The following is a 72,089-nucleotide window of genomic DNA, read 5'->3' as shown; positions in this document are numbered from 1 at the left end:
ACAGTGTGAATGTGAGTCACTTAGGTAAGTTTAAATTTTCTGGTGATCCTATTAGACAGCAAGAGAGATTAAGTACGTTTGTTTTAACATTTATTTTATGTGTATGAGGGTTTTTTTCTTGCATGTAATTCCATATATCATGTGTGTGCCTGGTTCCCACGGAGGTCAGAAGAGGGCATCAGATTCCCCGAAAATAAAGTCACAGATGGTTTTGAGCTGTCATGTGGGTGCTGGTAATCAAACCCAGGTCCTCTGCAAGAGCAACAAGTGCTCTTTACCACTGAGCCATTTTTCCAGTCCCAACATTTCTTATTAACCCTAGTCTAGGGCCAGTGAGATAGCCTAGTAGGTAAAGGTACTTGCTGTCGAGCTTGGTGAGCTGAGTTTGATCCCTAGAACACACATGGTGGAGGATTAATCTTCTTACAAAATTTGTTCTCTGTCGTCCACTCCACATGCATGTTGTGACACACGTGCACCTGGCCGCATGCATAAATACATAAATAAATGTAGAATTAGAAACTGTCCTCAGTTAAAAAAATGTATCAATGACAGCTTACAGTCTTATCTACTTTGTAACATCTTTAACATCCTCTGGACCTCTTACACTGAGAGCTCTACCCTGCCCAGGCGAGCCATTGCAGATATTCAGGGGCCACCTGTGTCCACCTGTGACAAGAGAACAGGAAAGACCTGGAAGAATTTCCTTTTCTGTAAAATGAAAGATAAGGCTATCGGCAACTTTCAAATAAGCCCTGGATTGGATTGCTGGGAATTCTTCAGAGGATCCTCAGTGGTGTGTATGTGTGTGTCTCTGTGTGTGTGTATCTCTCTGTGTGTATATCTGTGTGTGAGACTGTGTGTATGTGTGTGTGTGTGTGTGTGTGAGTGTGAGTGTGTGTGTGTATGTGAGTGGTATATGTATGTGTGTAAGTATGTATATGTGTATATGTATATATGTGTATAAGTATGTATATGTATGTGAGTGTGTATGTATGCATTGTATAAGTATGTATATGTGTGTATGTGTGTATGTATGAATATGTATGTGTGTATGTGAGTGTATATACATGTATTGTGTAAGTATGTGTATGTATGTGTGTATGTGTGTGACTATGCATGTGTGTATCTGTGTATTTATGTATATATATGTATGTGTGTGTGTGAGTGTATATGTGTGTAAGTATGCATGTGTGTATGTGTGTACGTATGAATATGTATATGTGTGAGTGTATATATATGTATTGTGTATGTGTATGTATGTGTGTATGTGTGTGACTATGCATGTGTGTATCTGTGTATTTATGTATGTATATGTATGTATGTGTGTGAGTGTATATGTGTGTAAGTATGCATGTGTGTATCTGTATATGTATGTATGTATGTATGTATGTGTATGTGCGTATGAGAGGAGAGGGTTTCGTTTCAGTGAGATGAAAGGTGATCAGCTTAAGGATCAATCATTTGCTTCTGCTTCATGCCATGTAGTTCTAGATTTCATTGTTTTACATATCTATCAGACCTCGTGTCTGATCTTGTTGAAAGAACTGGTTCATGGCTAAATAAAGCTGCTGACAACCCTTGCACAGCGTAACCTGCAACCTGCACTGGTAACCCCAGTGTAGACTCTGGCATGCCTTATCAAGGAGAAAAGTCACCTACCAGGGATCACAGAGCCAGGTGACAAAGCATGGAGGTGCTCCATGCTCTGGGTGGCTGTAAAGGACATATGGCTCGATGGTTGCCTATAAATTAGTGTATCATCCACAAAAGATCCCCAACTCCCTGGTCAGGTTACTATTTAGCTATGAGCGGTATGGGATCTGCACCTGACCTAGATCTGTAGCCTTTTCTGTAGGTCAAAGCCTGCCCAGTGTGGGTGGAATGGTACACAAAAGTCAGTTCTGCATGAAGCAGTCTTGGCTCTCTTGCTAAGTGTTCTGACAAGAGAACACACTGCCCAGTGGGGTTCTTTATGTGGCTCTGTGCATTTTTCCATGCTATCTTAGTTTGAAGTGGAAACAGAAGACGCACATAAGCAGTTCAACAGCTGCGAGATACAAATGGCTGCACCAGTGGAGGGCGAATCTGTCCAAGGGGATCATTAAGTCCAGGTTTGAGTGTAGCTGTCAACACACCCACTCATGTCCCAGTGCCAAGTCACTGTGAGACAGACCTCGGGCCTCATGGCTGCAGGCTTCAGCAACCCAAACTACTGGGGAAAGACATATATTTTGGTTCAATTATTTCCTTCATCTAATGAGTTTTGAAGCAACCTACATATTCAGTTAGACATGTGATCCTTGCTCTTCTGGAATTTGAAAACTATTTTGGTCAAGTGAAGATGCCTTCCTTATGAGTTGGCTAAGAGTCTCTGCGTCTTAGGCAAACTAAAGAATGAACGTATATCAAACTCTATAGCTTCATGACATGTTTACATTGCCAAACCACAGCGGGGCCCTTTGCGCTATACGACACTCTTCTCTCGGAATGGTTTCTGATTCTTTGGGCTGTGTGTTGTGATGTCATAATATAATAAACACATATTTTAGTCTCCGCAATCAGCTCCTAAGCACCTGAGACACCGAACAATTCCCAAAAGCTAAGAGTTTGTCTTTTGTTATCCATAATAAACTCACTTATGAGTTTATGTTAATGAGGAGAGTTTTGGAAAGTCCCTGAAGGTGGATGTGTGGTTGCCAGGGGAATCAAGAATGTGATTGGAAGCTTGGAGCTTCTAGGATGTAGGAAGGGGCAGGAGCGTGAGCTAATCACCAGCCAGTGATGACTGAGTCACACAGACCTGCATTAGGGGGCCTCCACAGATGCTTAATGAGATGGGGTGCAGAGCTTCTGCACCCCCAACACAGGCTGTGTTTACTGAGCGGAGTCTCCAGAGAGCTCAGATACCTCCGCCACTCTCCATGGCTTTCCATATATGTCTGGTCATCTGGCCATTTGACTGTATCCTCTAATACAGCTTGTGGTAATCCAGTGTCTAGTGAGTCAACCTGGCTTCTCTGAGCTTCTTCCATAAGGATTCAACCCAAGAAGGAGGTAAAAAGACTTATGTCTGTTGCCAAGAAAAACAGAAGCTGGGGTAACTTGGGGACCTAGATCTGTGCGTGGCACTGGAAGTGGAAGGAGGTCTTGAAGAATGGCAGTCTTAATCTGAAGAGTATGTACCAATTCTGACCGGTGACAGAATGGCAGTGACAGGTTAGCCTGTGAATAGTCACAAAGAACCAGAGAATCTCTGTACACACACACACATACATGCACACGCATGCACGCACGCACACGCATACACAATGTACACATACATATGTACACATGCATAATACACACATATACAAACATATACACACATATAGATAGAGTACACAAATACACACACATCGATACACATATGCGTATATACGTACACACATACACATAATATACACACATGCATATACATGCATACACATACACATAATATAGACATATACATGCATGCATACATGTATACATGTATATACACATGTACACATACACACATGTACACATACATATATACACACATTCATACACATATATACATATTTATATTCATATATACAAAATATACACATCCATGCACACACACATACACATGCTTATTCATTCTGATGACCAGGAATAAAGCATTTGGTGTGATGAGTCAGAACACAACGGGTAATAGTTTGTTTTCCAGATCAGATAACAAGTAGAAACAAGTCCTCAGAGGCAGCTCTGGCTCTTTCTCCAGGCCTAAGTGACAACACATAATTAAGAATGATGGCCTTCACAACGTGCTCCACACAGACCCATGTACCTCCTGTGACATGTTGCTCCATTTAATTTCACAACCTTTATGGGCAGGCAGCACAAGATTAACAGAACAGAGAAGTGTCTCTGTGGGGACAGGACACCCTCCCCACATCGCAGTGCTAGGGAGACATAGATCGGCTTCTCTTCATTGGCCTGGAATTTTAATTTTTAAACTAAAGCTGCACCCAAACAATTAAGATATTAATGGTAATCATCCTTAAGTTCACCTTGCCTGAAGGATCTGCCATCCCTCCAGTGACATCGGAATGTGTAATCCCCTCCTTTCCTTTAACGCCCTGAATAGCCTAACAGAAAGCTTTAGCTTTCAGAACATAACTTATTAATAACTAACAGAAGGTCAGAGCCAATTCTCATCTTCATTGCTGCCCCTCCCACCCAGCCCTAAAAAGCCATTTCATGTACCTCAGGGATGGAACTGAGGATGCCATACTCTTTGTTTTGCCATGAGAAGCCCTTGAACAAACCCAGCCTCTCTCCTCATCATCAGAGGATAGCTTTTGAGTAGTTAGCAGACAACCTTGGAGCTAGGAGAGCCAAATAGGATACACCAGGACCTTGGGAGTCTTCCCTACCACCCTGCTGAAGGTTATCCTATCAGTGTATTTTTGAAAAAGGAAATTCTATAGAAATTCTTTTGTCATCATGGTAGAAGAAAGGGCAAGTAACTATGTTCTTGCTCAATAATCAGCACAGAAGAGGTATTTATTAAGTTATATATGCCTGCAGTTGACAGACACAGAAAAAGTACATATATGTACAACTACTAGTCTAGGGCAATCACTGCCTTCCTGATTGTGTCCCCACCCAAATTCCTTGATTCCCACAAAGGGCCTCCTATCTTATCTGTCGGAGACTAGTGGTTTGATGAAGGATTATTCTGACTCATGAGTTTAATCATACAAACCTTTGCAAACAGAAGGAAATAAAATTTAGATTTCCCAAGAAGAACAGCATCTTGACTCAAGAGAATTACTCTCACCTGGCTTACTTCTTACTTAACCTGGTACAGACACATCATGCAAACCAGTTAGGAATATGTGGACAACTCGGTATTTACATCCACATGACCTCCTGAGAAACAAAAGCCCTTTCCTAGACCAAAGAAAGAGACTGGGATGATGGGCTGAGCCACTGTTTGGATAAAGTTCTAGATGACGGCCCCATTTTCAGAAATGTTCATTTCACAACTCTTCTCTCCTCAAAGCTCCAATACTTCTCTGCTCCTCCCTTAACATCTGACCTTTGTCACTTTTTCACTGAGAAAATAGAAGTATTACCTTCTACAAATGACCACATCTCCCACAAGAATGGGCTCCTCCCCCTCCTCACCCCCCTCTCAGGATGGACGTCTCTGCTTCTCCGTGAAGCTAAGCCCCTGTTTTATCACTGTGTGTCTTCCATCAGCCTGTGTTCTCTTTTGCTCCCATTTCAATATATGCTTTTTGTCTTTTCTACTTGACCAATTTTACCTGCTTAGAAATGTGCTTTGGTTTCACTTCTCTACAAAACAAACTTTCTCAACCCTGCATTTTCTTCTGGATTCGGTTGTATCTCTTCATATGGAAAATACCTTGAGCCAGAGACCATGGCTCCTACCTATAATCCTAGTACTGAAAAGGCTGAGGCTGCCGGGCAGTGGTGGCGCACACCTTTAGTCCCAGCACTTGGGAGGCAGAGGCAGGCGGATTTCTGAGTTCGAGGCCAGCCTGGTCTACAGAGTGAGTTCCAGGACAGCCAGGGCTACACAGAGAAACCCTGTCTTGAACCTCCCCAAAAAAAACAAAAAAAGAAAAGAAAAGGTTGAGGCAACAGGATTGTCAAGAGTTCAAGGCCAGCTTTGATTATATAGTAAGTTCCAGTTTGCAGAATGAGATAGTGTCTCAAAAACAAGAAGAAGAGGAAGGAAGAAGAAGAGGAGGAGGAAGAGGAGGAGGAGAAGGAGGAAGAGGAGAAGGAGGAAGAGGAGGAAGAGGAGGAGGAGGAAGAGGAGGAGGGGAAAGAGGAGAGGGAGGACAAGGAAAGAGAGAAAGGACCTCAAAAGAATTTCATTTATTTATTGTTTTTATTGTTTCCTGATCTCTTTCTCTGGGTCCTCCATTACACTCAAACCTTCACTTCTCTTTTAACGAAATGGACTTTTTCAAGGCAGCCAGTAAGCTTTCTGATCAGTCTTATTTAACCAATGTATAGCATCTCATGCCTGCACATATTTCCTTCTTCAAGCCCTTTCTCAGCTTGACCACCAAGATGCCAAGCCCTTTGGCACTCCTGTGCCCTCTCTGAGCATTTGTCCTCTCTATTAAAATACTGCAAGGTTGGTTTTGATAGCTTTCTCTTTTGTAGCCATACTCCCTTAAAGAGCTTGTCCAATGTCATGGTCCCACCCCATACTGTAAAATGGCTGAGCACACATCTCCATTTCAGACCACGCTCGCTCCTCACTGCAGGCTTCTAGCACCATATGCCGGCTGAATGTCACCTGGAAGCCATTTCAACCACCTCAACCATAACATCAACCTTAATGTGCCACCCGAACCTCGAACCTCGTCTTCAGCATCTCCTCTCTCTGAGTAAATGTCGACTCCTCCTTCCTCACCTTTCAGAGCCAACACACCAGAGGAGGAAATTGAGGACAGAAATAGAGTCTATCTCATGGGGCCACTGCCAAGACAAGATGATCAGTGATTGCCATGAACTTGGAACAGTGCCCAGCGCAGTTACTACACTCGATCTTGCTCAATGATTAAAGGAATCATCTTTGGCTCTTCCACGTCTCATGTCTCTCAATTCTCTGTATCTAATCATCAGCGGTCCTGCTGGCACCCTCTTAGAAACACATCCAGAGCATGGCTCCCTCTCATCTATATCGGTTACACCTTGAGTCAAGTCACCATCACCTCTTGCCTGGATTGCAGCGTAGTGTCTTAACTGGACTCCTTCCCTCAGCCTCTGCCCTACTACAGTCAACACCAGTTTGGCATCTGGAGTGGTCCCTTCTAAACAGAAGTCAGATCATGTCATGTGTCACTCAAAACTCCTTAAGAGCTCCCATCTCCCTCTCCGTGTAACCCTCTTCTCCCTGTGCCCTTCTGCCTGGTCCTGGGACATCATGAACCACCTACATGCTCTGCCATAGCCATACTCTGCCTTCCTCTGTCTTGCTAAAAAGGTACCAAGTGTGCTCCTGCCTCCGGTCTCCTGTGTTTTCTGTTTATTCTGTCTCATTTCCTTCAGACACACTAATTTCGTCTTGTTAGAGAAGTCATCGCTGCTGGCCTCCCATTCCATACTCTCCTTTCCCACTTTTCAGGGAATCCCAAAGTCCCTGTGGACGAAATATCAGTGCTTCCTTGTCTGTGAACTATTTCTCCCCAGCTGTGAAGCAGAGGGCTTGTTGTGTGTGTCACAGTACCTGCAAAACCTTGAACAGTCTTGGCACACAGAGAAGATGCTGGATAAAATATTGACTGACGAATTCGTGAGTATGACCTCATTACTTGTGCAGGCTTCATTTCCTCCCCAATAAGGTTGGCTCTTAAGTGTACACCCCTGGAACTCCTAGTTAAGAAAAGTTCTGAGTCACAAGGTCCTTTATAGTTAACTTTTGAAGAAGAGGGCAGAGAAGAAGAGAGATTCTCTAAGTGTAACTAAAAACTGTCCCTGTCCAACAAAAGCTCCCCCCTCAGCTTCTCACGTCCTAGCTGCCAAAGGCCTGTTAGTTACATGTGTCTGCTCTTCCAACTACCCTTGAAGTCATTCTGAACAGCAACCAAGCCACACATGCCAAAAACCCCACCTCTGACTGGAGGGTTCAACGTGAGCAAAGGCCGTGGGGGCGAAAGCTGCTTTAGGGAAAGTGGGAACTAAGGCGATTTAGTCACGGTGCCACACAACAAGTCAGGCGCCAGGCTGTAGGTTGTACCATGGAAGGAACATTATTCTTCTTTGTTTTTAAATCAATGGAGTAATTCATTAAAATTAGATTGAGCAAACCTAATGAGCAAAGAACATAACACACCGCTTCTGTGCCCAGCACTGTCCTGGTAAGGCTTTGCCATCTCAGCAGCTCTTCATTTTTATGAAGGCCACACCAAGGTGAGACCTATACCTACCAAACCAATAGTAGTACACGAAATCGTAGAGAACTTAGAGACTCGTGTGGTCAACCCGAATTGACAGAAAGCTCTTTTCTATTCTCCTGAGGGAAAAATTGTCTGTGCGTGTAGTTCATGTGTATATGGCTACAGATGTGTAAATACAGGATGTGTCAGCCAGAGGCCAACTCTAGGTCCCGCCTTTCGTACCCCAATCCTAACCCTAGCCCTCGTGTGTGTGTTTTTGTTGCTGTTTCATTATTTAAAAACACAAGATCTCACTATGCAGCCCTGGATAGCTTGGAACTCACAATGTAGACCAGGCTGGTCTCAAATTCATGGAGATCTACCTGCCTCTGCCTCTCCAGTCCTAGGACTCAAGACATGTGTCACCACCACTAACCACATTGTTTTTTATTTGTTTGCTTTTTATTTATTTATTATTTATTTATTTACTTATTTTACATCCTGATCTCAGCTTCCCTTCCCTTCTCCTCCTTGTCCCACCCACTCACCATCTCTCCATCTCCCTCTCCCTTTCTCTTCAGAGAAGGGGAGGCTTCCTATGGATAGCAACCAGTCATAACATATCAAGTTACAGTAGGATTAAGTGCATCTTCTCCTATTGAGACTAGACAAGTCTAGCCCAGTTAGAGGAAAGAGATCCAAAGGCAGGCAGCAGAGTCAGAGAGAGCCCTGTTCCTGCTGTTAGGGGTCCCACATGAAGACCAAGCTGAACCTCTGTTTGATAGGGCCAGATGGTTTTAGCACAGAACTGTACCAGACTTTCAAAGAAGGGCTAATACAGTACTCCTCAAACTATTCCACAAAACAGAAACAGAAGGAACACTGCCAACCTCATTCTGTGCGGCCACCATCACCCTGGATACCTAAACCATACAAAGAATCAACAAGGAAAGACAATCTCAGAACAATTTCCCTTGTGAACATTGATGCAAGAATATTCAATAAAATACTTGAAAACTGATCAAAGAACACATGAAAAATATCATCTACCATGATCAAGCAGGCTTCATCCCAAGGATGCAGGAACGGTTCAATATATGAAAATTCATCAACGTAAGCCACCCTATAAACAAACTGAAAAAAAAAATCACATGATCATCTCACTAGATGCTGAAAAAGCCTTTAATAAAATCTAACACCCCTTCATGTTAAAAGAGATTAGGGATACAAGGCACATACCTAAACACAATAAAGGTAATACACAGCAAACCAATAGCCAACATCAAATTATGGAGAGAAACTTGAAGCCATTCCAGTAAAATCAGGGATAAGACAAGGCTGTCCACTGTCTTCATACCTATTCAGTATAGACTTGAAGTTTTAGCTCGAACATTCGGACAACTAAAGAACATCAAGGCATACAAATTGGAAAACAGTCAAATTATCTTTATTTACAGATGATATGATAGTATACATAAGTGACCCCAAAATTTCTACTAGAGAATTCCTACAGCTGATAAACACTTGCAGCAAAGAAGCTGGATACAAAATTAACTGAAAAAAAAAAATGTCAGTAGCCCTCCTTTATATAATCAATACACAGGTGGAGAAAGAAGTTAGGGAGACAACACCCTTCACAATAGCCAAAAATAATATAAAATATCTTGGTGTAACTCTAACCAAGCAAATGAGAGACCTGTATGACAAGAACTTCAAGTCTTTGAAGAAAGAAACCGAAGAAGGTAGACATATGTTCTATGCTCATGGGTAGGTAGGAGTAACATCATAGTAAAAGTGGCCAAGTCTTACCAAAAGCGGCCATAGACTCAACGCAATTCCTATCAAAATCCCAACACAATTCTTTACAGTCCTTGAAAGAACCACATTGTTTCTGAGGTAAAAGTCTCTCACTAGGACCTGGAGCTAGCTAATACAGCAGGCAGAGCCATTTCTCCAGCTCCTGTGAACAGTTTAAAATCAGGAATGGATCTCAGAGTCTGCCAAGGGCTTCTCCTTTATCCACTGAGATGTTCTTATTTGCCCCCATATTGTTATATCTTCAGCTTCACATCTTTCCGCTATCTTTGTATTCTGGGATAGATCATGATTTGTCTTAGCATCCACTTCATCTTACATATTGCTAACTTTAGTTTGCCAGTGTTGTGGTAATGATTCCTAGGCCCATGTTCATGAAGGTTGTTAATCTGTCACTTCCTTTTCTGATGATTTTTTTAAATGCAGCTTTAGTATCAGGATAACGTTGACTTCCGAACTCCTCCTCGAGTTGCTTTTAGCCATGGTGTTTATCACAACCACAGAAAGCTAACTAAGATGATAATATGGCTTACTAGTTAATTAATTTCCTTGACCACTAAAAATGGCTTTTTAAATAATTTCTTTACATTGAAGGTAGTCTCGCGGATTTAAAGCTTTCTTCTTTTTAGAGTAGGCACTTAAAATGGTGAATCTGCAGGCTGGAGTACAGCTACTGCGCGGAGTGCTGGCTTCCAAGGTGTAAGAGCCTGCACGTGCTCCCCAGGCCTGGAAAACCACACCTGGAAGAAAAGATTCTAGTTCCCCTGTAAATAAGGATTCAAGTTTTCCTGTAATTACCTCAGCCATTATGGATTGTTATGCTATATTCCAGTTTCCTTTCGTTAATAACATTTTCTGGTTTTCTTTGTGAGTTGTTTAGATTATTTTAATTTCACACTATTTCGGAATGTCTCTGACTTCTGTTTCTGGCTCTTATCTGACATCATTAGAGTGAGTCTTTAATCTTGATCTTAATCTTGTAAGCCTACTGAGACTTATTAAGGGTCCTACCTTCCATGGTTGTCCTTGCATGCCTGAAAAAAAAGTATGTTCTGCAGTAGTTGGGGGACCTCCTTCACACCAAGAGCAGTGAGTGAGGCAGCCTTAGGTGCTCTCAAACCTCCCTGTTCTTCATGCTTTAGACCAGGGTTCTGCTCATCCTGAGGACAGTTCTGAAATCTCTGACCGGAATTCTCCAGTTGTAAATTTCTCTTCCTGTTCTGACCTATCTGTTTCACTAATTTTTAGGCTCCTGTTATTAGGAATTCTTAGGTTGATTGTAACTTCCTGGTGTCATAACAAGGAAGGATCATAATTTCCTGGTTTTAAGGTCATCTTTTGTTACCTTCCAAGCTGCTTTTCCCCCTCAAATTCCTCATAATTCAAATAAAGTTACTAATATTGATGGGGCTTAGGACAGGTCATGCCAAAATATGAGCATAGGAGATCTGAATATGCCACCTGAAAATACACTTCAGTGTAAAATCTTCCTCCCGCTCCCTTCTTACAGAATATTTACGAATTCTAAGCTTTCTTTGGGACTGCCTTTAGACTTATTTATTCCTCTGGGTCTCTTCCAAGCTGATACAAAACACACATGGTAGTCAGCTTCTTTTTGTGTTTCTCTTGTTGATCTACTTTCTGCTATGGAGAGACATAGTTAAGAAATATTCAGAGTGAGAGGAAAATGTTAGATGATTGTAATGATTAATAAATAAAATGGAAAGTCTTCTACACAGTGCCAAGCCTTAGAAGGGCAGTGTAAGCCTTTCCCTGCTCCTTGGCTCTTCTGGGTGTGAGCACCCAGCTGGCTTTGAAAGCAGTTCTAAAAGGAGAAATTTCTTGCATTACTTTTGTTTTCATAAATATCATTATACTCCACAGGTGACATAAAGGACTTGAAGCAGGTAAGAAGGCGGGAACAAGCCTCAGTTCTCCAACTCTGTAAGCCAGGGGGGAACAAGCAGCCAACATTTCATTAGTCCCTGCCTCCATTCTTTCTGGACAAATGAAGAACTCAATCCTCCAAACTTGCTTAGGTGACCATGAGCTCCCTTGTCTGGACAGAACCATTTTTCTCTTGTGACTGAATTAGAATCAAAGCAAGGAAATATTTGCCATGCAAGTTAAGAGAATTAAAAATTAAATAGCAATTACCCTTAATATGCAAAGAAGTGTTTCTGATGGAGAGAAAAAGAAAAGGGTTGTTGGGGGCAGGGTAGCAAAGGCTTCTGGATGTTAGCAACTGAACTGAAACTCTGGGTTTTCAGTCTGGTCATTCTTTCATCAATTAGACATTCATACTCTATAGATGTTTTTCTATGGGTTTTATGCTCCAGGAAATAACAGTCAACTAAACACTGAAAGGGTAGGGTTAGAGAGATGGCCCAGCAGTTAAGAGAACTGACTGCTCTTGTGGAGGACAAAGTTCAACTCCTGACATCTACATGGCAATTCACAACTATCCGTGACTCTAGTTCCAGGGGATTTGACATCCACTTCTGGCCTCATGTGTACCAGGCATTACACAGTGCACAAACAAGAATTCAGGCAAAACACTCATAAAAAAAAATAACAAATAATAAAATACTGAAAGTGTGATCAGCTACAGTTATTTTTTTGTGGGAAGTTGAAGTAATTCTCTCCCATATGCTAAGCATGGGCTCAAGACTGAACTGGTCCCTCCTCCCTTCACCCCAGCTGGTCCCTCCTCCTCTCACCCCAGCTGGTCCCCCCTCCCCTCACCCCAGCTGGTCCCTCTTCCTCTCCCCCAGCTGGTCCCCCCTCCCCTCACCCCAGCTGGTCCCTCCTCCTCTCACCCCAGCTGCAGTTTCTAAGCAAGGTTCACATTTTACAGTGACATCTGCACTCTATAGCCCATGCCACAAGGAAGAGTCATATTCACTCATTCACAGGGTCTCTCATACAAGACCACCAGCCATAAAGTGTTTGTCACCAGTTCTGAAGATAAGGACACTGGCCTGGGGACAGTTAATCATTCAACTTACTTAGTCATTCATGGAAACTCTCAGGGAATCGGTATGAAGAAGTCAGGGTTAGCATTCAGGGTGTTTCCATTGTGAAGCTGGTCCTCTTACTCAGTAGACTGTCCATGGTTAGAATACATTTGAATTTTCCAACTTCTTAAAATAGTCTTTGGTTTGTTTTTGTTAACAAGCAGGTAAAAATAAGTGTTTGGATGTTGCCTGTAAATGTACTTTTATTTGTCTGATGTAATTGTCCTCTCAAAGGCTTACTGACTCTGTCTGCTAACCTAGGCCTAGTCTTGGAAGCTTCTAGAGTCTGTACAATCTTATCTAGGCCTAGAATGTTTTCAGCCTCTGAGACTTACTGCTGAATAAGCTCACCCCTTTTAGCTCTTTCTGATCTCTGGCTGGCTGGTCAACTCAGCTGTTCTGGCTCAAAGTCCTCTCCAAGCTGACCAATCTAATCTGGCTTCTCTTCAGCCTCTGAATACTCTGCTTGGCCTCAAAATAACTTTGGCAATCTGTTCGAATTTTCTGGCTCCTTCTCATTCCTTGTTGGTTCTGTCTTCACCTGTGTCTAGCTTGTTCTCTCTGCAACCTGTCTCTCTGTAATTGTCCCGGCAAAACAACCCCTTGCCCTCTCTCTGCACTGCTCTCTCAAGTAGCCTCTCCTTCCTGTCTCTTCTCATGAGACTTGGTCGTCTCCTATCTCTAACTCATTCTGTCAAATTTTTCTCTGATTCATCACTTTTTCTGCCCCTCAATTAGAAGTCACTTTCAAACTTCTTTCTACCAACTAACTTTACTTTCATTGTCTGGGATTAAAGGTGTGTACTAAGGGTGTGTCTGTATCACAGATAGACCAGTCCGGTTGCTGGGTTAAAATTTCTCTAAATTTCCTTCCTCTAAGATTTTTCTCTTAAAAGGAAGCAGAAAATCGCACAAGGAAACTGTTTTTAAGTATTTCACAGTCAATACCCCAGAGCACTTAATTGCTTTGAGTCCTTTCAAAGAGTGGATCTTCTAGGGTGTCACTGGTCTCCCAGAACAGAGAGAGAAAGAGAGAGGGGGGGTTAAATAATCCAATAGAATAGGGGTCCTGTCTAGTCCTCTGAGGAAGAAACATACTTTTAGCAAACATGAATAACCATGCCAGTGGTGATTCTAGGGTTTTGCTTCTTCAAGCCAAGCAGTGTCATCTTTTCCCTGGTGTGTGTGTGTGTGTGTGACACATGCCATATTTTTTCCCTATCATGACCCATGACATGATGTCTTAAAGGCTGTCTTTGAAAGGCCATTGTCAAGTGTGACACACGAGCAGTGCTGTTCTATTTCAGGCATTAATTTTATTAAAGGGATTCAAAGAAATGCTCACATGTTTTCCAACCCAGCCCTTCCTTTCATACTTCTGAGAAAGTACCCATCCCTCTAAATGTCAATGTTGGAGCAATTGTCATCGATAGAAAATGTTCCCGGAAGGCTCAGGGGTTCAAGGCCTGGCCCCCTATGAAATGCTCTGAGGTAGACTTGGGGGAAGTGATTGGATCATGGATGTTCTGACAAAGTCAGAGGAATAACTGGACATGGAGTCATGCCTTTGGTGGCCTTATTGGGAAATAGAAGGTAGGAGGCTGGGCCTGGAGGAGGAAATGTGGCACTAGTGCATGCCTAAAGTATCTTGTGCCTGCCCCTGCCTCTCACCTCCCTGCCTATCAGCTGCCATGAGGTGAGCAGCCCCATCTTACTGCATACTCCTTGCTGTGTTTTACCTCACCGCAGTCTAAATGAAACCAAGAGAGAGGCTAGAGAAAGCACTCCGTTGTGAAGAGCACAGGCTGCCCTCCAGAGGACCTGGGTGTGACTCCCCATGCCCGCATGGTGGCTCACTACTTCCTGTAAGTTCCGTTCCAGAGGCTCCAGAGTTCTCTTAGCACCTCCATGAACCGCACAGGTAGGAGGTACACAGACATACCTGCAGGCAAAGCGCCCATACCCACAAAATACTCAAGTTTTACAGAAAAGAAACAGATATCGATAGGCAGAAACCTCTGAAACCATCAACTAAATAAAGCTTTTCTCCATCAACTTTCTTATAACATGTAATTTTTCTTTTAAATCGCAAAGCTAACACAATCAATTATGAAAACACATTTTCCCAACCTGTACTAGTCATTTTTCTGGTTGCTGTGACAAAACACTCAACAAAAGCGACTTAAGGACAGAAGGGTTAATTTTGGATTGTGACATAAGGGTGTATCCGGGTAGGAAGGAGTAGTGGTCAGAGCAGGAGGCGCTAATCACACTGGGCCGCAGTCAGCTAATCGCACTGTGTCTTATCTCACATTCTTGCTCGTGTCTCCATCTTGTTTGGTCTAGCATGTGCCCTTCTCAGGCTCACTCTTCCCTTCTCAGTTAAGCCTGTCCCCACATAACTTTACAGACAAGCACAGAGGTGTGTCTCCTAGGTGATTCTAAGATCCAGCCAACTTGACAAAGAAAACTATCTCATAGCCCAAACAAAGAATGTCGTGTGTGTCGTGTGTGTGTGTGTGTGTGTGTGTGTGTGTGTGTGTAAGAACCCATGTGTGTGCTAGTGTATAAGTACACACGTGTGTATTACATGCATTACACAGAGGAAACACGCTCTGTGGCCCTCCATAGCTTTCAGACACATGAGCCGTGCTCAAACCACTAACCACGGTGCACAGTGTCTCCGTGACGCCATCAGCACTGCCTTCGCATCCCCATCCCGGTCTGTAGCGCCTGCCCCTGCGACACAACACTCTGGTTCAGGAACCTCAACGCCTTTCCCCCCCTATTACCTCACTTCCGGTGCGTTTCCTGTCACTTCTAGCTAGAGGGCTGTGGTTACAACCATTGGCCAGCTCTTGCGAGAGACCCGCCCCCTGCCGGTTTTCACTCACCTCTCACCTCTTCCCTAAGAAACTGTTCTGCACAAGCCTTGCAGTGAGCAGGACTGATGTGAGACTGTGGGTTAACAGCTCTCCCCTGCCCCCCTTCCTTCCACCCACCTCAGCCTCCACCCGCCTAGCACAGCGAGGGTACATCTTTTTGATCAGCTCTTCCCACAACATATACTTGGAATGGGAAATGCATGAATAATTGAACAGTCCAGGCGCTGCTGCTGCTGTGTAATAGAAGAGTTTGGGGGCAGTGTGTGTGACTAAGCAGGCTATTACAGCGATATGGTGCTCACTCCTACAGAGACGCTGTGAGGGACTACTTCAGTGAGTCATTCTGGGTAAAGGGTGAGGCAAGGCCAGAGACACAGTCCTGGGGACAGCTTCCCTGCCTCAGAAGCAGAGAGCTGAAATAGAAACCTTTAGCTAGGCAGGAAAGGAGGCAGGGAACGGCAGGAGTCAGGGTCCCATCTTGGCCTCAGACTGAATTACTTCCATTATTGCTCGATTTGAGTGAGGGTAAAAGCAGTTAGATCGTCTTCTTTAGTGCTTTTCCTGCTCGCCTTTCAATAGATATCTGAAGCCTAGAAATTGATATAATTTAAGTTAATGAAAGGAAATCTCAATAGCTGCATTGAATTTCACACCATTCTTTCCCTCTCCCTGGGTCCAGCCTCGCCCAGCCCCTGAGGCTTCCTGCCCTGTTGCCAAAAGCCCAGTGTGGAGTGGTGGAGAGACTGGGCCACAGTCAGCCTCACAGCTGAACCCACATGAGTCACTTGCTAAGATAAGCTGGAGCCAAGTATTTTTTCAAATTTATTTTTAAGTTGAACAGGTGAAGAATGTTCTGAGCTGTTCTGAAGGGACAGTCAGTGACGGCCGAGGACAGCCAACAAGGGCCAATGATAGCTAATGCTGACCAATGACAGCCAACAGTGGCCAACGATGGTCAATGACACCCACCACCCTCCAGTCAGTGTGCATGCTGGCTGTGCTGCCCCAGTGTCTGTAACAGAGAGACAATAAAATCAGAACCAGCAGGTGTAAACCGCAGCGTGAACACCCCCTCCCCCCGCCCCCCACTTCTAGTTCAGTTTCTTTTCCTCCCTGGTATTAAATGACCCTCAGAATGTATCCATGTCAGTCTAGTTGACTGTCACTGGAAATTGTTTCCAGGTCCTTGTGGTTGTTTGAGTAGGAATGGCCCCTGTAGACTGAAGACTGGCACCATAGGAGGTGTGGCCTTGTTGGAATAGGCTTGGCCGTACTGGAGGAAGTGCATCACTAGGAAGTGGGCTTTGGGGAAGTTCAGTCATTTGTCTCTTCCTGATGCCTGTGGATCAGGATGTGGAACACCCAGCTCCTTCTCCAGCACCATGTCCGCCTGCATGCTGCCATGCTTCCCTCCATGATAATGAATTGAGCCTCTGAGACTGTAAGCCAGCCCCAATTAAATGCTGTCCTTTATAAGAGTTGACATGGTTGTGATGTCTGTTCACAATAGAAACTCTACCTAAGGCAGTCTCTCTTCTAGCTTTAATTTTCTTAGACTCTGAGTGATAGCTCCTGAGTGACCAACACAAGGCAGAAGGATGGCTGCAGAAGACATGTTTTCTGCTTTCCTACTTATCCTCTGCACACGGCCGAGAAAGGCTGGCTTGGGAACCCCAGAGCTCCTTGGAAGTCCGAATGCATTGTCCCCTAGAGGACATTTAACTTTGACAACCAGACCTATGCAGGTGGATCCAATGCCTATTGGCAGCATGACGAAGGCTAAAAGCCAACCCTCCTTCTACAAAGAGACAATGAGAAGAACTGTCATCCCTGGCCACAGCTCTGCCCTAGTGAGAACGGCAGGACACACTGGCTTCAGAAATGTTTTTCCTTAGGCACTGCCTCCCCTGCTTCATGAGACAGGGTCTCTTACTAGTCTAAGCCTTGTTGATTAGACCAGGCTGGACAGCAAGTGAGCCCAAGGGTCTGCCTGTCTAAGTCTCCCCAGCACTTGGGTTATAAGCACATACGACCATGCCTGGTTGGTTTGTTTAATCTGTGGCTTCCAGGGTATCAAACTCAGCTCTCCTGCTTACAAGGCAAGTACTTTAATTACAGAGTCATCTCTCCATTCCCCGAGATTGCTCCCTATATTAAATGAAGCACGTCAGAGTTGTGTGCATTGGATACAGGTAGAAGAAAAAGGACCAACCGTGGTGCTATATCAACTCAGAACTGCCTTATTTCTCTCGATCCTCATCATTCATCACAACGGGATCCTCTCTTCTTGCATCTCTGGACCAAATCTTCAGATTCAAATGTGGGGTGGGAAGCAAGACTGGTAAAGGAGTCATGATAATAAACGAAGTCTGCACTCTTAGGATGTTCCAGATGCTCTTCCCTGCGGGTGATGAGGATAGCCCATGTAAGACCCCCAGGCACTCACAAAGCGCTTATACTCTTGTCACAATCCCCTCCTTTGATGAGTGAGGGGACTCAGGCAGAGTAGTTGAGGACTTTGTCCAACTGCAAACAGCTAGAAAATGGCAGCAAAGCCTAGACAAAGGTCTCAGCAAATGGACTGAAGGAGACTGTTTTCAGCCAAAGAATCACAGTGAGGCAGAGGAGAAGCTTGCTGGGGGCAGGGTCACGTGGTGGTGGGGTCACGTGGTAGTGGTGGAGCCAATGCAATGTGTCAACACTAGCGGGCGGACATACCCAAAGAAAATGCTGCCTCTTAGAGATCACCAGTGATGCTTGGCTTCCGTAGTAGATGCTGCACTATCTCGCCACCCTTCTCAACTTCCACTCTAAATCACTGGGTCTGGGACAAGATGGGAAACTTCTGCTTAACTTTCTTTTATTTAAAAAGAAAAAGAAAAAGAAAAAGAAAAAGAAAAAGAAAAAGAAAAAGAAAAAGAAAAAGAAAAGAAAAAGAAAAAGAAAACAAATGAGGAGAAATGTCCATGGATTAATGACTAGAATCCGTGTAGAAGAACCACTGAGTCCTTAGAAGGCACATGGCTGAGCCCCTGTCCCGGGAACACAGACCGGGAATTCTGAGCTTACTGAGATTGACTGTGCCTAATTTCAGCTTCCAGACAAACAGGAAGACACTTTAAATTCCCAAGGTAAAATAAAAACAAAGGAAAGGAAAAACATGCCAGTTTTTAGCATAAGTCTACACTGGGTAATCAGGGTGAGGTTGGAGCTGAATGACCCTGTGCAGACAGTCTCCACTCTGTCCTGTTTGATCTTGTGTAAAATGAACATGTCAGGTTAAGAATCTTCTTGCTTTACAGCCTTGATATCAGATTGAGAAGGATCATTCTCCTCTTAAGAAAAATGGTGTAGGAATTTGCTAAAGATTATAATAATATTTCCTTTTGGTTTTGCACTGGTTTTTTTTCTCAACTCAAACAGGTATTTAAAACAACCTTAGACTATTAGTAACAAGACCGAAACTTGAAAAGAAAAAAAAAAAAAAACTTGGGAGAAAAAAATGTCTCTTTTGCTTTATGTCAAGGTCCTAGCTACACCTCTCATATATGAATGGGGGTGTAGAAAAGAAAAATGTTGTCTCTAAAATATATGTATTAAAATCTATTAATTTCATTAGACCCCGCCAGAAGCCCCTCTTACAAAGCAATTTGTGACCCCTTCAGGGTCCTGAGTGCCCCGTGGAAGTATCACACTCAATCTTTCACGTGGCCTTCCATTATGGTGTAAATATGAAGGGTATTCACAGGATCCTCTTGTCAAGCTCGATTGCCAGCTGATGGACTTGGGGATGTGAGTAGGTCCTAGGGTCTCTGACCTAATCAATGAACTGATACCTTAACAGGTTCACAATGTGATGTATTATTATTGTTGTAAGAGACTGGGAAGAAGTAGGCAGGGCCTCCTTGAAGAAAATGAGTCCATGAACAGGGTGTTCTTGGGGACTAGATCCTGTCCTGGCCTTTTCCACACCCCATTTCCTTGCTTCCTGTCCATCATGCAGTTCCTGCCACACAACCCTGCAACCGTGATGCTGTGCCTCAACCCAGGTCCAGAACTAATAGAGTTGGCTGTGACATCTGCCATCTCTGAAATCAGGAATTAAAACAACCCTTCCTTCTTTGAAGAAGTTGGTGAGAGGCATGGAGGTAATATATGTACTACAACAGAAATGAGGGGGTGCGGGGAGGAGGGGAACCTGACAGACCTTTTCTCCGTCAGAAACTGCTGCTGTGATCTGTGTGAAACAAGCACAAAATGCTTGCGTCCGGTGTCTAAGGGTTTTCATTCTGTGGATCCTCCTCTATAGTTTGGTTTTGAAAGAAAAAACGGAGGCAGCCAGCTCTCTTGGGGGTGGTGATGGTGTGGCTATGCCCCTTGACCTTATGCAGTCTGCTCATGGTCAAGTCAGCTCCATGAGACTCCTGTGGAAGGGTGGGCCTTCTTCCGTCCATTGCTACACAGTGATGTGTTAACGTCTATTTTTCATTCACAAGCGTGCTGTGAATCTTCAGCTGATCTGTTTCAGCTTTGTGGAGTCTACAGGATGTAAATTCACAACCCTCTACGTTTAGATTGTGACAGACAGGACTGGCATAGTTTGTCTCCTACTCCAAACCACAGTGCCTCTGGGAAGGCAATGTGGCCTGAGGCAACACTTCGGAAAGGGTGTCTCGGACTCCAGGGCTGAGACTGACTGTCTAGATGCCCAGGAATTCTGGTTTGCCCAGGAAAGTCCTTAGTAGGGCTTTCACAAATAGCTGCCCCACTATGGGATCTGAGTTACTACAGCTGTACAAGGTCCAGGGACGGAGACAACAGTGAGTAAGAAGAAGGTGACTGCGTATTAGTTACTTTCCTGCGGCTGTGACATAATAACAGACAAGTGTGACTAAAGATGGGAGAACTTACTTTGACTCATGCTTTAGGTAGGGAGGGAGTCATCAGGGAAGGGAAGGCAAGGTAACCAGAACATGAGGCAGCTGGTCACACTAACTCAGGTGTCAGGACTCAAGAATGGGCAGGAAATGGGGCATGGTTATGAACCCTTACGCACCCCCACTCCCACCCCCATGACCTACTTCATTCAGAGAGGCCATACCTCCTAAAGTTCTACAACCTTCCAAAACAGCATTATCAACTAGGACCAAGTGTTTAAACACCTGAGCCTGTGGGCAACATTTCACATCCAAACCATAATACTCCCAGCTGGATTTGAAAAACAGGGCTCATATAAATCCATGCAAATTCTTCACAGACCTACCAGGGCCTCCAGAGCAGAGGTGGCAGGGCTATCCTTCCAAGCAGTTATCTCTTCAGTCCCTGAAAGGTCTTCGGGTGCTTATCTAACAGCCTCCACGCATCTGGCAAGGCTTTGCTCCCCAAGGGCACCAAGCCTTGGGCTTCCAGATGCCAGGGCTGGGAAGCTCTGGTTCACTTTCTTCACTGATTAGGAAGCACCTCTGAGGAAGAAGCACAAGACAATCATCAGAATTCCGGGCCGTGTTTGCAGGGAGCAGAGAGGAGAGTTGCGACTTGGTTATCAACTTCAGAAGACAGAAACCAACTGTGCTTATGGTGGCTGAATGGTGTGCCAGAGAACCTTCTGCTAAAGGGCTCCTCTGACTTCCCGCTGTGTCTGTGATTTCAACACGAAGATGGTTACCACAGATCTCTTCACTGCCGCCATCATTAGTATATTGGCCAGGGAGACACACACACACACACACACACACACACACACACACACACACACCGGGTACAGTAGCTTACATAACACTGTCCAGCTAATCCAACAATGACTGTCTCTCACTGGAGATGCTAAGAGTCCTGTAGTTTCTTGGGCCATGAAGCTGGATGCCTCAGAAGTCCCAGAAAGGTGCTGAAGGCTTAGAGGTTTCCTAGAGAGATCCTTAAGAATTCAGCCCTAGGTTCTAAGGAGAGATAGCTCAGTGGTTAAGAACGCTGGCTGTTCTTCCAGAGGACCAGAGTTCAATTCCTAGCACCCACATGGCAACTTACAACTGTCTGTAACTCTAGTTCCAAGGGATCCAATGCCCTTACACAAGCATAAATGTAGGCAAAACGCCAATGTGCATGAAACAGAAATAAATAAGTTTTTAAAATGCCACTGTAACTTTAAAAAGAAAGAAAGAAAGAAAGAAAGAAAGAAAGAAAGAAAGAAAGAAAGAAAGAATAATTTGGTTTTAATACTGGTGAATGAATGCCTCAGCAACAGGATAGATGAACTTGCCAACAAGGATGAGGACCAGCAGGCAAAAAGCTGTTTCCTTCATCCACGTCCCTTTATCTGGATGACCAGAGGAAGTCAACACCACATTTAGGATGAGTCTTACCACCTTAGATAATCTGATCAAGAAAACCTCTCACAGGAGTGCCCAGTGTCTTGTGTTTTAGTTGATTCCAGATCAAGTTGACAGCTGGTCATCACAGTCACCATCAGCAGCAACATCTCCGTGACCAACTTCACCACCATCATCAACATCCTTCACACAGTGTGGCTGTGGGCACCAGTCTAAGTCATCTTTATCACCCTTCGGGGGAGGCTCAAAGAGGAAGTACAAAGAAAGGTCCGCCCTAGCTCACACAGGAATTCAGACACAGTTTGATTCCAGAATTATCACAGAACAACTGTCAGGGATGGCCTCTTAAGTTCATATACAGAGGAGGGAGCCTCCAAATACCATGTGCGCCTTTCCCAAAACTACATGCTTTTGCATATTATTTTTATGTGTTAAAATACGCAGGCTATATGGGTGGTAATGGCACACTCCTTTAATCCCAGTATTTGGGAGGCAGAGTCGAGTGGATCTTTAAGTTCGAGGCCAGCCTGGTCTATAGAGTGAGTTCCAGGACAGCCAGGGCTACACAGAGAAACCCTGTCTTGAGAAAAAAAGTACATGTACATATGTATGTATGTATGTATATACACACACGTGTGTATGTATATATGTATATACATATATGTATATACATGTACATATGTATGCATATAACATATATATGTATATATTTGCAGACCATTAGGTGACATATTACTTTAAATGTATATTGTTCTACTGGTATTTTGATTTTAGTATTTTACTAAAGTCCCTTAAATCCACAATTTTTGATCTTATCTTCACTATTCCCTAAGTCAAAGTGCTTTTGAGATAAGAAGAGACTGTGGGACAAAAAGAAAAAGAGGAACAGGGTCTGGGAAGATGGTTCAGTGTTTACGAGCACTGGCTGCTGCTCAGAGGACTGGGTTCATTTCTCAGCACCCACATGGCAGCTCACAACCTTCTGTAATTCGTTACAGGGGATGTGATGTCCTATTCTGCCCTCCTGACACACTGCCTTTACATAGTGCACAGGCACACATGCAGGGGAAACACCCACACATATGCAATAGGAAACAAATATAGAAGAGGGGCAGTGGAGACATCCAATGACATCTCTGTTGGCAGTGGGGACATCTGACATCTCGGTTGGCCTGCTAAACCCCTTGATTTTTAGCAGTAGACATTTCACAGCTCCTGGGTGCCGTGGGAATGATGCAGCTGCAGAAAGAGCTGAATGCCATGTGAGGGGTGTTCAGAGGATGGTGTCTATCCTCCAGACATAAACACTCCCCAAGTCCCTGTGAGGATCTCTTCCATGTCACACCCATTCAGTCCAGAGCTTCCACTCATGTCTACGGACCCGGTTCATGGCCAGACAGCAGGGAATGAGGACATCTCTAAGACACCTCCCCAAGCCGCGTGCAGCTCTGCTTGTACCTAGCCACATCTGGGAATGCAAAGTCATATTCAAATAAAACCAAAACAGCCTAACTACCTCCTGTTAAGTGAACTTCAACTTGTCCTCAGGAAAGAAGGTATCAGAGTCAGCAGATTTCCTCTTACTGCACAGGGTAGGCGTTTCAAATTAGATGCTCTGAGATTTTTGCCTTGTAAGATATGAGGATTATTCCTGCAAGAAGCTTCAACCCAACAGTTGTTCAACGGGTCTTCAACAATCCTTTAGAAAATCTTTCTTTTATCATCCAGATGGGAAGATTCTTTTAGCTGTCTATTTTTTAAAAAGTTTTACTTATTTTGAGTGTGTCTGTCTGAGCCAGTATATGCATTTGTATGCCCGTAGAGGCCAGAAGAGGGCGCCGGATTCCCAGAGGCTACCAGATAGGAATGCTGGGAACCCAAGTCGGGACCTCTGAGAAGGCAGACAACACCTTGACTCTGAACCATCTCTCCAGATTCTGAGGTCTCTGTTTTGAAGCTCATTTGTCCCCCAAACTCAGCCCACTCCACCGGCCCGAAAGCCTTGCCTAGGGCCAGAGGAAAGAAGCACACTTCTGCCTGACCCCCGTCACACAACTAGCTGGTCCCACAGGAGAAAGAAATAATGGAAGCCCGTGGCACCACATCTGTGGGGGAAGAGACAGCGACAGCGTATTCTCCCCTCCCTTCACGAGCCTTTCTTCCTGGTGCTGCTGAGGCGGCAGAACCCTATGGAAATGTCACCTGCGAGTGTTTGATTCATGCAGGTCACACCCCGCCTGTACTGTGAAAGCTCCTTGGTAACCACACACAAAGGTCCCTTTAATTTTTAATTGAATCCTAAGAGGTCTTTTTTTTTTTTTTTTTTTTTTTTTTCCTTCTGGAGGTGCCAGCTTACAGTAATTACTAGAATCCCCAGTAGGGCCAATCAGAGATTCATAGAAAATAAAGATGGGCGAAGAGACCTTACCCAATTGGCTGCTGTCACTTCGCTCTCAAGGCTTGGAAGATCCAGGGCAGAGGTCACAGTTCTTGCCATCCTGAGCTATTAATAGGAGTCTTGAAATCAACCCTTGCCTGGTGAGATAAGAGAACTTGATTATACCGCCTGGGTATCTCTTCTCCAAGGGCCAAGACACCTCCCGTTTCATCAGCTGTTTATCAAAATCAGATTATAAAGGAATAATCAGATCAGAATTGTTTATGCCCGCCTCGGTCTTGAGTTACAAATGGCCTTCCTGTGCGGCCTGAGCGAAGCGAACCACCGTGACCTATGGGTGAACCTGCCTTTGTATTCCCTGCGCCTTGTACTGAACCCTGTAATTCCCCAAAGACCACAAGCATTAAGCCTCGCTGTTGATTGCAGTGAGGCAGGTGAGGCTGGTTCCAAGGGCTGAGGAGATGCGGGCAAAAGATTCTATCTTGGTGATAAGTCATAAGTCAGTAATAGGTTGTTCTGAGTGCTCCCAAGTGGAAGACAATGGAGTATTTAGTAGGTTCTGGAGTTACGTAAGACGGCGCTTTGCAAACAAAGAGGAGGCAGGACACCCGGCCAAAAGGACTGGGAGCACAGGAGGCGGTGTGGTCTGGTGGTTCTAGGGAGAGATGTGGGGGCCAGGGCTTCCTGGGTTCAGCTACCAGCCGAGACTCTGACTCAGGGGGAAGCAGAGCCAAGTCTCTTGGCTTGAGGCAGAGGCTGTAAAGCCAGGGGAGACAAAAACCACAGGTCTGTGCTCATGGACTGGGGAAAACACATTTTGGGAATAAAAAAAAAAAAAAAAAAAAAAAAAAAAGATCACTCTGTTAAGTTACAATTTGGGAGTTTTTCCTGCTTATTGGCTGGCCTCCTCCTCTGGGCTGGTGTGGAGCCAGGCCATCGTCTGAGGGTGTTCTGTGCAAGATGAAGAGAAGCCCTGGGGTCTGAGAAAAGTTAGTCAACCTTGGTGTGCTTTCAGCAATGCTCCTGGAACCAGACAGGGGCCAGGAGCTACTGCATGAATTCTTCCCTTCTGTTCACCCCCTCTTCATAGTAAAAGCCCTCTGCACGGGTGTAAGGAACAACTCTTCCCCTTCATTTTCTGGTAGTCTCCTTTCAATGGGTCACTCTTACAGTCAGCAGCCAGTTTAGCTTCGGGCTAATAGCACAGCCATAGCTGATGGGAAATAGTCTCCGTGTCCCACCAGCTCTGGAGCTCTGTCAAAACCCTGGCCAGACAGAGTAGGTGGCTACCTACATAGTTGGGTTTAAAGCAGCTGGCCAGGTCTCCACTTTCTGGCATCCACGATTCATTTCTCTAGATCTGAAAACTTTGTTGGTCTTTAGGAGAAAAAAAAAACCCTCATAACTATTAATGTGTAAGCTGTATTCAGGGGAGCTCCATGTTAGCCACTAATATTTCAGTTCATAATACCTTATCAGAGAAAGGCGAAGCAGGTCTGCTCTGTGTCTGTGTGGGGATGTGCATGTGTGTGTGCGTGTGGGTGTGATATGCACAAAATCTCTAGAAGACTACAGAAAGCCCCACAGAGAAGAGAGAATCAATCCTCAAGTAGAAATAACCACTTTGGTTCATTTTCCCCAGAGTTATATGGAGCAACTTTTGACACTGTGTGGTGGGTGGAGGGTTGGTTCCAGGGACTCTGGTTTTGCTCGATTCCACGCCAGGCCAGACGGAACACAGGTTTCTCTGTGGTTCCCTCATCCAGCCCCCAAATATGCCCAAGATGTCACGCCCCTACATGTTTTTTTTTTTTTTTCTGGTCAAACTCAGTGTTTGAAATCCTAAGCTCTCCTGTATTTAAATGAAGAAAGCCTTTTCTCCCTGGAGAATTATTTTCCATCTTTTTGTCATTTTGCTGCAATCTAAACATTCCCTAAAGATGAAAGGCCCAGGAAGAGGCTGTCTGGGGAGACACAGCCCCTTTTGTAAGAGTATATAAATTCTACCCTGACTGGAAGAACTTAAAATAACTTCAGTCACTCACTTTCCCATCTTGCTTTTCTGAGTCTGACAGTTCGCCTGGCTGCTTTACCGACTTCCGGTCCTCTCTGGACACCAGTGACCTGGGAGACTCACGTCTAGGAAGGTGGAGGAGACAACTGGTAGATTCCTGAGAAAAGAGTCATCTCTGATCCCAGCGCTCAGTCCTTGAGTCAGCCTCTTGTCAAGAACCATGCCTGACCAGGCAAAGACAACACTGTGACTATTTCTGGGGAGAAAAGTCTGGAAGGAAGTTAAACTGAGTATGGAGACATCTCACCCAGAGAGCAGTAGTCCCATGATTTTACATCCAGAGTCCACGGAACCTCTTGCCTCTTGTTCTTCAGTCTCCTGTTTCCGTATTAAGGACCAGCCTGCATTGCACAGATGAGACTCTAGGCCTGCTAACCCATCACAGAGGATGGATGGTCGCACCGAAGCTTGGGGTCCCTGAAATCTTGAAGTGACGACATCGCCTCTACTTTCCCCAACAGTCATGTGACTGTATGTTGCAATCCCTTGGGTTAAGAATCCTTCTAATGAACTTCCCCCAATAAAAACAGCAGCTTTTAAGTCCCCAGACATTTTTAAGAGATCACAGCACACTTGTATAAATTCTGCTGGAAAGACCTGAATGAGCTAGACCAGAACTGCCCTCTCCAGATGACAGTTCAAGTTTTGCTTACACTTAACTCTATGGCACCACATAACCATATTTCACAATGACCAGCTCATATGGAAGTTACCCCTGTAGCTAGATGCAGGGAACTGGAGCCACGCCATTGAAAAGTATCATAGGCTGTGTCAACACAGAAGGAAGAAAGCATGTACTGAAGTTTCTTAGGTAAGAAACTAAAAACTAGCTATGCAGAAATGAAAAACAAAATGGCTGTCCACCATCACAGCGAAAAATGGTGGTCAGACCTCTAACCCCGGGGCCTTAACAGCAGGAATGAAATCCAGCTTGGCATGTGCAGGCTTACTTACCTCTTGCTCTCTGCATTTCAGATGCTTTCCTAACTAATCAATAAGATTTGCATGCATAATATAACAGAGTCTTACAAGGCTTCCGAGTTGGTAAGAGGAGGCCTTTGCATCCAGATCTAAGGAGAAGACTTCCATATGTGCATACATATATAAATGTGGAATATTTATGAGTGAGTATCCCATTCTCAGGGCCAGTCAGCTTTATTTGACATTGATGGATAGAAATTGGGAATCAGCCTCCCAGGTGCCCCTCAACGGTTCCCTCCAGCTCACATCCTACCCGGGGACCAATTACAATCTTGACCTCTACCCCAATGTAAAGCGTGAAGTACAGACTGCCTGAACTAAATCAGTATTACTGTGTGGTGCTGCTTCTTGTCTTTTCCCAAGCCAGTTTTTTTCTTTTCATTCTTTAAATTTTTTCTAAATCACATTTTTTAAAGCTAGCATAAAAGGTGTTTATGATCATTAAAACATACATATTTTGTTCTAATTCATACTGATCCCATCTCTGCCTTCCCCCATCCCCTGTTAGCCTTCTCCTGGTCCTCTTGCCTTTCCCCATAAGTCTCTCTTCCCTTTCCAGTCGCCATGTTCATTCCCCCCTTCCCCTCACCCTCCTCACTGAGATCGCTCCCTCCTCCCTTATAGTCCTCTTTGAAGTTTAAGGAGCTACACACACACACACACAGACACACACACACACACACAGACACACACACACAGACACACACACACAGTTCCAGTCTCCACATACATGAGAAAACATGCAATACTGGTTTTGCTGAACCTGCCTCATTTCACTTAACATAATGACCTGAGGTTTCTAAGCTGTGTTTCTGAAGCAAACTCAAACCAGAGAGACTTTCACATATATAGGTTCATATGCACCACTTGGTCAATTTAAAACATACTCAACACCGTGTCTTTGTGGATTATGAAAAGTTTATTAATAAAGGAAACACACACCCTTTAAAAATAACCACCTCAAATGTATAGAGACACTCCATCTTCTACTCTTGATTTGATTAAGGCCAGGAGAGGAAATCGCAGCACCATACACAGACCCATAGTTCTGAAAGGGGCAGTGCTCATTTCAGACAAGAAAATCAGAAGGCATGCATTCACTTCAGTGGCCATCAGATAGGCTGAACTTCGTCAAGGCTCTACCACAGTTTCATAAATATGCCCCAGATATAATGCACACAGAAGTCGGTGAACGACTATCAGGAAATCCTCATGTCTTGGACATGGATGAAAAACATATTGAGTGAAATTTCACTGTGGGAACACACTGGAAGGCGTTCCTTCCACTCAGAAGAGACTATCTGAGCTCTCAATCCAAAGAGGGGGATGTGAGACCTGCTACTTAACTACAGTTTCTAGGCCTTTGGAGTAGCTACGGTCCAGGCATGGCTCCAAGGTACTGCCCACACCAATTTGGATGGAGCACGAACCCACAGATGACAGTCACGTAAAGGCACAGACCCGGTGAGCGGGCTCCGTTACAGTCTGTACACCCAGGCATTCCTATTCCAAGTACTGCCAAACCCTGGCTGTTTCTCCTCTTTGAAAAGTCTTAATTCATTTAATTCTCCTGAAGGAGGCATGGGAGGGGGGCTGTGCAAACCTCACTGTTCTACGGTTTGGAAGGCACAGTCACCGTCTTGGCTCTGCGACAGATTTGAAGTGTAACATTTTGCTAAGTGAGAAGCCGTGTGCCTGCTCCTTCTCTGTTGCCCTTACTGAAGCTTCAATATTTGCAAAACATAACGTCAAAATACTTCAAATCCAGCCCAAAGCCATTTGTTACTCATACAACACAGTCCTTACACAAACCAGCACATAGTAAGCTAAGGGTCCCGTCATCTGGCCGTGTGCCTTCTGTTCACTTGCAGTGTTTCCCCCTCTTTGGAGAGTTAAGAATAATTTGATCATAACAGTAAAATCCCCATTCTATGCAGACACGATATTATAAGCTGAAACCATCGCAACTCTTGGTTGTGTTAGAAAGTAAGAAACCCCGCAGGCTAAAATTACTCTACCCTTTAAAATGCGCCCCTGTGAGTTGTTTGTAAAGCATAGCAACTTAACTGCGTGGGGAGTCTTAATTTTTCTCATTAAAAAAAAAACAAAAACCTGTTGAGTTTGTTGGATAAAGACAGTCTGTGCGTGCTTCCAGCACAGCTGGGTGAACAGGGACAGACATGAAAACAGCCTCACTTTGAAAGGACATCCCGTGACATCCTGGATTCTCTACCATGTTCCTGTTTTTATAGAAAACTATCACAAATCAGTGTGAAATTGGTTAGTCTCAACTGTGCGTGCGCATACATGTGAAGGCCAGAGGTCAGCTATCTACTCTGAGTTATTTTTTTTTTCCTTGAGACAAACTCTCTCATCAAGGACTGGAGTTAACTGGTACAATTAAGATGGCTGGTGAGGAAGCCCCAGGAATCTCCTGTCTATGCCTCTGCAATGCCAGGAGCACATGCCACTTTGCCTGGCCCTTTTACATGGGATTAAATTCTTACTGGGATGGCAAGGACTTTGCTAACTGGGCTATCGCCACAGCCCAGAGCTGGTTATTCTTAAGAAACACTAAAGGTTTCCCAGGTTAATACCAGGAAGCTTAGTGTTGTGTTCATGCAATTTTGTCTGAAATTGGTCCTTTTTTCTTGTTTTTGTTTGGTTTTGTTTTTTTCAAAGCAGGGTTACTCTGTCTACTCTGGCTGTCCTAGAACTTTCTTTGTAGATCAGGCTGGCCTTGAAGTCACAGAAATACACCTGCCAAGTGCTGGGATTAAAGGCATGTGCCACCACCACCCCATTCCTCTGGTGGAATTTTAACCAATTACATAGCAAAACCTGTCTTAACCAAGTATCGTGTCTTAAGTCTAAACTGAAACTAAGTACCCTGTGGACCTATCGCCCAAACAAGGACTTTGAGACATTCTGTCTATAGGTCAACTGTAAAAGCCATCATTACTAGGATTTCACAGGAAGTCCATGTATATGACAGGACTCACTGGTAATACCCACTCCCCATCAAAGGTACTTGGTGGTCAAGGGAGATACTTTTCAACATATCACGAATGTGCTACTAATATAAGAATTTCCTATGACAAATCCTCTTGTGTTTTTTTTCTCTGAGAGGTTTTTAAACCTGAGTGTTTAATGGTTTTTTTTACAAGATCTTTTTTTGCAGTGGTTGGTTTCCAGGAAAGTGGATCTTCAGATATCTTCCCTTGTGGCTGTAATTTTTCCTAACACCAACGGTGCTGCCTAAGAACAGCCAGAGCTCATTAAACAGAACCCTGAGCATAATTATAATGAACAATTAGCTGGAAATTAGTCTTAATGATTTGTTTTAGATGACAGACTAGAGGCATAATATAATTATTTTTAAACTTTCTACATCATTAAGAATGCAACAGCACCACCTTTCAATTATGGTGAATCAGACCTCACGGAGGCTGCAGCCCACTCGTGGATCCGAGCTAAGGCAACCGGAAGGCTGCACCCCAGTCCAGGTGTTCAGAGCCACTCAGTCTTCCTGTTATACTAGTTTTTTTAAAAAAGCCATTTCATACCCTGAAGACATCTCCACTGTGAAAAATAAAAAGCACTCAACTGAGATCCGTCTTTCTTTAGACCTTTTTAAAGACACCACTGCAATAATGGCAGGTGGTAGAGAGAGCTAGAAGAATTTAGAGTCTAGGGAGTGGCCTGTGATGCCACTTCACACATCGCACTGGACTAACCGGAAGTCGGAGGAGGGCAGGATGTACGAGCGGTGGGGATAAGCACCAAAGCATAGCACCGGCTCTAGGTCATCCATTCCTTGTCTGTTTTTCTTTTTCTTTCGGTGTTCACCAAGTCAATTCGAATCTCGTTTCTCATTAAAACTTTAAAAATAAGTTGTTTTTTCTAAATTACGCGTGTGTGCTTGTGTGTGTGTGTGTGTGTGTGTGCGCGTGCGCGCGCTTAGCACCCAATGTCCCGGGAGCTGGAGATACAGGTAATTGTGAGCCACCCAACATGGGCTCCAGAACTGAATTCGAACTCTAGTTCTCTGCAAAAGCACTAAGTCTTCTTCACTTGTGAGCGGTCTCTCCACCCCTGTCCTCACAAGACGTTTTTAAAAAGTACAATAGAGATCCAAAAAAAAAGTTGTTTTGTTTTCTGAAAAAAAATCTAAAAATACACATTTAGAGAATGAAAAAGTATTTGTTGTCAAAAGTTTGCCTTTAAAAAATTGTGGTTTTCATCTTGGCTAGTTGGTAGGCGTGCTGTTTCTGAGCTTGTCTCCCTCTGAGCCAACCTGTCAGGCCTTTTGTTGTTGGCCATCAGAAGCCATCAGGGAGCGCAGCCCAACACCCACATAAAAGACCTGGTACCTGTGTTTCCACATCACAAAGCAAGCCAGCAAGCACACGAGGCCACAAACCAGGTTTAGAACCATCTGGATGATTAAGAACAGTTTGAAAGTGCCAGTAATGCTGGTACAGTCAGTCACATCCCTGTAAACAAAGGCCCTGCTGAGCGGCTCGGAGGAAGGCAGCTTGCACTGACAAGAATCAAGGGAGGTCTCGCAGGTAAACTGCGCAAGCAGGGAATAGTGGTGGGCGGCAAACGCCACGGCCAGCATGCAGACCATCAGGCCCAGGGCGCTTAGCAGGAAGTAGAACACCTGCAAGAGAAAAGAAATGCTTCCTGTTACTAGAGGACTGGCCAACTACAAAGCAAACTGGTGAACACTGTTTGACTGAGTTCTCCCACTCAAGGGCCATTTTCTCCTCAAAACCTAACACCCAAGGCATGGATATTACTTCACACTGATTAGTTAAATCACTGACTTTTGCAACAGGGTCTCATGTATCCCAGACTGACCCCAAACTATCTCTATGGCATGAATTCCCAATCCACCTCCTCCAGTCATCAAGTGCTGGGATCATAGGTGTGTGCCACCATGACAGCTTGAGTTACTTATTGGGAAACAGTCCTTAACCCTTTTGTCATGCAGAGCTGGCCTTCCCCATGGATTGCAATGACCAGTTAGCTTGTCTGTGGACTATTTATGTCTAGATTTAGCAAGTAACATAAACAAATTCCAAATAAGCCTTCTCTCCCACAGGGCACCCCACACTTATCTTTAAATGCCAGTCACGGGATAAAAACAAGATATGAAAGCAAAAACCAGGATTCTATAATGAAAATTCCATGTTGGTCAAAATTATTACAAATAGATCAACTAAGAATAAGGGTTAATATAAAAACAGAACGTGCCTGATTTGGCAGCTACGGCACTACAGCCATGATAGTCAAGACCCCTGAGCAAGAGGCCTCTGGGAAGAAAACAAAACACCACGGCTGAAAAGGTAGACAGCTCGGCCTACATGTTAGCTCTGGGGCTGGTCATGCCTGGTTAAATCCTAACTGCTGGCAAGGGATTGCAGACTCTCCATAAACGTCTCTGTTTTAGTTTACTTATGTCTGGAACACTGTGAGCAGAAAAATTGTAGGTTCTCACTGACACAGCCACAGTAAGATCCACTGTATAGCACGAGAGCTGCGCTTGTGACTGGGCTCACAGACCTCTCACTGGTCCACCTGCATGAGGTCCAGATGAAGGCCAGTTCCACGGGCTTTGGCACTACTGTCTACAGTCGGCAGGGCAAGATTCATGCTGCCACTGAGACAAAAGCTACCCCTTAGCAGCAGCAGTCCTGCCATGTGGCTGAGGCCAGTCTTGAACTCATGATCCTCCATGCCTAGCTGAAACATCTTGTGTCTTAGAAACGTAACAGGAATGATTTGTATTTGACATGTTTAGTGTTCCTTGGAGGGAAAGGATCAGATAAATGCAAAATGGCAGCATTATAAAACTTACACAGGATTTATGTAGTTTGGGATATTAAAAGGACTGCTCTGCCCCGTCCCCTGAGCATTCAGTGACTGTATTTTATGTAGAGGTGAGGTGTTTAGACTTTAAAATATAGACTTACTGTGTAAGGCTAATGGGCTAGAATATTGACAATATTATGGATTATTCTGAAATCATTTGAGATTGGTGATTGAATTTAAATTCCTGGTATGAAAAGACAGTTTGTGCTGTCCAGGGACAACTACCAGCAGGAGAGACCCAGTTAAAGTGGCTGTGACCCTCTGGGAAGTCGTCCTCTTAGTAGAATAGCCCCACGCTGAGCTTCTGCCACACCGTTCTTAGCTTTGGGTTTTGGCAAGCAGCAGACAGACCATGTGACTGCCCTCCTATCTACGGGATACCCTGCCGAGTGTACATAAGTGCAGTCACGCCTGGATGCACACGCATGTCCTTAAACTGTAGCTATTCATAATACCACTGGGAATGTCCATTTACTGACAATAAGAAGTCTGTCTTTTTTAAAGAAAACAGTGTTGGCAAGATATCTCGATGGGTAAAGGCTCCTGCCACCAAGTCTGATGACCTGAGTTCAATACCTGGAACCCACATAGTGGAAGGAAAAAAACCAACTCTCTGCAGGATGTCCCCTGACCTCTATAACACATATCATAGCACACAGACAAAATTATATATATAAGTGGATAACAAAGTATAATTTAAAAAATTAAAGGATACATTTTGACTCAAATATTTATTTCCCAAAGACCATTTAACAAGCACACGACCATGAGAACGTGAGCTAGCAAGCCAGGCCACTTAAATTAAGGCTTGACTCCTTAGTGCTCCCTGGGAGGAGGGGGAGCGTATCCATTGCACATATTAAGCAGTATTTCTTCACTTGTAAATTTGGGATGAAACCCGTAACTCTGACTTTATGTTGTCATCACAAGGACCGAGACTTGCCACCTCCAAAGGGCACAGGAACCCTAGCTGGATACTTGTGAATTAAACCATCAAGGGAGGGACAGTGCCATTTCCAGGAATCTTCCAGCAGGGATCTGCTGACTGTTTGTTCTGCCATGTGGAAGGAACAACACAGACGTGGCTTGCAGAAAGGTGTAAACATGAACACGAACACAGAGGTCGCTCAATTGTGATCTAACTCCTTAACTATACAGAACCCAGCAGCTCAAGGACAGAAGGAAAGAACCCTCATCCCTTAACAAAGTGACATCTCACACTTAGTGACTCTCAGTCAGGCAAGCTGCCTATCTCGGGTCACAGACACTCAGACCTGCTGGTGGCACCTGGTGGCACCTTCCTTTTCAGGATCTTGAGTCTGACAGCAACAGGCTCCTGCAGTAAAACCCGTACTTACAACCAAGCGCCTTGTTTTGCCCACATGACAAGAATAAACAATCAATGAAGGCAGGCATGTGGAGTCACCTTGGGACCTTGACAGCAGCCTGTGTGGGTGTCCCTGCAGAACATCCCTGGAGGCCAGCTCTGAGTTTATGTAACCCCCAGGCTTGCTCCTGCCCTGCTGTAATTGGAACCCGCTGTGGCTTTCCCAGTTGGTGGCTCTGGAAGGAGCAGGGTTCTGTTTGGATTTAATGATCTCCCCCTTGGCCAGAATAGTAAGGCCTGGCTGCTGCTGTCACAGCCAGCAAGGTGTCTGCAGGCACATGACCTTCAAGGGCTCAACAAATGCACAAGAGCCCTCAGTAAAGGGGGGAACACTCAGAAGGGCGGGTAAGAGGGTCCCTACCCTCCTACCCAGCCAGGCCCAGAGGCAGAGTTCAGGGGGAAAGCAGGAAAGTACTGGTGGTCTCTGGCATCTAAGAGTGGTGTGTGTGTGTGTGTGTGTGTGTGTGTGTGTGTGTGTGTGTGTGTGTGTGTGTGAACAACAGAGAGAGAGAGAGAGAGAGAGAGAGAGAGAGAGAGAGAGAGAGAGAGAGAATACAGAAGAGTCCATCACCATAGCATGCTGGCTTGCCCTGTCTATCTAGGTACCCAATAAATTCTCATAAAGAGCTTAGGCCAGGTGGGCCAGGGTTAGGGAGCTAGAATGCAGCCATGCAATGATGAGTCCCGCCTAAAGGCCCCCTTCATTCCCCCTAAAACACAGTGGGAAGCCCCGGGGACATCCTCTATGTCCTGTTGGAGCCCAGATGAAGCCCTTTTTGGACTGAAGATGCCACAGAGACTGTCTGGGATTGCTGGCAGCAGCCTGGCTGAAGGTCACCTTCAGGAGCAGATAAAGAGTTTCCTGTCTGTCAGTGTCTGTCATGGGTGAAGAGAAGAAAAGATAGAACTAATGAGAGCTTCCCAGTGGGATCTGCAGCCCGGCTGGCACTGACGGCTGCTTTTCTTTTCTTTCCCCATCTCCTTTTTATATATTTTTTATTTATTTTTTTTATTTAAGGTACAGATGTTGAGAGGCCTGCTGGGGTTCTCACTGAAAGTGAATCGAGGGAGGAGGACTAGGTGCTTTCTCCGGCTGGAGAAAAATCCAGGTTAGGATGGTTTTACTTTCTGGATCAATCTCCTGAGACTTGGCAAGCTAATTCTTACGAGGTTTTGGCTTTCTTTTCCTTTTTTCTTTCTCCTTTTTCATCACTGTGCCTTGTTATTTGGTCAACCTCACCGAAAAGGAGTCTAAGCTAGTGTCTGCTCACTTCTTGCTTATTTAAAAAAAAAAAAAAAAAAAAAAAAAACCGACAACAACAAAAAAAAAACCCCAAAGATCTCATATCAAAAAGGTGACTTTCAGGACTGGAGAGGTGGTTCTGGGGTCAAGAGCACTTCCTGTTCTTCCAGAGGACCCAGGTTCAGTTCCCAGCATCTGCATGGTGGCTTTCAATTATCCATTAAAAAAATGTAAGCACATTGCTTTTTATACACTATCTTTGAGTATATAACTTTTTTCTTCCCCTCTTCCTCCTCTTCCTCCTCCTCTTCCTCCTCTGCCACTTCTTCCTCCTCCTCCTCCTCCTCCTCCTCCTTTTTCTGTCTTTGTCTTCCTCTTCCTCCTCTTCTTTTTTCTTCTTCTTCTTCCTCCTCCTCTCCTCTCTTCTTCCTCCTCATCTTCCTTCTCCAGACAGGATCCCATGATGTAATTTTGCTGGCCTCCAACTCATTATGCAGCTGAGGCTGGTCTTGAACTTTTGAATATCTGATCTCCCTGCTTTCTACTTCCTGAGTGGTGAGATCACAGTCATGTGCTACCATGCCCCATTTATTTGGTGCTGGAGGGCAAATCTAGGGTTTTACCCATGCTAGGCAATCACTCTACCAACCGAGCTACATCCCCAAACTCTAAGCACATCCTATTTTTTATCTTTGTGATTTTAAAATGACATTATCAACTCACTCTTGGGCTTTACATCTCCTGGTTTTAGAAAGCAAAGGTTAAGAACAAAGTCAGCTACAGATGGACAAGAGAAACACACAGTGCATTCTCATTCTGGTGAGAAGTTCATGCTGGTGCCAAGTGAACCCATCAGCCAGGACTGTTCAGTTTATCTTATGCTTCCCACCTCTGAGGAGTATCTAAGTCTCTCCCTACCCTTGAATGGCTGTATAAGTGTCTCCCTACCTCTGAGGGAGTGGCTAAATCTCTCTCCGCCTCTGAGGGGGTGGCTAAGCCTCTCCCCACCTCTGAGGGAGACACTCCAGGCCTCTCCTTGGAGATGATATTTTGCACAGTGTGATGCTGTGTGCCTAAAAGTATTGCAACCAAATGCACTGGCCCTGACAGACAGAAGTTCATAGGACTGGAAGGCATACAACAGTCAAGCCATGCACAGCCTAGCCATTACCCATTGACTATAAGCAGGGCCTGCTGGACACATCCAGTGAACCCTTTCTGTCTTGGCTCTCCCACTTGCAAGGGGACATGCAGTCAGACTGTTTCATTATTGCAATATTCCAAATACCCCAAGATATGGAAAAGGGCACTCAGAGAGACACCGTTCTCTGGCCAAGTGTTTTGTCGGGCTGCTCATATTTGTTTGGGGGGCATTAAAGGTCCCACTTCATGTGTTGTAGGCCAACCCAACTCATGGAAATTAGTTAAAAGGCCTAGCATTACCTCTGTGTCTGGACCAGCTCCCTCCTGTAACACATTTTGTCCACCTGAAAATGGAGTTTGTGGTACCACCAGATATGTAGTACCTTAAGCCCGCTCTTGTCTGCAGTCACATTCCTCTCTACGCAGTGATTCTGAAAACATGAAAAACAACTTACCTTCATAGAAAACTGGACACACGTCCTCTCGTCAACTTGGTATGAGACACAAAGCATGAACAGTCCAAGGTAGGCCACCACGCAGACCTGCAACAGGGAACACAGGACACAAACATGACTGGGCACCAGGAGGCCAGCAACACACAGCTCGGTGCCCCTCACAGGCGCGGTCTCTGCCGCCAAGCCCTTCATCTTGTTCGAGATTTGTGTTTCTCTCAACTTGTGAGACACAACTCTACTAAAGATGCAGTTTTACTATTTTTAATTGAGAATGTGTTTGTGTGCCCATGTGTGGATATGTGTCCATGAATGTAGTTCCTCAGAGGCCTGGACATGGTGTCAGATCCCCCAGAGCTGGAACTGCAGGCAGCTCTAAACCATCCAACATGAGCTGGATGTTGGGGACTGCACTCAGGTAGGTCCTGTGCGTGACCAGGAGGCACTTGAACCACGGAGCCGTCTCTCTAGCACAACGGGATATGGCTTTAAAATAGTAAAGCCATTGCTTTTGCCAGTATTTATTAAATTCCTCTGTACTCCAGGGCATATAAAAGATAGTTCAGAGCATATACAATGATACACAAAATTTAATCTATTTGATTAGTGTATGTCCAATAGAGGCCAGAATAAATTCTCACACTACTCTAAGGCAGGACATTATTGGCTACATGCCATTCAGAGAATTCTAAAAGGAATTAAAGTCTAATAGGAAAATATAGAAGGTTTGCTTTAAAAAGAAAGCTTGAAACAGCCTAATAACAGCAAGAGGCACTGGCAGCAGCTAGAGCTCCTCCAAGGGCTTTCTGTGTCTTTCTTCAGGCCATTGTCACAGAGCCCTATAAGGTATGTGTTTTATGATCCCATGTTATTAGCGATGGAAGGAAAGCCAGGGAACCATACTGTAGGCCCGGGGCACACTGCAGGCAGCCTGGTGAAGGCAGATGCAGCAGCCATGGTCTAGTGATGAGGCAATGCAGAGCAGGCTAGCAGAACAGATAGACCCACAGTAGAACTGTAACAAGGCATAGAACAGAAAAGGCAGAGTGGAGATACAGCACAGAGCTGTGACAAAGAGGTGGCTTGGCTCTCCAGCAGGGAGTGGGATAGCCTCAGACACAGACTCTCCAGCAGGGAGTGGGATGGCCTCAGACACATTTCAGGAAAGTAAGCAGACATGTCTGGTGACGTGGTGAGGATGCTGAGATACTATTTCACCAATCTGAACAAGATTAATACATTAGGAGGCTTGGTGTGCTGGTCCGTGACTGTAATTTTATCACTCTGGAGGCTGAGGCAGGAGGATCACTGTAAGTTTCAGATGACATTTTATTTGTTTGTTTGTTTGTTTGTTTGTTTGAGATAGGGTTTCTCTGTGTAGCCCTGGCTGTCCTAGAACTAGCTCTGTAAACCAGGCTAGACTCAAACTCACAGAGATCTGCCTGCCTTTTCCTCTCATGTGCTAGGATTAAAGGCATGGGCCACCACGCCCAGCTCAGATGACATCTCTAAAGAGACATATCACTGGAATCCTGAACATGCTGGTCTAAAGAGATGTGAATGTGAAACAAAACAGGGTTGAGGAGGTAGCACTGCACCACAGAACACAAGTCCTGGTGTCCAGTACTCACCACCATGACCATGGATAAGACAGATGCTGTGCATCCCATGTTTCTAAGTCAGGGAGCAGGTTCTTTCTGAAAGAACTTTTTAAATTATAACTTTATCTCTGTGTATTACTAACATTCAACGGCAGGTCTCATCATGACGGTTTTATACACATACATGGTATTTCTTAATCATATTCACTCACTACTCCCACTGCCCCTCCCACTCCAGTGACACCCCCTTTCTCTTCCCAACTAACCCTGCTTCTATTTTCAAGTCTTTGAATACATTTTTAAACAAGCCAAAGGAGCACCCTTTTGACAAGGCTTCAGGGCTTCACTCTGCATCTCCACTCAGAGGGCCTGTGGAATCGAAACAAAGGAACAAAGACCTTGTTTTGTTCAGCAGCAGCAAGCCAGACAAATGTTCTAAACTTACTTCTGTCATATCCTGAAGCACATGCCTGGGCTCTCTCCTCAGTTTCTGTCAGCAGGATCAGCCCCCCCCCCCCCCCAACCCCAATAATTGTCTTTGTCCCTGGAGGCTGCTGGGTTGAAATCTCAGTTGCTAAGTGTTTTCTCCTTGTTATGAGACATGAACATTCAAAAGTTTGAGGCTAGCCAGGCAGTGGTGGCCCACGCCTTTAGTCCCAGCACTTGGGAGGCAGAGGCAGGTGGATTTCTGAGTTGGAGGCCAGCCTGGTCTACAGAGTGAGTTCCAGGACAGCCAGGGCTGCACAGAGAAACCCTGTCTCGAAACACCAAAAACCAAAACAACAACAACAACAACAAAACCAGTTCCAGGCTGGTGGACTAGCTTCTTAAAAGTAATCATAGTTCCTCCACCCCAACAGGAAGCCCCTTTTCATTAGCTGCTACTCTGTGTCCACTTCACTAAGCCTGACCTCCAGTGAGACACAGTGTAGCATAGCCATGCCCCACCCACGTCCAACAGCTCCCGCTAGCTGCTTGTCCAACCACTGAACTTACAGTCTGTGCTGTACTATTCTGTGACTCTGGGAACTGAGAGATGAAAACCACAGTCTCACTCCGAGACTGACCCAGCCTTCCAGAGAGAGGCTGCAGTACAGCAGAGGTGTGATCAGCGTGTCCGCTGTGGGGTGCACAGCTGGTGGAACTGACCTGACAGGCTGAGAGAAGCTCCACAGAGGAAGATGGTTGAGGATATTTTTTGTCGTGTACCTATAAGAAGCAGTTAAGATTGTAGGAAATACTGGCCTGACTACAGAGCCTTGTGAAAATAGAAAAAAAGCCCAAGTTACCCACTTTGGACAAAAAGTATCTGGTACATCATGTCACATCATTACAAGGCTTGAGCTACCTTAGCATATCTTGGTAAGTAAGTTAGCCTGCATAGGCTGAGGGTTCTTACCCAGAGCCTTTCATAACTAACAATTTTTTTCTCTTTATTGGTAGTGTGTACAAGGATGTTCTAGAAAAATCATATTTATTAAATACCTTAAGCTGAAAGCTTTATGGCCATCAGAAAAGAAATAAAAAAAAAAAGTGTTCTCGTGCCAGACTGAAGGAAGGGCCTACTTCCAGAGCTGGCAGGATGTGGGCATGCCCAGAAGACAGGGTGATCTAGCTTTCAGGCAAGGAAGAGAAGGGCATGCTAATACACGAATCTCCTGGAATAGGGCCAGGTCTAACATCACATCTGTCAGAGGAAGCCCACAGAACATGATGGACATTAGTGGGAGGTGTTTAAGAAGTTACTTGATGGACCAGACAAAGGTCCAGGTGGGCCTGGTGGTATCACACTGCACAAAGCCCAGGAAGACACAGGGCCTGAACGTCAGTGCCAAGAAGCACCAGTGCCTATGTCACTGAACACGTGGAGGGATCAGATCACACACTGTATTGATAAGAAAATCTTGAAGTGTTCTTTTAAATGGAAAGGAGCGAGGGGAATCATTTAACCTATTTCTAGACATATGTATCTATAGAAAGACTGTTTTGTCTGTGCAGGGTTGGGTCTGCACTGCCTCTTGTGAGCAGGGTTGGAACAGTCAATGAGTGTCAAGTCTGTTTCCAGAAGGAGGGGTCCTGGGTCTTGCTACAAAGTGGCTTTGCTTATTTGACCTGATGGACTTCAGAGGTGCCTGGTAAGGAATTCTGAGCAGGAGAGAGGACCAATTCAGTGAGATGTTTGTATAAATGTTTGCCACAGTAAGAAGGTGCTACCCCAAATAGTCTGCAAAAATGTGAATTATTGTCATTTATTTATCTCGATGTGTATTTATTGTCTGGCTTTGTGACATTCTCACTACCTCTACTCATTTGTTTCCTTCTTGTTGTTGTTGACAGAGTTTCTACCGAGGGTTATTGAGGGACACAACCTACTCCTGCCAAATACTGTTCATTATTCCTCTTCCCTCCTCAGCCCCATTGATCCCTTGTAAACTGGAAACGTGACTCTATTTCTGTAAGTATTGGATACAAAGTGCTTTCATCTCATCAATATTGTAACAAGAGAAACTTAACCTCTGTCTATGGTCATGAAGTCAATGGACCACCCACAGAAGCAGAGGCACTGCTATTCACTTTGTTTTCTTGAAGAAAATATCTACCGATGCTCACCCGCATCCAATGACTTAAGGTAAACCACTCGGAGTCATTTTCAACAACTGATAAATGCACTGTAGTCTGTCAGTGTGATGTGGTCCTACTCGAGAGAGTTGTTAGCATATACTGTGCCAGAAGAATAAATAATAAGAAACAGCAAAAGAGCTATTAACATTGCTTATTGGATCAAGAGGTTTCAGGATCACAGGGGACATGTCAACATGGCTGGAGGGTCTTCTCTACTCCATTCTCCTTGCCCCTTCCTCATGAGACAAGGCTGAGAAGGTTCAGAATCACCTTACAGGTTGGTCCCATCTTCACGATTTAAGATTCGATCGGTCTAGGGTTGAAACCCGGAATCTGTATCCCTAACAAACCCCAAGGCTGCTGCTGCTAGTCCTGGGCCCATGTCCTGAGAAGTACAAGCCTAAGCATAAACACAGTCCCTGAGTGTCTGTGTGGAATCTATCAGGATGGTGTGACATGGTATAGAGCCATTTCTTATGAGGAGTGAAAACAGATGTGTTATCGATGGTCACTTACAGTGTGTTCAGCTCAGTGTGGAAATCTTTACATATATTTCTTCCCTTCGTCCTCTGAGACTTCGGAATGCAAAAGGTTAGGCGTACATTTATTGCAGGATGAATTTTTAATATTCCTAATGTATACACAATAAAAGTGTTGGCGCCACAAGACAAGTTAGTGCTTCATAATGTAAGAATCCTTAAAAATCAGAGGCAGAGCCCCCTCTGTCTTCATCGCTACTTCAACACAACCTTAGGCCAGAGCTTGCAGCCTCCACATTCTAGAAGGCTCTGAGAGTATCTCTGAATTATTAGCATGTGTGCCTGATACATGAGACGGTTATCACCCACACAAGCAAAGCCAAAAATTCCTTTCCAAAATTGGACCATGTCTTCAGGGGTATGGCAGCAAAGTCCATCAATGGCTCAGGGCTGTTAGCCACATTCAGTCACTCCCATGCAGTAAATTCTCTCATGGCAGATTCCAGAGTACTGACTGAGGCTGCAGTCCCACCCGCAGCCTTCGTGAGACAGCCAGACTTAGCTCCCATACCCACTCCCACCACATCTTCTGCCTCTACTTTGATGGGAGCATCTGTTCTCCCAGTGAGCTTGGTTTATTACTACATTTGGCAAATCAAGCTCTATTAGCTGCTTAAAGTCTCTGCAATCAGCACAGAGACTCAGTACAGAAGGACACAGGAGAGAGCCAAAGAGAAATCAAGATACACTCTCCTCTACCTTTATCTAGGACCCCATTAGATGCTTAACACCAGACAGTATCTATCTATCTATCTATCTATCTATCTATCTATCTATCTTCTATCATCTAGCCAGCTAGCTACTTATCTAACTACCATCTATCTACCTACTTATTTATCTATCATTTATTTATCTATCCATCTATCTACCTATCTATCATCTATTTATTTATCTATCTACCTATGCATGGAAAACACACACACACACATATATACATACATATATACATATATATCGAAGCATGTCATCATATTAATCACAGAATACAACACTTGTAACAATATAGTATAACAAAATTATTAGTGTCAATACTCCAGTATGTTGTTAGTAAATAAAATAGAATTATCTGAATATAAGCGCCATACTATAATGACAGTTGATGTGGTAGCCTGTACGTCTGCTCAGTGGATAATTGGTGGGTTGTGTACAATGTGGAAACACTGAAGAACGGGATAACCCACATCCCCCTTGTGATGTAAGCAGCCAATACCATGCTCCCTTCTAGTTATCATCAAGAGCCTTTGTCCATTTCATAATGTTATAGTCACTGAAACAGCTCTATCTTTTTACGTATGTATATCTGTTAATGATAAGGCTGTTGGGGTTAATGGACTAGAATGTAAGCACAGTGGGATTGTGACGGACAGCGTCTGCATCTGTTATCATAGCCTCACTTTTCATTACAGATTTAGGCAGATGCAAAAATAACAAGGCACAGAAAGACGTCCTTCATATTTCTTAATGAGTACACACAAAAAGGGAAAAATAACATCCAAAATCACGAAACCCTGAGCCAGGGTTCCTTCAACAAGTGAGAACTGACTGCTTGATTTAGTTGAAACTGTACATGTGGTTACAGTGATGCATGGTGGGAAAAGAGCTTGGATTTTGATTCCATCTCTTTGCTCATGGAGTACAATCCCCACCTGAGACAGAATCTCATGAAACCCAGGCTGGCTTGGATGTCACTATGTAGCTAGGACTGGCTTTGAACTCTGGCCTTCCTGTCTTTTCCTCCTGAGTACCAGGGCTGCAAACATGCACTACCATGCCTGGCTTTAACTGATTCTCAGTGTTCTCAGTTCGTCTATCTGCAAAAGGAACTGATAATGCTTTGTTGTGACGGCTGATCTGATGACTGATAGGAATGTGAAGAAGGCACCTGGGGTAATCCTTCTATATAGCCAGAGGCCATTATTGATCGTTGATATATCATTAGCTGGCAATTACTAATGCCGTCATTACTATGGCTGTCAGAGATCAAGTTTAAAGTCCATTAAAAGGTCCCAAATGTACTGCCAGGATAGCCAGGCTCAAAGTGGACACTGTTGGTTACCAGTACTATGTCTTAATTAGCACCTGTGTAAGTGGTCACTGGGCATGCTCTTAATATTTATGTAGGAAAAGCCCATGCCTGGATGATTTAACAATGGGCCTAGAACCAACAATTTTCAATGCTAGGTACCTCAGTAAGCAAACTGTGCAAATTATTTTGTTTTGTTTTATTGTTGCTTTCCAGAGAGTTTCACATATTCCAGGTTGGCCTCTAACTCACTCTGCAGCTGAACATGACCTTGAACTCCCGATCCTCCTGCCTCTGCCTCCTAAGTGGTGGGTTCTCAAGTGTGCACCACATCTGGCTTCTGTTTCACATTCACAAGCATCCTGGGAGGTCACTGTTAGTAGTTTTGCTTTATAGACATGGAACAGAAAACTCAAGGAGAAGCCTGAAGATCTGCATCACCAATCCACTGTCAGAGCACATCACTGTTCCTGCCACCATAAGGGCCACAGGGTCTCCCTGGAGGAATCCTGGCAGCCAGTGGCACAGAGATCTGAGGGGCCTGCCAGTTCCTGCTCCTCCCTTGAATGGCTGCGGCACTGTGAAGCACTACTCGCCCATCTAGAACTCAGTGGAAAAAGTAACACTTGCTAACGTAGACAAACTGTTTCAAAGACTGTGAAGTAACACGGCAGGTACTTCTTTGTTTCCCATCTCATGTGACCTCTGTCTCTCTCAGTAACATACTCTGAAATCTGAGCTGAAAAAGAAGAATGTATGCAAATAAATGAAAGTACCCTGCCACATCCTAGACACAGTCTCACTGTTTAACAAGTGTTCTCTGTGACGCCACCTACCATGTACCGTGGATGCTCAGAGTCTTGCAACTCCACAGTGAGAAGTCAAGACCCAAACCTCTATCTCGATGGCCCTGAGGTGTCCTTAAGTGAATAAAGGGGCCGGCCCATGATGCAGCAGTTTCTGAGAACTACAGACAACAAAGACCTCAACATTCTCCTCATCAAACAGGAGGAAGTGACATAAAAAAGGTAATACATATTTGAATGTTAATTTTGCCTGAAAAACGAAAGAACTGGTAATTTTCAAGAAGCCCAACATTAGAGCTTGCACAGGCACGTGTGCACACATACGCCAATTGAGTTGCTTCTTATGTGGGCCGTGCTAGCTCCCCTTCTTCAACAGCAAAGATCCACTGCACGATACCCAAGACCTCACAGCTTCATATGTGACGTGCATGGACCAAGGGCACAGGATGGAATGTAACCGCCCATGGTTCCATGGTAAGATGGGCCACCCAGCTGAAGATGAAGACTTAGCACTGGATCTTGCAGTTCTATCATGTCTAGGGCATCAGGGAGGCCTGCTTCCAACGCTGCTGAAGGGGGAGCTTAGGAAAGATCATAGCATAACACCCAACGCACCCAAGGCAGCTGATAAGTAGCATCAAGCACAAATGAATCCATTCATGTCTTGACCTGGCCTTCTGCAGGAGGCACTTGTCCATAACGGTGGCAGGAACAGTTAGCAAACATCTAGCTGTTGAACTAACAGTTAAAGAGATAGAAAACTTCTTCTTCTGCTTTGTTCTATTTCGGCTACAGGCTTGTTTATTACCACATGCCCAGGAGATGCTGATCTCAGTGACCACAGTGTGCTGTGTATACTTCTGATTACCCCGTGATAATTTTATAGAGGCGAGCATGAATAAATGTCAAAAGACAAACAAACAAACAACTCTTCAATGAAAAAAGTAGTTTCTGGCCAGATCCAAAATTATCATTACTGGGTTTTGGGAACACAATAGTTTCAGCCAAACCTAGTGTACAAGACATTTTTAGTAGGGGACAGAAGTAACAGGGAGCCGGGCGGTGGTGGTGCATGCCTTTAATCCCAACACTTGGGAGGCAGAGGCAGGTGGATTTCTGAGTTTGAGGCCAACCTGGTCTACAGAGTGAGTTCCAGGACAGCCAGGGCTACACAGAGAAACCCTGTCTCGAAAAACAAAAAACAAAAAAAAAAAAAAACAAAAAAAAAAAAAAAAAAAGGAATAAAGAAAGAAAAAAAAAAAAAAGAAAGAAAAAGAAGTGACAGGGAACAGAGAGAACCCCAGCCTGAGGGATCAAGGTTGAACCAAACAGGAAGAGACAGGAAGAATCAGGCATGCCCATTAAACTCAGGGCTTTAACTATAATCCTGAAAAAAAAAAGGGGGGGGGGGGGTGTCTCAGTTTCATAAATCAGGCTCAGAATAGTGACTTCTATCACACATAAAGCTATATAGTGAAAGAATCGTCCAGCCAGGAACAGTTGCTAAGATGTGTCTCATTGACATGGGACAGGACAGGAGGGCAGGCCACACCCTGTCATCTGCCTCCAGAACCTGCAGTTCTAGACTGACACCCATCTTATTTCTTATCTTTCCTAATTTAAAAAAAAAAAAAAAAAAAAAAAAAAAAAAAAAAAAAAACACATTTTCCTTGGAGCAGATGCTGTCCATGGGAAGGCCTAGCAGAGAAATCTCCCACTGCTCGTGAAAGTCTGAGTTTTGGCCTCCGGCCTTTAGCTTTGTGTGTCCATATCTTCCAGGGGAGCAGAGGGAATGCTTTACTATTTAGTTTGTAAAGTTGACAGGGTTTCATGAAGTGCAGGTTGGCAAAAAGCTCGATATGTAGTGGAGGGTAGCCTTGAACTCTTGACCCTCCTGCCTATCCCTCCCAAGCACTAGGAACAAGTGTGCATCACCACACCAGATATTTTATTACATTTAAAAGAAGCAAATATTAGAGACAGGTCAAAATGCTTCTGTTTGAAGGCCAGTGCAAATGGTAAATAATCCTACTGCTTAAGTGTGCCCTCTCAGGGTCTAGAGAGAAAAGACTTCTGGAAGGACAGCCAGGACAGCTTGAGTGGCATCCATTTGACCCTCTCTCTCCCATTCTGTCCTTAGTCCTTGTCCTTTTGCCTTAAGAGTATCTATGTGACAGGCACATGGCTAAATTACGATAACTGCACACACTTTTCACAAATCAGTGTCCAAAGACATTGACATTAAACCAAGATTAATAATATAGCAATTTCTGGCCCCACCCACAGATTTGTCAGATATGTATCTCTTTACAAAATAAATCGTGAGAAAAACAATTTTGAGATTTATTTTTTAAACTGAGTGATTCTTAAGGCAGTATTGCTCACGGCAGTGACAGTAAAAAGGGGTCACCTACTCTGCTGCTATCAAAGCTCTGATTGTCTGGAAATAAATATAGAGTCTCAAAAGAACCTTTAAAACCAGTGCTGCCCCAGCCACTTCCAGCCATGGACCCTCTGTCCTACTCAGAGGGCTGGGCTTCACCATGACTTGACACTTTCAATAAGCACAACTGTTTCTTTTTTCTTTAGTATTGTTTTTTCCACCAATGAGGCTCTGAAATGTGCACCGATGTGCTTAGCCAGATCTGTTACACAAGCTTTTGAGTGGGAAGGGAGATGTGCTCTCGGCAAGTCACTGCCCTGTTCCCAGCACACTGCTGTGCCGGAGATGGATGACTTGCCTTCTGTATGTGGTACACAGGGATTCCTACAGAGCTGAGGAAGATGAGATGAAATGTGCAAACTGACTGGATCGGGGAGTGGGAGTTCCCTAAATCCTATGGAAACTCTGAGTTTCCTTGGATGCTTCTGCCAAAGCGAGATTTCTGCTAAAACCTGGGATTCGATGCTGGAGAATCGAGCGAGGACTCACTAACCCAGACATGGACGTTTCAAAGCCTTGTCTGAAAACCATTTGAAGTGAGTCATCACTCTAAGCCAATGGGCTCTGGGTCTGTCTGAGTTATAGCTGAAGCCCCTCCTCATGGTACCTCTCTCAGCCTAACACAGATTTGTGTGTTTGAGTGAAGGTTCACACTTCATAGGAACTACTGAGAAATTTTGCAATTACATCCTCGAAAGACAGAAAAATACAACAGGATCTTGAAGCAACAACGTAGGTGACGGCTATAAACTGGGCTAAACACCCAGTGTCCTTTTCTTTCCTTCTGCCAGGGGTAGAGCAATGCCTTTGTCTAAACTCCAGCCCTACTTATTTCTTATCTAAGCCATGCTCAGGTAAGTCCCCTACTCAAAAAAAGTGACCTGACTCTGTATATATCAGGTCATTTACTTCCAAAAATGCAGTAAGTTAAAAGAAATAAGTACTATATTCCTTTATAGAAAACTGTGACTCAGAAAAATCTGAAATTTAAAAGTTGATTCAAAAAAATATTTTAAAAGCATCAAGAGGTTCAAACGACTAAATTACATGAAAACTCCTAAGAAAACACTTTAAAATACTGGATCAAATACAGAAAATATCCATTCTATTAACTAGAAAGGAAATAAAAGTCGTCAAAAGCAAAGATACTAAAGAGAGGGGGTGCTTAGTTTGAGAGGATGTGGCCCATCCCAGGCAAGAAGAGACCGGTTAAGAAGAGACAGGTTTTAATAGTTACAAACACCCACGACAGGTCTGAGCATCTTTATATGTATAAAGATGGAACCAAGAAATCAAGACTGCCACGAAGGTTTGCCTTTAACGTAGCTACACCCTGGCAAATCTAGATAATAGCCACCCACAAGACCCAGCGGCTCCAGAATCCTGTCTATATTGGTTGGGCCTGGGTTGAGGTGGGTCTTTGAAACTATATGCATGATTCTGGAACCTATTAAGATGGGCATAAAATGACCTTGATTAACCCTTCAATAAATCTATTACAGGGTATGGGAAATAAAGGGCAAATCTTCTAGTAAAGGAGATATAAAAATCAGATGAACTAATTACAACTAGATCTTGTTTTTTTTTTTTTAACAAACTGTAAGGAAATACTTGCAAATTAATTCCTATTAACAAATTAACTTTTGTGTGATATTAGAATTTGATTTTGTTATGATCTTTACCACTTGACTTAAATAGTAAAATGTTTATGGATAGAATGATGTAAAGACTGGGGTTTACTTCAAAAATAAACCTAAGGGGGTAACATAATGAAGCATGAGAAGAAACAGAGCCCACTGGAGTAATTATGAGTTGATGATTTATAGAGCTGGGTGGCAGAAACATAGAGGCTCGTTATGAATTCCTATCTTTTTGGAGTCTGCTTGAGTCTTCATGATGAGTGAAAGGAAAGGATATATAAACTAATAAAACCATTGGAATGCTGGGTAAAACCAAACTACCTGGAAGACACACTCAAATAGGCCACACTGAGTTATCACACAATGCCTCTTAAAAGCTGAACTGGCAAGTCAAAATTAGTAAAGACACAAAGAATTCATTTATCAATGAAGGACAGCACCTTTACTTACGTGCTTTTGTAAAAACTAAATCCAAAACCCACAAGAATTCCTACCAATAAGGCTGGAGTGACAGATCAGGCAGCAAAGTGTTTGACCTATAAGCATCAAGGCCTGACTGAGTTCAGTTCCCTCAAACACACAAGGAAAGAGCCAGATGCAGTGGTACTGGCTTGCAATCTTGGGACGGAGATGTAGCGGCGAGAAGATCGCTAAGGCTTGTTCATTGGCCCTAGAATTTGGTGAGGTCCAGGCCAATGAGACCCTATCTCAAAGAAGAAGAGAGGGAGGGAGAAGGAAGGGAGAAGAGGGGGGAGGGTAAGGGAGGGGTATATGGGGGGGGATGAAAGAAATAAACACTGCAGGGAAAGTCTGACATTCCTGGGCTCAGACATGAGAGCTGCGCAGTTGACAGAAAATCGCTCAACAGTACAACATGCGGCATGTAGAGTCAATCAATACGAATCACCTTGTTTGATCTTTAAAAAAATATCAAGGGGCTTCTCTGACTGACAGCACTTTAAAATATGAGCCAGCTATAAGTGAACACTAAACAGTAGTAATGTTAGCATAACCTCGCGTCTGAGACTCTTTCAATGTGAGGAGGTTAATGTCCCCAGCAGCTGGCAGTCTGTCCTGTGTGCCTCTCTCCACAACGTGGCTAGCCAGACACAGGGCTTTTTGTGAGGCATGTGTAAGGCAGAAAGAAGGGGAGCAGGGCTTCGGGGAGGTCTTGGCGTGGAATCTCTGACGCACTGGGTGTGATGACTGAATGAGAATTATTTATTGAGGGTTCTAGGACACAATTGCTTTGGTTACCCAAAAGCGTGTTCATTTTTAAAATTATAGTTCATCTCTCTCGGAACCATGAACAAAGACCAAAAGCCTTCCATAAACATCCAATAAACTAGTTTTTCAGGAGTGTTTAGACCCTCTGTTTCAGAATCAGGCTAGAGGACAGACAGATAGCATGAGAACCTGGCTCTCCTGAGACAGGGGCTCCTGAGGCTAGCCCTCCTGAGACAGGGGCTCCCATGGACAATAACGGAACTCAGCCTTCCATGCAGTCTCTCGAATTGTTTACCTTGACACCTTCCCTTACCCTTCTCATGGCCTTGAGTGTCCCTCCCAAGGTAACATCACTCTGCCTCCCTCCCACCTCTGCCTTCTCTAGCCAGCAATTCTCCTCACAGGGCCTCTGCTTTCACAGCAGAGCTGAGCGGGAGATAAGGTTCAGCAGCCTGGGCCTAACGGTCCAATCAGAGTCCGTGTCCTGACACTGAAGAAGGACCAGGGGCTGACATTCTCCCTAGTTATCGGAGTGGTTAAGACAACAGCAATTCCCCTTTCTCTTGTCCCCTGTTATCATCTTCCACTCAGGAGAGGGCTTTGATAACAGCTTATCATAAAGGGGTCTGTAATGGCAACGTGACAGTGACCGCTGAGTCAAACACCTTCAAAACAGCGTTGGAGTGAGATGTCACTGAGAAGGCTTCATCCAGGGCACTCACAGCCCCTCTCAGAATGAGGGCAGCCCAGCCAGGGGCCAGCTGCTTATTTCTGCACTGACAGATGCCAGAGTTCTTCACAGTACTCCTACAGACCCTTTATTGCTGATAACCAGTAACCTGTAGGCCTTGTTGCCACCTCAGAGAAAGGCAGCTCGGGAGCAATCCTGTCCGTGGTGGAGAGGAAGGGGCTGCAATTTTGAAGATGTTACATGGGTGAACATCAACATTAGGCTAAAAACCAAAGGGGAGAACTGCAGAGGTGGCTCCATGAGTAAGTCACTTGCATGTAAGTGTGAGAACCAACACACAACATACCCAGCAAAACCATTTGTTCCTAAGGCCACGTGTCCCTAATCCCAGAACTGGTAAGTTAGGGAAAACTGGTTGCTGGGACTCACTGGCCAGTCAGTCTAGCCTACTCAGCAAGCTTCAGGGTCAGTGAGAGACCCTGTCTCACAAAGAGAAGGCTTGCATAAGACACTCAGTGTCAACTTCTGGCTGTGTGCGTGCATGAGTGGGGACACACGCGCGCGCGCACACACACACACACACACACACACACACACACACACACACACACACCAGAGAAGACACAGGAAGGTTCCTGAACCTCAGCAGTGATTGTGCCCCCTGTTAGTGACTGACTTGGGAACAGAGCCGGGCTGACCGCCCTGACTGGCTTTGTGTTGAGATGGCTTAGGCTTGTAACAGCACTAAAAAAGGAAAAGCAAAGCCTGGCTGGGGATGTTCACGATGGACAAACAGAATCCCACGAGATGTCCTTGGACTTACATCTAAGTGGGGCACCACCCGGGAGCACACCTGGACTGAGGCGGCAGTGCAAAGAGGTCCAGCCTGGAGACGAAGCTGGAGATGTGCAACACATTCTATAAATTGGAATAGCAATGGAACTTTCAGTATTGTCATCAAAAACTGCTAGCCATAGCTGCCAACTCTAAAGACGAGTGAGCTGAGGGTTGGATCCCCTTGAGCTCTAGAACACTGAGGACCATCTTAATGTATTTCCCTTTGCTGTCATAAAATGACCCAAGCAAAACAGCTTAAGAGAAAGGGTTTATTTTGGCTGATGGTTTCAGGTTACAGTTCATTATGTCAGGGAAGTCCTAGCAACAGGAGATTGAAGGGACTGGTCACATGGACTGGTCATGTGGGCTAGTCACATGACATCCTTAGCCAAGAAGCAGAGAGAGAGACAAAGTGGGTACTAGCTAGTGTTCTCCATATTACACAGCTCAGGCTCAGCACCCAGGGAAGAGTGCCAACCATGGTGGGCCTGTCTTCGAATCTCAATTAAGATAATCAAAATAATCCCCCACCCAGGCACACATAGAGACCCATCTCCCAGGTGACTCCAGATCCTGCCGAGCTGCAGCCCCTCTCCCACCCTCACGCCCACATGTTCACTCTCTCATAAGAGCTATGCAGCCAGTGAGACTGGTTACTCTCACGACCATGTTCAGGAGCTGGATCTGTTTGATATTTAACTTAACAGAAAGTTGACAAAGACATGATCGGTAACTGCACTGAGAGCAACTGCTCCCCAAAACCAACTGCTCCCCAAACCTACCACCACTGCGTCACCAAAGCAACATATTCTCCAACTTCATTCTATGTACTTAGAACTATAGCCATCGTACGTGTAGCTCCCACCCCCTCCCCGAGGAAGCTTCTTGCAACACAGAGAGACCATTGCAGAAAACCACAACTATTCAAGATGCAGAGAACAGCTAATCCTGGGGCGCTCAGACGCAGTGGGTGCATCAACGACAACACAATTCCTGCAGCCAAGTCTCGGGGAACACCGTGTAAGAACTGCAAGAGCCAGAGGCCCAAGAAATCTGCTGTGACTTATGTGTCCCCTAGAAATGACTGGGAAGCATCACCCACGATACCTCAGCAATGTGGCTTCCTAAACAAAACCTGAACGTGGACAATACCAACAGACATGTTGTATTTATATATGTATGCACATATACACAAAGTATATACCTATATGTAACAAGAGGAAAAGAGGCCAGGAATTTGAGGGGGGTCATGGGAAGAATTAGAGGAAGGAAGGTAATGGGATAAATGATGTAATCATAGGAAAAAAACAAACAAACTCCTCCAAATGTTCCCCTAAGGTATGAGCAGACACAGGAACACACACACACACACACACACACACACACACGCACATGAGCGTGCTGATAAGTCACAGAACAGAAGTATAGCTCTCCTTAGGTGTAGTGAAACAGGCTTATGATTCCAGAATTGGAGAACCAGAAGTTCAAGGCTAACCTGGGATATATGAGACCCCATCTCAAAAACAAAGAAGATGGCCAGCAAGATGGTTCAAAGGTAAAGGTACTTGACACCAACCCTGAGTCTGATCCCAAGGATCCACACAGTGAGAGGAAAGAATCAACTCCAAGTTGCCCTTTGACCTCCACACGCTTGCCATGGTGTGCATGCACACATGCGTGTGCACGCACACACACACACACACGTACACTAGCATGCATGCTTGTGCACATGGACATCCCCCAAGAAAAGGAGGGCAGGGGGATAATAAAACAGCCATGACATTCTGAGACCCCATCCAGCGCCACGTTCTGACTGGCTTTTGTGATTAGCACTTCAATTTGGCATGATCTAGGCTTCCAAAATAATCTATACTTTTCAATGAAATGGTACCCAGTTCAAGTCCAGTGACACACCGAGACTTGCAGGCTGGCTTTGGCATGGCCTGTATGTATCATGTTTATGTGCTGTCTCGGGACACAGCGCCAGCAAGCAGAGCTGATTAGACAGCAATCTTAATAAAAATGGTAAGGAGAGCACCGTGTGTGGTTGGGGGGGGGGGGAGGGAACCCAGACATTTCCTCAGAGCAAGACAGAAGTGGACAGCCAGAGTACTGGAAATCGCGAATGGCTACACCAGAATCAGAGTGACCCTATTGCTCCCCCACCCCCACAGGGACCTTAACACAAGTCAGTTCTCTACCCAGGAGTCATTTAGTCTAGTGAGAGGGTGCAAGTAAGGTAGCTGGATTCCTCTGTTTTTATGGTTGCTATTGATGCTGAGTATTTTTTAAAAGATTTATTTTATTGCACGTGAGTGTGTGTATGTGTGTGTATGTGTGTGCATGTGTGTATATGTGTTTGTGTGTGTATGTGTGTGCATGCGTGTGTGTATATGTGCGTGTGTATGCATGTGTGTGTGTGTGTGTGTGTGTGTGTACAACTGTATGTACAGGTACCTAGGAGGCCAGAAGAAGACATCAGATCCCCTGGATCTAGAGTTATAGGCAGTTATGGACTCCCTGACCTGAGTGCTGGGAACCAACCTCTGTTCCTCTGAAAGATTAGCAAGCCAAACCATCTCTCCAGCCTCAAGTCACTATAAATCAACTTGATAATGACGAGTTAGTGTTCTGAACATTTCTGGAGCCCTGAGCACAATTTGGTGATAGCAAACAAAGTTTCTCTGCACTTCAGCATTCGGCCCTATTCCTCTAAAATGGCCACAGTCACGCTCCTATGGAAGCTCTGGAAATAACACGTGTGAGAGAGAAATAGACTTCATTGTCATATGTTGTGTGTCGGGGGACATACAATAGCTCGGTGGGTAAATAATACGTTACTTCCCTTTTATTCTGATTACCTTAAAGGTCTATGTACTAGGATTCCTCTTACAAAAACATCAAAGCTGAGATGATTCAGATGATTCCAGAGACTAACCTTCTGGGGGACATTCCGATTGGCACATAATCACACATAGAGGGTTTAAGAAACATATAGGAATCACTGTCTCCTCACATTGAAAGAAGCATCTTTAGTGCTCTCTCTTTATCTCTTCCTCCTTCTCTCCTCTCTCTCTTCTCGTCTCCCCCTCCCACATGGCAGAACTCTGACCTGAACTCTGTAAAGCTAGATGCAGAGGCAAAAATTTCCCTAACTCTGAACATCTTGCGATTCTGCTCAGTCCTGACCTTACTCTTCCACTGCTGGAGTTCTCAGATATCCCACGCTACTTTCATTAAAATTAATTTTTATATTTGATGTGAGAACCTCACATGGCTATCAGATTATTTTCTTACTAGTTATCTATTGTGTGCACTCCGTGGGGACTGAATCAGCCCTGTAATTATTATTCCTTAGATCCAACAACCCTGTGACAGTTATGTAATAAAAAATATTTCCCAGTGGTTCTTGAGGTGCTGTGTTGGGTTTGGGAACACATATTAAAGTCCCAATATAAAAAACAATGAATTACTGTGTAGCGTTTTCCTAAAAATATTATTCTGGATTTAATTTTTCAAAATGTCAAAACTCTTATGTGGAAATTGACAATACCTTTAACTTTCCGACTTGATGAAAACTTCAGCCTTCTGTTCGCCCAGCTTCCTCTAGTTATAAATCATAACTGATAACTACACCTTCATCCCGAGTTGCTATGTGTTCTAGATCTACTTGTAAATTTCACAGTAAATTCTCACAAGGCTCTTGATGAATAAAATTCTCTCTTGAGATAGACAGTAAACCCATCCACGCCATTGTGTCCATCTCCAACCAGATCTGAAGCTTCTGTACGCACCTGTTTCTAATCCCTCAGAGAAATTTGAAATTGAAATATTGAAATTTAAAGGACATATTGAAATTCTTTGTGTATGTGTTTTGAGACAGGGTGTCATCGTGTTGTCTAGACTGGCCTGAAACTTGCAATCCTCCTGCATCAGCCTCCTGACTGCTATAATTACTGGCATGTACCACCATGTCTAGCATTGTTCTTGGAGCACCTGATGGGACTTTAATCATTACAGATTCATACTGTGTGTTTCATGACTGATGTTGACTACAGGAAACACAGCTCCATTCCTTTAAGATCCTGCTCTAAACTCTCTGACATGGTCACCATGACACAAATCTAGGAGTTCCAGTGGGCTGGACATGGGGACAATGGACAGAGAGATGAGGTAGGAAGCTAAAGAACACAGCGAAAGTCAGAGTGTGGCCACACCCACCTGCAATCCCAGCCCTCAGGAGGCAGAGGCAGGAAGGTCTTTGTTGGTTCTCCCCACCCGGGTCTACCTGGTGGATACAAACAGGGCAATTCGGCCCTGGATACAAGAACATCACAGCACCCTCAGGGAGCAGAGGAGGGAGAGCAAGCTCTGAAGTTGACTTCAGGACAGAGATGCCAAAGGAAGTAAATCATTGCTGGGTTCTCTGAGAGGTGAATGAGGCTCTGAAAACACCGGGGTTACTTTTCTAATGGGTGGTGTTCATTACTGTCAGATGTGATAAGGCCCTAGTCGGTCAGCAGCTGGAGATGTCCCCCAGCAGTGGAAACGACATTTTAGACGCATGTGGACACCTCTAACAAGTGTTACTGAACCGGGAAAAATAAGCCCAAGGCATCTAACTTAAAACTGCCACAGTCTTGGATTCCTTCACTGCGTAAGAACTGAAACAGCTCCGGCATGTGAGGCTTGAAGGAAGGAGGGTTGGGAGTTCAGGGCCAGCCCTGGCTACATAAAGCTCATACATGAGACCCTGCTTCAAAATCCAAACATAAAATTAAAATCTAGAATGATGATCTGGTTCAAACACTAAACAGGTAAAGAAAGGCCAAGGAGAGTCTCCTTCCTAGGTGTTCTGCCCGCAGCCCTTTTCTCCTCAGAGAGATCGCCTCTCTTCTTATTAACATTGATGATTTACAACCTCTGCCATCTACTAAGGACTCGGAGCCAATGTCATGGTCTCCACTGCAGCTCCAATCAACTTTTCCCTTTCCTATACAGAAATCCTTGGTAACTGAGGTAAAAAGGTTCCAGCCATCTGCCCAATTCGGGATGAGCAGAGTCACCTTTACAGACAGTCACAGGAGAGAACAGGAGGTACCCTAGTTGGCTTCCCACAATTCCACTGGACTGAAATCTCTGAGCATAAATCACCCAGGGCCTCTTTCATTTCTAAGCACAGGTCACTGAGCAAGTTACACAGGCTCCGGTCAAAGAGAAGCCTGTGTGGATCTGCCCAGATATCCAAATTGTGTTAGAGAAATATCAATGTCCACACCTGAAGTTAGTAAGAGAAGAGATTCTGAGAACTGAAAGAGAAGAGACACCGGGAGCCACTGCCAGAATTCGAGAAGTGGGCATGGCTCTGTTCAGCAGTGGGTTTTGTAATTTGCCTTCTGCACAGGGCAACTTTTCAGGGTCCCTTAGCATATACCAGACTAGAATCACTCCTCCAAGATGGAAAATGACGCCGGGAAGATTCTCCTTTCCACATTCATTATCGTCAATCTCCAGAGGGATTCAGAACGTACTAGGCTAATGTCACACAGTGCTGAGATTGCTAAATGGTGCCTTGGCTGGAAACAGAGAAAGGCGAGATGGCCAAACTGATACCTCCTTTGAGGCTCAAAGTGATCTGTGAAACACAGAGATTTAAAAGGGAAGGTTCTGCCACCCTGGAGATGAACCAAAGTTGCTCCGATCTTGAGGAAGACCACCCCCAGCAACTGTTCCCCTAACAGCTAAAGCAAGGGGGTTGACCATCACGGGCTAACTCTGGGCTGGCACTGTGCCAAGGGCTTTACACAGAGTAACTTGTTGGCTCCTCACAATGAACCTGAGGGCTGGAATTTAAACAATAAAGGAATAGAAAGCAGAGCCAGGGAGATGGCTCAGGTGAAGCACCTGGTACACAGATAATGTGGACTCAAACTCTGTTTTGTTTTTTGTTTTTTTGTTTTTTGTTTTTTTGGTTTTTTTGAGGCAGGGTTTCTCTGTGTAGCCCTGGCTGTCCTGGAACTCACTCTGTAGACCAGGCTGGCCTCGAACTCAGAAATCCGCCTGCCTCTGCCTCCCAAGTGCTGGGATTAAAGGCGTGCGCCACCACCGCCCGGCTGGACTCAAACTCTGATCCCCAGCAGCCAACCAAAAAGATCGGTCTGATTGCAAATGGGTGACCTCACCGTTCCATAAGCAGGGACATCTTGGGGACTCCATGGCCAGCTGGTCTAGCCCATTTGAGTTCAATGACTGTTTCAAAATAAACAAACAAACAAAAACAATGGAGAAGTGATTGATAAGACATTACAATGTTGCCCTCTGACCTCCCAGGTATAAGTGCAATGCATTCCTCCTCAACACATGTATGCACTCATGAGCACAGACACACACACAGACACACACACAGCCAGCCCCACTCCACCCTCAAATTGAAACCTAGAGACATTGAATAACTTGCCCACAGTTATTCAGCAAATAGCATTTAAGCCAGGACTCAGCACCAGGTGAGGTGTTTACACACCTGCCTTCACCATCTGTTTCTCTCTTCCTGACGGCCTGGAAGAGTGTCTGGAGACCAACCACACTGTGGTCAGCCAAGCACAGGGACCCGGTGTCTGAGAGACAGTAATACACTGCCCACAGCCCTCATTCTGCTGAGATGAGACATGGCCCCACATGGCTTCTCGGAGACTCCCTGGGTGGGTTGGGGCAGTCTCTGCTAGGTCTCTGTCCTACCCAGACTCTCTATTGAAAGAAAAGCCAAGCAGGGCCACATGCTGTGGGTGAACTTCAAGTTAACCCTGGTAATAAAGAAGGAGCACGAACAGAAGGAGAGCGCCCCACTGTAAAATCTTCTCCACGTCACACCCAGGAAGCCATCAGGAATTTCGCAGGAGCTTTTGACTCCTCAAGCTTCAGGATTTGTGTGTCATGCCATAAACATTAAAACACAGCTTTGTTTCCCTATCTAATTCATTTCTTTGGAACTGGTCTTTTTGAAATTGAAATAAAAGCTGGTATTCAAAAACCAGCTTCATTCCTTGCTCTTTCCTTTTGCCTGGCCTTCAAGGACAGATATTTTCCCCGGAGTCTGTTGACAGCCATCGAGGAGACTAAAATATCCAGTATGTCTAAGTGAGAGGTTATTTTTAAAAATCATTTGGCTTAGAAAACTCCAATCACGATAATTTCAAGGGAATTCTCGGTACACAAATTAAAACATTTTAAATTACTCTGCAAAGATTTGTGAGTTTGAATAATCTTAATTTAAAAATATCTGCGCCTATGCATATGCATCAGGTGTCTTCAAGTTCCGTCCCATACAAAATTATGGTGTGTGTGTGTGTGTGTGGTCAGCAACAATAATGATCAAGGTGAGATGGAAGGCCAAGGACCCACGCTCATTCTTCTGACTCTGCCACAGTTACCCCCTGAGCTTATCTTAGCACCCCCACCATTGCAGGGGTCTAATGAGACAGCCTGAGAGTTTAGCACTGGCTTTAGATAATAAAGTATTAGAATAGCCAGAATGTGACTTCGGGAGAAGCCAGCTCAGCCCTTGATTGCTTTCCCAGCTTCTGACCTTGGGTGGGGCCAGCCTGGTTTCTCTAACTTGAGGACTGTCCCATAAGGTGTGGCAGTACACACACAGGGAAGATCTCTGGCAGGACAGGCATACAGTGGGTATTCCGTACACCATATCTATTTTACTTTCAAGAATTCACGCACAAGCTCGTAACGCCGTATGTCCAATGTTAGTACAATCCCAAGTGCACTCCACCGTAGCCAGAAAAGCTTCAGCCCGCCTTACACTGTGTGATTAGACTGTGCTTGCTGTACTCTCGGCCCTGCCTTAGAAAGCGATTTCACGAAGCCTACAAGGAACTGTAGTTTAACAAAACCAGTGTGTCAACTCCACCTTAAGGATTTCCTACCCTGCTTTTCCAAGATGAACTTCACTCTGTGCTACTTGTGCATACAGGCGTTGGTCCTGGGGAATGGGGCAAGGACCAAACCACACAGGGTGGGCCTGCTGTCTTTCAGGCTGTGCAAGATGTCCACAGGGCATCCCCTGTAGATTGAGTCAGGGCCCTGGTAGGAGCAAGAAGCCTCGGGCAGAAGAAGGCCAGAATCCTGCTCCCAGTCTAACTTGGGGGAGCCCAAGTGTGCCCACAGTCTGTCTCCAAGCAGTTAGGGGTGCAGCTGGGGTGGGGGCGCATGCAGCTGGGTTAGTCTCCACTCCACCATGCGGCTGGCATGCCCGCTGGTGCTTAGGCCAAACAGACTTGATGCTTACAATGATCCCAGCCCAGAACGGAGTGTCTCTGACTAGCAGGGAGGGGCTGATGCTCGCCATGAGGAAGCCCAGCACGGTCACCGAGATGCCCAGCGCCAGCTGCAGCAGTGCCAGCAGCAGCGGGAAGCGGCAGCCGCAGCAGGTCCGCACCTCCTCCTCCACCAGCTCCTGAGCCCCGGGGCTCGGCTTGCGCCCCATGTTCCAGCGGTGGTGCCTGCGCCTGGGCCACGGAGCTGGGCCTGCCTGGTCTGCTGAAACTGGGCTGAGCAAAAGTGGAAAACATTGGCAGGCCAGGAGCAGCCGAGGGGGACCTGAGGGGGGTCGCCAACTGCCAACGCACAGGGACCTGGCGCCCAGGGCCTGTTTGATGGGAATGCCAGCCTGCTTTGCTTTTTGGTTTCCAGGAAGTGCAAGACAAGGTGATGAATGCTGAAACCGCTTGTGTTTAATTAATAGATCACTAAATCCAAAATGGACTCGGCTACACTAAAAGCTGTGGAGTCACTGACAAAAGTTAAATGGAGCTTTTTTTTTTAAAAAAAAAAAAAAAGGTCTGTAATCCAACAGGCAAGGAAGGAAGGGAGGGGGAAGAGGAAGGGAGAGAGGGTGAGAGAAAGGAAGGAGGGAGGGGCAGGAAGAGAGGGATAAAGAAGGAAGTTGGGAAGGAGGGAGGGAGGAAGGAAAGAGAAAAGCAGCAGGAAAAAATAAAGATAACAGAAAGGAAAAATAAAAAGCTCCTTTTCTTACTGAGGTAGTTACTTTCAAAATAATTGTTCCTGGCCAGTGAGGTGACTGGAGCAGGTAAAACCTGCTGACCTCAGTTTGAGCCTCAGGGTCCACAGAGCTCTGGCTCCTCAGAGTTGAATGCCTGACCTCTAAAGGAGTGACTCACTCTCATATCATACGCAGGGCTGCACACAATAATAATTAATTAAAACTTAACAATGGAATAACTGTTCCTAGAGGGGCTGGGCTCATCGTGACACCTCTTAAAAGTTCTTTGTCCTCGTCTGTATTCTGAGACAGTCCCATGCAGCCTAGGCTGGGTTCAAACTTGCGGTATATCCACAGAAGACCTTGAATTCTGAATCCTCCTGTCTCCAACTCCCAAGTTCTGGGATCATAGGTATGCACCACCCTGTGTTTAAAGGCTGTTATAATAGTGTCTATGAGGCTCCCAGTGAATCTTCACACTTTGGCTAAATGTCTAGGACGTGTTGGACATGCTAGACAGAGATGGCCAGTTGCACCCAGGCAACCTTTAAGAGCCACTTTTAGCACCTGCAATGTGCTAGGGCAGACAGCTAGAGATCTGGTCCCCTCCAGGAGGCTCAGAAGAGATGGGTAGACCTGGTTATTGACATTTTTGCATACCTTCAAGCAGCACCATTTAGGACAAAATACAGTGTGCAGCTACTAAGAAATAGACCCAATTCCATGGGGAGTTTAGACTTCCTTTTCTATGGTTATTTTAACATTTGGAAACTTTATTCAAAAGGAAATTACGTAGCCAAGATGTTAAGGAAGATAATAAAGGGTGCCATTCTTAGGTTGAGTTTGACTTCCTGCTGTTCCCTCAGAATCCAAGCGAATTACTGTCTGCTGTGCGCCTGCAGAGGCACTTACTTAACGAGCCTCAACATTTCCCTTACACTTTTTCTGTACACCAGTGAGAAAAATGCAGTGCACAGATTAAAGTCAGTAAGTCAGAGGCAGAATGCAAAGCACTTCAGTTTCCACTCAGGGTGGCCTGAACAGTGCTGCACTCACCCGGGGCTCAGTACAGCCCAGGAAGGCCACCATCGGGGTTCTGGTCATAGGGCTATGAGAAATTCTAGAAGAAACAGACAAAAGCTGGTATTAAAACAGAACACGATTCCCACTGACATGGACTGCTCAGCAGACACGAATCTAACAGAGATCACAGTGAGCCAGCAGCTTACCTGGAATTAGTTCTTGATTCATATTAACAGCACAGCTCCTAGTTGGGCCTAGTGGGACTAGTTGGGCCTGGCTACTTGAGGGACTGCAGCAGGTGGGTTTTTTAGTTCAAGGCTCAGATTTAGGGGAGTACAGGGGAATTCTGCAGAGAAAAATCAGATACTTGTTCGTTGAACACACGTCAGTGTGGCTGTCTTAGAGCTTCTACAGCTTGATAAGACACTGTAGCCAAAAGCAGCTTGAGGAGGAAAGGGGTTTATTTCAACTTGCAAGTCTCAGGCCACAATGTATCAGTGGGGAAGCCAGGGCTTGCTTGCTTTCTTGTTTGTTTGTTTGCTTGCTTGTTTAAGTAGAACTCAGGACCACCTGCCCAGGGAAAGTGCCACTCCCCAGTAAGCTGCCACATCCACAACAATCATTCACTCAAGAAAATGCCCCTCGGCTTATCCACAGTCTATGGACCCCTCCGGCTGACCCACAGTCTATGGAGGCATCCGGCTTACCTACAGTATATGGACCCCTCCGGCTTACCCACAGTCTATGGACCCCTCCGGCTGACCCACAGTCTATGGAGGCATCCGGCTTATCCACAGTCTATGGACCCCTCCGGCTTACCCACAGTCTATGGACCCCTCCGGCTTACCCACAGTCTATGGACCCCTCCGGCTTATCCACAGTCTATGGAGGCATCCGGCTGACCCACAGTCATTTTCTCAATTAAGGTTTCCTCTTCCCAGATGACCCTAGCCTATGTCAAGTTGACAAAAAATTAAGCAATACGTCCCTAGGACCATGGAGATGGTTCAAAAGTTAAAGCACTCGCTGCTCTTGCAGAGAGCCTGGGTTCAATTCCCATTACCCATATTGGGCATCTCATACCTATTTTTAACTCCAGCTTGTGAGAAGGCATCCATGGGCACTTCACACACATGTTGCATATTCATACATGTAGGCCAAACACTCATGCATATGAAACAAAAGTAAATAAATTTGTGGAGCCACCTCTTTCTGAAGAAACAGGGCAAAAAGGAAAATAGCTAATGGCTAATGGCACCACACAGAAGTATAAAGCGTCTCTTGTTTCGGCTTGAATCTTAAATGTCCCTTAAAAGTCCATGTATCAAAAGACATTCTCTTACCTTTGACACTACTGGGAGATGGTGGAGCCTGTAGGAGTGAGGCTTAGTGGGAGAAAGCTGTGTCCCTGGGGTGTGCCCTTGGCATAGATCCTGGGAACCTGCCCTTCCTCACTTTTCATTGTGTGGGAAACTGCATCTGCCTACCTCAAGTTCTTGTCATGGTAGGCTTTGCCACAACAGACCCAAAGCGACAGGGCCCAGTGACCATGGTGACACCTCTCACACTGTGAGGGGGGAAAAAAAGTTGGTATTGTTCCCCCACCCTTCAGGTATTTCACAAACTTACTTATTTTAGTAAGTTTTTGCGCTGAGGAGGAGGCTGATGAAGGTGTTAGGGTGGGGAGCAGTGCACCTTGCATGGTAATTATCAGGTAAATTGCCTGAGGTAGGAGAATCTCCACAGGGGAGACAGGAGGAAGATGGGGTGCAGCTAAAGCCGCAGGGGTGGAAGGAAGGCTTCAGAGAAGGCTCTTCCTTTGGGGATCTTCTAGAATATGTATACAATGGATGCAGCATCAATATTTTCCTTAAATAACACAGGCTTCAGTTACAGAACCACTTCCAGCCCACATTACATTTTATTGTTTATCTCCTAATCATGAAAGTTCTAATGTATTATAAACCATCGTTTTCTCAAAACCTTCTCTGGAACTAAAACTCCAGTAATAGTTACAATACCAGTAATACCTGAGAGGTGTGTGTATGTGTGCGTGATTGAGATAGATAGATAGATAGATAGATAGATAGATAGATAGATAGATAGATAGATGATAGTAGCTGAAACTTTTTTTTTAACACTGTAGCTAAAGCCTGCATCTTTTAATCTAAATCTCTCTTTTTTTCTTTCCACTTATATTTGAGCTAAAAGACTTGGGTTTTGGTTGCATGGCTTTAATACACACACACACACACAGACACACACACACAAGCAGTTGTTCACGCTAAGGGAACACGGTGCTCTGTGCATAGATTTCCCTACCATTGTACTGGGGTGGCAAAATAAACTGAGGTGTGGAGTGTCAGCCATGAGCCCCAGGAGGAGATGCTATGAGCTCTTAGTAATATCTTGCTTCATATTGCCCTCCTCAGTGAGGGAAAGTGTATGTCCTTTTGAAATCTGTTTGCATATGCACATGTTCAACTGTGTGTACAGGTGCGTGTGCAAGTGAAGCTTCAGTATTGATGCACGTGCATGTGCAAGGCAGACTCCAATCACTCTCCACCTGGCTTTTTGAGACTCTCACTGAACCTGGAGCTCACAGGCTCAGCCAGGGCCACGGTGAGATCCCCTGACCTCTGCTTCCCACAGTGAGATGTGAGACCTGACAATACTTACCTCAGAAGGTTGGCAAAGTGCTAGTGACAGTGCAGGAGGCACATTTTGGTATTAATTGTAAGTGATCAGTAACCACTAGCTGTCATGTTTATGCTATCTTCTCCACCCTCTGATTTTTTGAGTTATAATATTCTTCAGTGGGCTTTGTGAAGGTGCATCAAAAATAGGAAGGGTTCTCCATATATGATTTCCATAGTTTATTTTCAAATTATTGTACAGAAGTTACCAATTTCTGACACTTTCATACCATTTTGTTGGTGGCACATTCCTATAATTGTAGAACTTGGAAGACAGAGGCATGAGAATGAGTAGTTCAAGGCCAGCCTCAGCTATAGCAAGTTCCTAGCTAGCCTGGGCTATATGAATCCCATCTCAAAACCAAACGAATAACAAGAGAAATGTTTTGATCTAACATTGATAGTTAATCTGCATTGCCTGCCTGACTAAATTTAGACTCCCCTAGGATACACAGCTTTGGGTGTGACTGTGCAGGGTCTAATTGTGTAGGGAGAATCTACACCAAACGTGGAAAGGACCATTCCTTGGACTAGAGGCTCCAATGAGTAAAAAGAAGAAAGGGGGTTGAACACCCTCTGCTTCCTGGCTGGACACACTGTGACCAGCTGTCCCACATGCCTGCCTGCCTCCACAGGTCTGGCATTGTGATAGACTGCACCTGAGGACTGCACCTGAAGACCACACATGTGGACTGCACCTGTGGACCACACCTGTGGACTGCACCTGTGGACCATACCTGTGGACTGTACCTGTGGACTACACCTGTGAACCATGCCTGTGGACTGCATCTGTGGACCATACCTGTGGGCTGCACCTGTGAAGTGCACCTGTGGACTGCACCTGTGGACCATACCTGTGGACTGCACCTGTGGACCATACCTGTGGACTGCACCTGTGAACCATACCTGTGGACTGCACCTGTGGACCATACCTGTGAACTGCACCTGTGGACCACACCTGTGGACTGCACCTGTGGACTGCACCTGTGGACCACACCTGTGGACTGCACCTGTGGACCACACCTGTGGACTGCACCTGTGAACCATATCTGTGGACTGCATCTGTGGACCATGCCTGTGGACTGCATCTGTGGACCATACCTGTTACGCTTACTGGAGCCCGATGTTGGATGCCAAACTGTTGCGGCCTGTACTGCCCTTTCTGGTCCGAGGGTCAGGGTCTAGCAAGAGAGAGAGTGGGGATAAAGGGGAAAAGACGTGAAGAATGGAGACAAGACAGAAAGTCTGATCAAGTCTCGTTTATTGAAGGGAATTCGGAGCTATTTATAGGCTTTTGCCACGTGTCTTGTAGGTGCGTGGATACCACGTGCCTTGCAGGTGTTGATATGACTTAAGCCTTACAGGCGTCTATAGCGTGGACAGCACGTGCACCGCAATGCCTTGCAGGCGTGGATAGCACGTGTGCCTTACAGGCATGTATGGTGTAGATAGCACGTGGACAGCACGTGAACTGCATGTCTTGTAGGCGTGACTACCACGTGCACCTTGCAGCTGGGGCCAGTAAACAGCAACACAAAATATGTGGGATATCAGATTGTGCTTCAGATGTTGTGGGCTATTGAAAACCAAATCTTTCGTCAGGGTATATGGTTCCAGATGGCTGCAAAGTTGATCTAGCCGCTTTCTGCTAAAGTCGGCTCCCAACAGGTCCCCCTTTTTAAATTTTTTTCAAAAGGGAAGGCTGGGAAAACTTACGGAAACCGTGCCTGTCCTAGGTTGGAACAAAGGACCCCAGCCTCCCTTTCCCGTCCTTGGATACTCAACAGCCATTGGTTGAGCTCCTGTCTTAGGATGGTGAGGCCTCCCTTCTTTTAGGGGCAAGGGTCTCGGTATGCTCTCTTACCCGTCACTGACTATCCGGCTTAGCGCGTAAGTTAGGGGTTAATCCTCATCAGTCTTGATGACAGAGGTTTCAGAGTCCCCTACTTCCAGCCTGTAATAGTGGACCTGTATGGGTTTCATTTGAATAGTATCTCGTACAAAAGCCATCAGTTTGTTGAACCTTATTAACCCAAGAGACAAGAGACTTAGCAATGCCTGAACAGTCAGTATAAAAGCAACACTCTTTTTTAAGGGTAACACATAACTCCCTCTATCAGAGGAGTAAAAAGTGTAAGCCTCTTCTATTCTGTTTATAAATGTCTTATATCAGAATCTAAATCTATATAAATACAAAACTGATCATAGCTTTGATCTAAAGAAAACTAAGGAAATCCCTGTTCCTGCTCTAGTCAATCTCAAACCCAAAAAACAACTATAGTAACTGTGGTAGTGGGTGTTCTCCTAATCTAAATTCCCACTAAATCTAAAACAATCTAGTTCCCCACTAAATCATAAGTCAGGGAATCAAGAGTCCAATAGAGCCACCCTGGAGATATGGGTGGTGATGTCTTCTTCAGCACTGATAACTTCCCAAGTCAGGTTTACTCGTTGATCTGTTCCAATTTGAAGGCAATTGTGAAGCATCTTTATGTTTCCTGTGAAGAAAAAATACGCTTCTCAGGGGGTTTCTCCTCCCTGGATTTGTTATTGTTGTCTATTTGTTTAATCAGTCTCTCTGGCAGCCAACGTGCAGCATCTGCAGTTTGGGAATATATGCAAACAGAACCTCTTCCCCAGATAAGCACTGGGTCTGGCCCATTCCAGGTTCCAGTTAATGGATCTTTCCAGAGGACTGTTGCAAAATTTTTTTTTGTATCAGGATGCCAGAATCTATCTGCAGCAGATTTTCCTTCAGAATCCAAATTTAAAAAATTTAAAATGAAGAGTGCATGATGAAGGATATTTCTGGAGGATCCCTTGGTAGGGTACCATTCCCCCTTTTTAATTTTTTCAAATTGACATTTAATGGTTTGATGTGCCCTTTCTACTATACCTTGGCCCTGTGGATTATATGGAATACCCGTTTTATGTAGTATTCCCAATCTTTCACAAAATTGGTGGAAACTGGAGCTTGTATAACCTGGGCCATTGTCAGTTTTTATCTGTTTAGGCACACCCATTACAGCGATTGTAGCAAGCATATGAGCAATCACATGCTTGCTTGCTTCTCCAGTTTGTAATGTTGCATAGATGAAACCACTGTATGTGTCTACACATACATGTATATATTTTTGCTTGCCAAATTCATTATAATGAGTAACATCCATTTGCCAGATACTGTTTGGTATCAGTCCCTTTGGATTTACACCCAAATGAGGAACTGGTAAAAGTTTAACACATGATTGACATTGTTTGACAATTTGTCTAGCTTGTTCTCTGGTAATTTTAAACATAACTCTTAAGGTTTTAGAATTAAGGTGATGTAACTCATGAGCCTTTATGGCCTGATCCAAATTAGATTTTTGATCTGATAAAGTCACTGCAGCTATTCGAGTAGCTAGGTCTGCCTTGGTATTTCCTTCAGAGAGAGGACCTGGTAGCCCAGTGTGGGCTCTCAGGTGTCCTATAAAGAATTTACACTTTCTCTTCAAAATTAATTGTTGGCACTGTAAAAACAAATCAGCTGCTTCTGAGGAATGCTTTATTTGTGCAGCAGTTTCTAGCAGAGGGATAGACTGAGCTATATATGAGCTATCTGTATAAATGTTAATGGGTTGATTTGGAAATGCTTGAAACACAGCAATAACAGCATGTAATTCAACCAATTGAGCTGACACAGATGATGTAGCAAAGGAGATTACTTGATCTTTAAAGGCATAAGCAGCTGTTCCTGATGAGGAACCATCAGTGAAAACTAGCAATGCTTCCTTGATAGGTTCATGTGCAGTACGAGATGAAAAAACAAATTCATGATGATTACAAAACTGAACCAATTTATCTGGTGGATAATGATTACCTATCTGACCAGCAAATGAGGCACATGCAATAGGCCAGACTTCAGAATTCTGCATAAGCCAATCACCCTGATGCCTTGTATAAGGTTGTACTATGACATCAGGATCTTTTCCAAAATATTTTTGACTGTTATCTCTGCCTAACATAATCATATCTGCTACAGCTGCATAGTATGGATTAAGAACCTTCTTGGGGGATGAGGGAAGATGAACCCATAATATGGGTGCAGTTTGCCAAAAAACTGCAGTAGGAGTCAGTTTAGTGTTAAAAATAAGAAAATATAAAGGCTTAGAATAATTAATATGAGTTACAAATTGGGATGAAATAGCATTCTCTACCTTCTGTAAGGCTTTTCTACCCTCCTCTGTTAGAGCCCTGCCAGATTTAGGGTCAGGATCTCCCTTGAGAATATCAAACAGAGGCTTCAATTCTCCTGTTGTAAGTTTCAAATATGGTTGTAGCCAATTAATGTCTCCCAGTAGTTTTTGAAAATCATTAAGTGTCTTAAGGGAATCAGTCCTCAGTGTGGCTTTACTATTAATAATACTTGGACCATTAATCTGAAATCCTAAATAGGTATATGGATCTTGTAATTGCACCTTTTCTGGTGCTATTTGTAACCCTGCAGTCTGTAAAGCTGTTCTAAGATCATCAAAGCACTGGAGTACCTGTTTCCCATCTTTTCCAGCTATCAAAATATCATCCATGAAATGAATCATGTAAATTTGCTTCCACATAGTTCTAACACCCTCTATGGCAGAAGCCACAAACTTTTGGCACAAGGTAGGACTGTTAGCCATACCCTGAGGCAATACCTTCCATTGATATCTTTTCATAGGTTCTCTAAAGTTTATAGAGGGAATACTGAAAGCAAAACGTTTTCTATCATTAGGATGTAAGGGGATAGTAAAAAAACAGTCTTTTAAATCTATAACTATTTTATAATAACCTAAAGGTATGGCCACCGGTGTGGGCAGCCCAGGTTGTAAGGCTCCCATTTTAATCATGGTTGCATTAACAGCCCTCAAGTCTTGCAACAATCTCCACTTTCCTGATTTTTTCTTAATGACAAATATTGGGGTGTTCCAGGGAGAGTTACTCTCTTCCAAATGCCCTGCCTGTAATTGCTCCTGCACTAGCAACTGGGCAGCTTGTAATTTTTTGGTGGTTAGGGACCACTGATCCACCCAGACGGGCGAGTCCCCTTTCCAGGTGATGGGATCCGCACAACGTCCTTTAAGCCCTGATACTCTTTTTCTAACTCTATCAGTTGTTTAAGGGTAGTAATTTTGTCCTGTAACTCCTTTTTAGGATCTACAACCATTGTCTCCATTGGGGGAGCACTTGGAGGTGGAGGCACATAGAAAGAGGGCATTTCAGCGTCATAAAATTTAACTTCCTCTTCCTCTTGGTCAGCACAATCTGGCTCTGACAAATTGTGATCAACCTTTGGTTGTATTTTGGATTCTAACTTACGCTTCTTTTTATTTTGAACCAAAATGACAGCATTCAAGAACAAAAGCAGAAAATTAACACATGTGAGCAGCAAACAAAACCAAAACAGAGAGTTGAATTCAAGCTGACAAATTTCTTGTCCCATTTTCATTACCTTTCTCGAAACAAACCAAAACAGAGAGTTGGATTCAGGTTGACTAATTTCTTGTCCCATTTTCCTTACCTTTCTCAACTCGGCAGATTCGTGATCACCTTCTTCCAGTAACGTCCCTCACTGGGTCCCTCGTTCCTGCTGCCTCTCGTTGAGCGTCAAACTGTTGCGCTTACTGGAGCCCGATGTTGGACGCCAAACTGTTGCGGCCCGTACTGCCCGTTCCGGTCCGAGGGTCAGGGTCTAGCGAGAGAGAGAGTGGGGATAAAGGGGAAGAGACGCGAAGAATGGAGACAAGACAGAGATTCTGATCAAGTCTCGTTTATTGAAGGGAATTCGGAGCTATTTATAGGCTTTTGCCACGTGTCTTGTAGGCGCGTGGATACCACGTGCCTTGCAGGTGTTGATATGACGTAAGCCTTACAGGCGTCTATAGCGTGGACAGCACGTGCACCGCAATGCCTTGCAGGCTTGGATAGCACGTGCGCCTTACAGGCATGTATGGCGTGGATAACACGTGGACAGCACGTGAACTGCATGTCTTGTAGGCGTGACTACCACGTGCACCTTGCAGCTGGGGCCAGTAAACAGCAACACAAAATATGTGGGATATCAGAGTGTGCTTCAGCTGTTGTAGGCTATTGAAAACCAAATCTTTCGTCAGGGTATATGGTTCCAGATGGCTGCAAAGTTGATCTAGCCGCTTTCTGCTAAAGTCGGCTCCCAACACATACCTGTGGGCTGCACCTGTGAACTGCACCTGTTGACCACACCTGTGGACTGCACCTGTGAACTGCACCTGTGGACTGCACCTGTGGACCGCACCTCTAGACTGCACCTATGGACTGCAACACCCTCAAGCAAGACAAAATGAACTAATGAACTCTTTCTCTTAAGTTGCTTTTCTTAGGCATTTTGTCACAATAATGTAAAAAGAACTATCATGTTAACGTTAAACTAGATATAGCAAAATTCAACAGGAGAAAATCCACATTTTTCAAACATTTTACCCCCTAAAATATTCTATATTCGAGACATCCTGTTACTGAGACCTAAAATCTCTCATATCATCTCTCTTTACATCAAGAAATGACCAGTTCCATCTTGACGTGTATTGAGGTGCACTCATGGCTCAAGAAATGGACCTCAGCTTGATATACCACAAATCAGGGATTCCCCGCCTACTACCCAGGGCTCAAGAGCTGGGTATATAAAGAACCACTCCAGAGCAGGAGGTATAAGAACCCCTCTTTTAGATATGACGAATAGACGCTACAGTGGAGAGGGTTTCCTCCTGCGGGAAGCTGGCTGCCCATAGTGGGTGTTATTTCCCATAACTTAAAGGGAGTCGCTATGACAGGTAAGGATGAAGTCAACAGGAAATAAGAGAAAAAGATGGGGATGGGGGTCCTGCTCACATTAGTTAAGCACCAGAAGTCATCTGTGCCTGAAGCCAGAACCCTCTGGAGCATCCCCTGGGAGACCATCCTGTACCACCTGCCTCCCCACAGCAGCTGCAATCCAGGTCCTATTTGATAAACAGCACCACTGTTAGCTGGAGTGTCTTTGTGTCAACAAAGCAGCCTGGCTGGCTTTTAAAACTGGAACGTCCCCCACAGCAGAGCTCAAGTGTGTGTAGCAACGCTCAGGTGTGTGCTCGAACAGGGCAATCTCCACGTACCTGACAGGAACAACCTAAAGAACAAAAGCCCTATCTCATTTGGCTCATGACTCTAGAGGGTTTCTCTCCTTCAGCTCAGACCATGGCGGTGGAAGTGTGGTGGAGGCAGTGGTCCTCCTGAATGCCAGCTCTGGCAGCTTTTTCCTTCCTCCCTTTCTAGGCCCCCAGCTAACAAGTTTACATCAAACTATGTTCATAATGGGTCTTCCTTGGTCAGCTAATCCTCTCTGGAGAAGCTGTCACAGCACGCCTAGGGATGTGCCTCAGCGGTCTCC

General features: G+C 44.8%; 1 protein-coding gene and 1 long non-coding RNA gene across 5 annotated transcripts; both read right to left on the bottom strand.

The window, feature by feature from the left end:
- Positions 1 to 16,702: 16,702 nt before the first annotated feature.
- LOC143443436 (uncharacterized) lies at positions 16,703 to 24,695 on the bottom strand. The gene is made up of 3 exons (XR_013112394.1): positions 24,382 to 24,695; positions 20,894 to 21,092; positions 16,703 to 18,031 (listed from the first exon to the last, which is right to left on the bottom strand). It is a non-coding gene; the product is annotated as an uncharacterized LOC143443436 (long non-coding RNA).
- A 3,611-nt stretch (positions 24,696 to 28,306) lies between these two features.
- On the bottom strand, positions 28,307 to 60,569 carry Sspn (sarcospan). Of its 4 annotated transcripts, none has more exons than XM_076940849.1 (4): positions 60,387 to 60,502; positions 58,123 to 58,189; positions 37,515 to 37,601; positions 28,307 to 32,072 (listed from the first exon to the last, which is right to left on the bottom strand). In XM_076940849.1, the coding sequence occupies exons 3-4, from the start codon at positions 37,569 to 37,571 to the stop codon at positions 31,707 to 31,709; spliced, it is 423 nt and encodes a 140-aa protein (XP_076796964.1). In that variant the 5' UTR covers positions 37,572 to 37,601; positions 58,123 to 58,189; positions 60,387 to 60,502; the 3' UTR covers positions 28,307 to 31,706. The 4 variants fall into 4 exon arrangements, with proteins under 4 accessions (XP_076796964.1, XP_034367931.1, XP_076796963.1 ...); XM_034512040.2 differs by lacking the exon at positions 60,387 to 60,502 and adding an exon at positions 60,237 to 60,382; XM_076940848.1 differs by lacking the exon at positions 58,123 to 58,189 and having other exon boundaries at positions 60,387 to 60,569.
- Between the last annotated feature and the right edge of the window lie 11,520 nt (positions 60,570 to 72,089).

This window comes from Arvicanthis niloticus, chromosome 9 (genome assembly GCF_011762505.2).
Source record: "Arvicanthis niloticus isolate mArvNil1 chromosome 9, mArvNil1.pat.X, whole genome shotgun sequence".
Taxonomy (NCBI): Eukaryota; Metazoa; Chordata; class Mammalia; order Rodentia; family Muridae; genus Arvicanthis; species Arvicanthis niloticus.
Note: the sequence above shows the minus strand (reverse complement) of the source record. Positions and strands in the feature narration are given on the sequence as shown.

Coding starts and splice junctions, on each gene's coding strand:
- Sspn (XM_034512039.2), bottom strand. CDS start 60,434: ATGGGGCGCAAGCCGAGCCCCGGGGCTCAGGAGCTGGTGGAGGAGGAG. Junction 37,602..60,236: donor CGTTCTGGGCTGGGATCATT/GTAAGCATCAAG, acceptor TCCCTGTTGCAG/GTCTGCGTGGTGGCCTACCT. Junction 32,073..37,514: donor GTGTCCAGTTTTCTATGAAG/GTAAGTTGTTTT, acceptor TTTCTCTTGCAG/GTGTTCTACTTCCTGCTAAG.